General features: G+C 30.3%; 4 protein-coding genes and 1 long non-coding RNA gene across 5 annotated transcripts; 3 read left to right on the top strand and 2 right to left on the bottom strand.

Moving 5' to 3' along the window:
• Positions 1–12964: 12964 nt before the first annotated feature.
• LOC145952871 (uncharacterized) lies at positions 12965–16528 on the top strand. Its single transcript, XR_014430361.1, has 2 exons — positions 12965–15169; positions 16060–16528. It is a non-coding gene; the product is annotated as an uncharacterized LOC145952871 (long non-coding RNA).
• A 7057-nt stretch (positions 16529–23585) lies between these two features.
• On the top strand, positions 23586–28613 carry LOC109805791 (proton pump-interactor 1). Its single transcript, XM_020367996.3, has 8 exons — positions 23586–23782; positions 24404–24819; positions 25757–25942; positions 26050–26229; positions 26347–26541; positions 27191–27289; positions 27415–27927; positions 28007–28613. Exons 2-8 carry the CDS (start codon positions 24445–24447, stop codon positions 28325–28327), a joined length of 1869 nt encoding a protein of 622 aa, XP_020223585.1. The 5' UTR covers positions 23586–23782; positions 24404–24444; the 3' UTR covers positions 28328–28613.
• A 2256-nt stretch (positions 28614–30869) lies between these two features.
• LOC109805961 (RNA-binding S4 domain-containing protein) lies at positions 30870–36271 on the top strand. Its single transcript, XM_020368267.3, has 10 exons — positions 30870–31079; positions 32347–32456; positions 32669–32800; positions 32887–32960; positions 33065–33170; positions 33826–33894; positions 34472–34536; positions 34617–34715; positions 35712–35811; positions 35916–36271. Exons 1-10 carry the CDS (start codon positions 30926–30928, stop codon positions 35976–35978), a joined length of 972 nt encoding a protein of 323 aa, XP_020223856.1. The 5' UTR covers positions 30870–30925; the 3' UTR covers positions 35979–36271.
• A 944-nt stretch (positions 36272–37215) lies between these two features.
• RPL3P (ribosomal protein L3 plastid) lies at positions 37216–40740 on the bottom strand. Its single transcript, XM_020368257.2, has 6 exons — positions 40567–40740; positions 40190–40490; positions 38602–38811; positions 38247–38351; positions 38010–38123; positions 37216–37649 (listed from the first exon to the last, which is right to left on the bottom strand). The coding sequence occupies exons 2-6, from the start codon at positions 40481–40483 to the stop codon at positions 37476–37478; spliced, it is 897 nt and encodes a 298-aa protein (XP_020223846.1). The 5' UTR covers positions 40484–40490; positions 40567–40740; the 3' UTR covers positions 37216–37475.
• A 1365-nt stretch (positions 40741–42105) lies between these two features.
• On the bottom strand, positions 42106–42978 carry GRI (Stigma-specific Stig1 family protein). The gene has a single exon (XM_020367560.3). It carries the CDS (start codon positions 42796–42798, stop codon positions 42328–42330), a length of 471 nt encoding a protein of 156 aa, XP_020223149.1. The 5' UTR covers positions 42799–42978; the 3' UTR covers positions 42106–42327.
• Positions 42979–69219: the final 26241 nt, after the last annotated feature.

The raw sequence follows: 69219 nt of genomic DNA, 5'->3' as shown, positions 1-69219 counted from the left end.
AGGTGTTGATCATGTTGTTTTAAGCTGTTAGTGATGAATGATTATTGAGCTGAATGATGACATTGTTGTGCTGCGCTGAGCGCGACCCTTGTCGCGCTGGGCGTGAGACTCCTTGGGAGTCTCTGCCTCGAGGGCGCTGGGCGCAATTTGGTTTGCACTGGGCGCGAGACCAAGGGAGGTCTCTGCCTGGCCTGCGCTGGGCGCAATCGGGTATTGCGCCAGGCGCGAGAGAGCTTTGGACTCTCTGACTAAGTCTCGCCGGGCGCAGGCACGCTTGCGCCGGGCGCGCTGGCCCCTGGAGCCCTCTGATTGTGCCACGCCAGGCGTGACCATGAGTGCGCCGGGCGCGTATGAGGATGTAAAGTTATATGCTGAATTTGTTGACAATATTGTTTCATGCTGAACTAAGTCGAAATTGATGAATATGATGTGATGACTAGTTGAAATTGTTGTTTGATGATGATGAGTTGTGTTAGGTGTATGTTGCTGTAAGATGCTTAGATGTGCGTGTTAAGTCTCAATTTTACCTCTTTTTGGATGAGACTTATTGAACAAATTCCACTCATCCTTTGAACCATTGCAATATAATTGTTCTCTTTTTGGTTCATTTTGTGTGCAGATATAACTAACCCAAATTCATCTAACAATACCTTAATCCACCTCATTTTTTGTGCAGGTATTGAGGAAGAGTGGAAAGTTGAAGACTCTTAGGATTGGAAACCTAAGAAGCTAAGGAGCAGAGAAGAGGCTCTGCGCCGGGCTCAATATAACCTGCGCTGGGCGTGACAAAAATAGAGTATTTCATCTCTGCCAGGAATTAAGCCGGGCGCAAAAGGAATTAAGCCGGGCGCAAAAGGAATTGCGCCGGGCTTGTGTTGAGACAGAGAGTGCTTGACTTCTCTGGAAGAACTTGCGCCGGGCGCGAAGAATTGTGCGCCGGGCGCGGAACCCTAATCTGATCTCCCAGGCTCGTATTGGAAGCCATTTTCGAGGGTTTCTCCCTCATTCTCACATTGGGCACCTCCAGGAGCTGCGGAAGGGATTCCCAGGGCTTGGGATCGTCTGTGTGCGGATCTTTCCTTCGGTTCTTCACTTCCTCTTCCATCTCTATTTTGTATTTGCCCTCTTTGTTGAGTGGTACCACCCATTTTGTGGGGTTAGATGTAGCCAACATACTCTATTGTAATCCTTACGTTTTCAATGATATATATATTTGTTGTTTCATTCATTGTTGTGTTTGTTTCTTTGCTTAATGCTTGCTTTGGATTGATCACCCTTTGCATGATTTAAGGTTCCATTGAGTATTGGGAAATACCTTTGAAATTAGTTCTGGAACATATGCCTAGTGGAGATTGTATCTAGGGATAGAGCTTGACCCATTAGTAGTCTTAAACCCTAGCCCGTAATGCGGGTGTAGGTATTGGGTACTCAAGGGATTGATATTCAATATCCGCACCTAGGCTCTTGCTCTAAGGGATTAGGTTTGAGTAAACTATTGAGTTGACTAAGCAATGAATTTAACAAGAGATTAAGGATACATTAGTGTTACGTTCGGTGAAATCTGACCCCCACAGCCTCACAATACCATTATCCCATTTCTACTCTTTCCCATTCTAAAACTAATCTTTTTATAGTTTTAACATTCCAATAGTCATGCTCTTCATCTCACATTTACATGACAAACTATAAATTGGAATTATTCTTTAGTCACGAATAGTCAATAAATGCTTATTTTACCTTCTAATCCCTGTGGATACGATATTTTTACTACTTGAACGGCCGGTATACTTGCCGTGTTTGAGACCGTTGATAGAATTAAACGAATTTACAAATATTAACAAAAGTGTTTCAACGGAAATCTCAACAGTGCGGTAAGACGATAGGCTGTGCTATTAAGCTGAGCTGTGCTGAATGTTGTTTATGCTGATTAATGTTGCCAATGCCGTGTGATGAAAAGTTGTGTTGTGCGGTATGTTGTTAATGATGTAATGTTGAGTTGTGCTACGTGATGCTAATGCTAAACTTTATTGTTTGAGTCGAGCTGAATTATATGCTGATAATTGTTGAATTTTGTTGTGATTGTTGAGCTGAGATGTAATTGATAAATATGTTGTGCTGACTAGATGTAAATGCTAAAAAATGACGTTAAGCTGTAATAGATGTATCTCGCTATGCTGAGCTGGGCTGTTATTGATAATTTTAAATGCTGATTTATAATATGGTTGTGCTCTAGAATGATGAGTTGAGTTATGAGTAGTAAGCTGTGTTGAATACTACTTGGCTGTGCTGTATGCTGATTTTGTTGTGCTGTTTATTGCTGAACTGTATGCTGTGTTTAGCCACTATTGTGGTGCTGTTATAGCCGCTATGTCGGTGTTGTTAGCCACTATTGTGGTGCTGTTATAGCCGCTATGTCGGTGCTGTTAGCCACTATTGTGGTGCTGTTATAGCCGCTAAGTCGGTGTTGTGCTCCGTGCTGATAGGAGCTGTTGTAGGCCATAAGGCTGAGCTGTTGTTGGAGATCTCCGAGCAGATATGTGTGACGACGCATTGTGTGTTTACTACTATTTATCGATGTGTACTGTTGTTATTGTGGAATGATGTGAGATGTGTGATGTTATAAATATATATATACATAGCTGATGTTGTTAGGCTAATGGATGTTCTGATAGCTGTAGCTGTTTACTATTCTTAAATTTATGTATATGTATGTTGTTTCTTTCACTAGCTTACCCTTGTTGTTTCCATGTGGTTTGGACTGCGATGATCATACTATGTATGGGAGCAGAGCAGGGATAGGTTGGTGGCTTGTGGCAGGTCTGTAGCTGGCAGATAGAGCTTATTTCTTATGGACGTTTTGGTGTTTTAGCTACTTGGTGTAGTAGCTCTGGACGCATTTTTGTACATTTTGAATCTAGTCAGACTTGAACATGTATATATGTATATTCTAGACACTATATGTATACACTTGTTCTTTTCTGTTCGGTTTCTGGTGTACGGTGTAGCGTGTAGTGACCAGCCGGGTCGTTACAGTCTACGCACCATCATGATCAATAAACATACTCATATAAACATATACAGATGTCATATCATATTCAAACATTCATACGTATCATCACAAAGCATACATATGAATCATACCTCACCATACATCATATATCATACATACATTATCTAAAACTTCAACTTTAAACATGCATAAGCATCAATTTAAATCAATTATTTATAAACATATTCACGCTCAGCGCAATCAGCTCGCGCCTGACCTAACACCAACCCAAGAGCTCTAAGTTCTTCCACGCCCGGCGCACTCAACCTATGCCCGAACTAAATCCCAATCAGAGAGTTCAAAAACTCTCATTCAAACCAACAAATCCAGCCACATGCAAACACAAAAACACAATGCATAGGCTCCATACAACTTAAATAAACATAGATCTCACATGCATCCAACCTATGCCTCAAAATCATCAAAATCTTCCTCTTTCTCAAAACCCCAAAAAATGAGATTTTCTTCAATCTTTCTATGAATTCTCAACATTCATGCACCTATTGAGTTTCTAAACTCACATGCAACCTAAACAACAAACATTCTAGCTTCCCTCACCTGAAGATTGGCTCAAAATAGTCAATAACTGAGAAGAAGTAGAATTCCTTCCGAAGCTCAACCCGGAAATTCAATCCTCCCAAAGCAAGCTTTCTAATCTGAATTTCAAGAAAAGACAGAAGGCATTAGTGATCTAGAGGAGAAAAGGAATCATACAGAGAAATTTGGGAGAGAAAGGAGCTCACAGACCTAGAGTCCTTCTCTTTAAAAACTTTTCTCTAAAAACTTCACTTTTTCCTCAAGTGGCAACCCCTGTTTATAGAAGTTCAGGAGTGGCAAGAATGGCCTGTTCCGAATCCGGAACGACCAGTTCTGCACTCTTTCATCATGTGCAAAAATCACATTCAAAACGGCCCGTTCTGAAATCAGAACGGCCCGTTCTGAAATCAGAACGGCCCATTCTGGGACTCATCCATAATGGCCCGTTCTCCATCCATAATGGCCCGTACTCCCTCCAGAACGGCCAGTACTCCCTCTAGGACGGTCCGTTTTGGGGTTTGGAACGGTCCGTTCTCCCTCCTGAACGGTCCGTTCTCCCTCCTGAACGGTCCGTTCTCAACTACGATTTTCAAGTCAATTTAGTAGTTTAGAACGGCCCGTTTTGGGCTACTAAATCAACCATATTGGGCTTTTGGACCTTTTGAAATAACTTACTACGTTACAGAAAGTGTTGGTGTCAAATGCTCGTGATGTGATGTTTTATCAATTGATATGTATTCCTATGTTGCACTTATATGAGAATTGAAACTTAATTGATACCATATGCATATGAGCATTAGAATTTAGAGACGCATTACATTGTATAAATATCTACCTTTGTTATATGTGTATCAATTGATATATTTATGTGTGTTGCTTAACCTTTGTTTTCATATTAGGAACATGTAGTAAGATGTATCTTATTTCCTATTTTCCTTTATGTTTTAATTGAACACCATTTATTAGTCAAAATAAAATAAATTATGATATTAAGGAGAAACTTTGGACTAGAGCTGTCAAAACGGGCTACCCGGCCCGGCCCGGCCCGGCCCACCACGGGTTGGCCATTTGGTGGGCCAACCCAACCCGACTCATTTATCAGTGAGCTCAAAAAATCGAGCCCGGCCCGGCCCACCACGGGTTGGTGGGTTAAACGGGTTGGCTCACCTTTAAAAAAAATAATTTTTTTTTAATATACAACTAAAGCCCAAAAATTTAAACTTATTTTAAAAATCTGAGATTCTTAATTAAGACATCCTTAAATGAATTATTCATCCCAAACATTAAATGATAATTTTAAATACAATCAAATCAAATCTAAATAATCTCAAATAGATAAATATAATCCAAAATTATCTTAAACTTCAAATACAATCCAAAATCACAAAAATTACAAATCACTATCCAACATTAAATTATTATTGTCTCATGTTGGACTGCTCCATGACCCAATAATTATTGTATTTTTTCAAAAAAAAAGTTAATCACGGGTTGGTGGGCCAGCCCGGCTCACCACGGGTTCAACCCGGGTGAGCCGGGTTGGTGGTGAGCCGGGTTCAAATTTGACCCGTATTAAAATTTTCAAATTTTTTTTAACCCAACCCGGCTCGAACCCGTGGTGAGCCGGGTTGGCTCGCCGGGCCAAGCCCATTTTGACAGCTCTACTTTGGACTATTTTTATCAATTTCATTTTTATTTCATTTTATTCTAGTAGAATGTGCCATCAAGACATGTGTTTTATTTTAAACATGTTTTAGATTCTAGATTTATAGTTTATTTTGGGTTTTAACTTATGCATGACTTTTGAAGTTTTAAACAATTTCAATATAATTTTATCTTTGAAGTTTACTTTATTTAAGTTTTAAAAATAAATAAATCCAACAGTAAAAGAAAAGTCCACGAAACTATAACATGTAAAGTATAAGGATGAGCTTAGATTTTATTTTATATAAAAAAAGAAATCACCTTTATATACATAATTTTTCTTTACATCATTTTTTGTGTACAATAATGAAAACATGATTTCATCTTGAGATTTCATATATATTATTCAAATCCTCAGTTGATCCTAGTTGTTTTTGTGACATCATTTAGATTTGGTTTTCGAGATTTTGAAGTTTGAATCACATGAATATATTTTTTTTTATTTTATTGTAGTTTTCTCAAACAGGAAAGAGAATTTTTAAACCAGTCATGAAGGTAGAGTAGGAAATACATTTTTAAAAAGAGAAAAATATTAGGAGTATTTAATTCAAAGAATAAAAAAATAAAAATCCCACTTTCAAAACTATTTATTTTTAATATATCACATAAAAATTAGTATTCAACAACTAATCAATTGAGTAAACAATAGTATTAAAAAACTTTTATACATCTCATATATATATATATATAGATTAAGTGAATATCTCATCTCAATTTAATCTTTTTTACTCAAATAAGAGTTAAGATTTAAACTGATTATTTAATTTAGTGACAAAAACTTCTCTCTACTCATATTCAAACTCAAGTAGATAATGATTCCATGGAATAAGATTGAGGCATGATGCTAAAACCTTTTCCCTCAAAGTGAGTTTGTCATCAAGTGTAGTAGCACGAGCAGCTTCTGCTTTAATTTGTCCCTTTTAATAACATCACCTGCATACCATTTTTGTTATAAAAAATATCACCAAAGCATTAATCTGATTAATTAAATTATTTCAGCATTATCTCGACAGCACCATAGGGGACCAATGCAGAATCAAGTAAAAGAGAGAGAGATAGAGATTCACAAAAAATAAAAATAAAATAAAATACTAAAAGATATGAGAATGCGCATTGCACGTGGCAAAAACAAATGAGTAATTAAGGGAAAGTGAGAGGGTATTTGTGTAATTTTGGATAGTGTTTCATCTAGATTTAGACGCGTTTCTCGATTTCAACGCCTACCACCCAACGCGAGTTTTTAATGCGTAACTACTACCATGACTTAATCACTTATGACCTTTTATTATTAAAAATTCAAATTAAAAAATTCAGGTGAGATTTGTTTCATTGTTTTTTTTTAAAAAATAATATTTTTAAAATTAGGTCAGTTATTAAATTGATATTAATTCAAGATTTAATAATTTAGTTGTGATTGAATTAGTATTAATAAAATAACATTATTATTTAAATATTATATAAAATAATATTATATAAATATAATATCATTATTATATAAATTTAAAATTAAAATAAAATAATTTATATATTTTTATTATTTAAATTATATGTGAAAAATATAAATATAATATTTAAGTTTAAATATATATATATATATATATATATATTAATTTTATACTTAGAGAAAGAATATTAAATTAATATAATATAAAATATAAAATATCATGATATATAAATTATAAATTAATATAAATGACTAAATTATATCTTTATAAGAATCATTAAAAATATAAAATAATATAAAATTTATATTTATATTTTTTATTAAATATATTTATTTATTTATCACAAAAATATTTTAAAAACTTTGGAAATTTTTAATATAAAAATACCAATTCAATCCAATTTTCTTGAGCAGTTATTAATCTGTTTTTATCTATTTTGAATCCATTCATCTAATTTTTTTATTAATTCTTTTGAACACCAATTTTATGATTCTTTTGAATTAGTAAACTTACCTATTTTTTATTTGACTAGTCAAACTAGACAATCCAATCTAGTTCTTACAATGTAACTTTTAAATGAAGTTTAAATTATATTGATTTAAAAGTTAGGTAAATGTTAAAATGTGAGTTAAAAAATAACTCTATAACTATTTATTATATATAGAGAGAAGAGATCTATTTATTTTAAGGATAAGTTTACTTAAATTTATTTAATTTAATAATTCATGTTCTATATCAAATTTCAACGATCTGGGTGTTGAATTTAAAGTTTTTAATGGATGCATAATTTATAAATTTTAAAAAAATAAAAGTTATTTAATATTTTGTTTCATTAATTCAAATTTACGTATAAAATATTTTGATGATTATATATTAAATTGAATTAATGAAACGAAGTATCAAATAGTTTTAATTTTTTTTAAAATTTTATAGATTCGATCTATGTATTAGAAATTTTTAGTTTAACAGTTAGATTGTTGAAATTTGATGTAGAGCATAAGTTATTAAACTAAGTAAGTTTATTTATACTTACTCTTAGAATAAACAGATCCCTCCTCATATATATATATATATATATATATATATATATATATATATTATTAAAATAGATAAACAATAAAAATGTAAAAAATATTTTAATCTGAATATTTTTTATTTTATTAATATATTCAACTATTAATTTCAACTTCACATGTGAGAGGATTATTTTTATCTTCACCTAAAGAATTATATAATTAACTATACTAAAATTTAATCTACTTAATTAGATATAAACAAGACTTTAGATTTTCTCATATTTTTATAATTTATAGGATTATGGATAATTAAGTTTGAAGTTAGTCTAAAAGATACTTTCGGTTATCTTATAATATCAAATTTATATTATCAAATTTATAATTTTAATCTTTCAATTTTAATTTCACAAATTTAATTTTTTAATTTTATTAAATTTGTAATTTTGGTTCTCTCACTGTATGTTTATCCTATCAATTAATCATTAAAAATGTAATATTCTTTGTGATTTAACATTAAATAAATGATGTGATAATTAATATTTAATAATATTTAAATAAAATAAAATATTAAGTTTTCATGTTCATCCATTTTTCATTTCATTTATCACTTTTATATGATAAAAGTTTTTTGAAAATTAGTATCGATAATATCACGAAAAGAAAGTGTTATTAACTATTAAACCGTTATTAATAAAAATATTTTTGTTTGTTTTTTTCTTAATATGTTGATTAATATTTGATAGTGAGATATTTATAATCTGATAAGAGAAAACAAAATTATAATATTATTTTCTTCTTCTTTTCTTTTGTTATGAAGAAGAGCATTTGATATAATTTTGAATGATTAAAAAAAGAGCATTTCCCCCACAAGAAGGCAACCTAAGTCCCAATCAATATATGGAGATATAACTCTAAGTAAATAATGAATGCATTATATTTATAACGATTTATTGCAATCTTAAGTAGCATTATATTTTTCATTTACGAATAAGATTTATTAAAAAATTTCTTATATATAAAATACAAATCACTAGTTTACATGAGTACTTTTAAGAAAAAAAAATTTATGAAAGAGTTTTTAGAAATTTTTTCAACTTCATATTTAATTATGTTTTTATTTATTATAATTATTTATAAACTAAATTTAATATTTAAAAAAATTTATCAATAAATAAAAATAACCTTATATTACAATATAAATTATTTATCATAATTTTAAGATATAATTTTTATATTTAAAAATATATTTATTTAAATTTTAAATATAATTTATATAATTAAATATAGTAATTATATATATATATATATAATTTATTTTAAATTTTAATTATATATCCGCATGTTAAAATATTAGTTTAATTAAAACCGAAATAAAGTGCAATAATTAATACGTTTTGGTTCAAGTAGAAGTAATTAAGTTTTTAAAGCATGTAGTAATCACGGATTAAAAAAACGTACAGTAATCAATTAGAAATCTTCTCATGCACTGTATAAGCATTTTCATTTTAAATATTTATAAATAAGAAAAAAAAATGTGTTTCATAATTAATAACAAATACTTTTATTATTCTTGTAAAAAAACAAATATTTTATTATTTTAAATAGAAATAAATTAAAGAGATAATAATTTAATTAAACAGAAAATATTTAAATTAAGACATGTCATCTTTACTAATATGGCATTTCAAAATTTAAATTTTGAATTATGATTAATTAATATTTAAATTTTTGTTTGTTTAAATAATAAAGATATTTTTAATTTGATGCAATATATCAAGATATGATATTAAATAAAATCGAAAATAAATTCAAGTAATGATATTTTAAAATGGAATAAAATTATAAATTAAAATTAAAATTAAATACTCAATAAAGAAAAGTTACATGACTTAATGGGAAAGAAAATAAGGGTCTTTGTTGGCCTAAAATTTTCCTCAAATTAGACACTACTTAATTTTGACTAATCTCTGAATGAACAATAATATTTAGTCTTAAGATCTCCAATATATTATTGGTTTCATGCTCAGTAAACTTTAAGGTATCATTTTTTATCTACCATTTTTATCATAAAGAAATAAAAATAATAATTCTTTAATAAAATGCCTTAATAAAAAAAAGACAATATATTATAATATAAGAGAAAATAAGTGTATGACATGTGCATGTAAGTAGATTCAAGTGACTAAATTAAAATCTAAAATTAACTCTTTTTGTTATGAATAAATAATAATTAGTTACTTAATTAGTGGATGCCAATATTCATTATCAATCATTACCATTTATATTTTCGTTATGTATTATTCTCTTTATTGTGTAATTGTTCAGTTACCACATATACTTATAAATAAGTTAATCCTCTCCCAAAGATAATATGTCAGTCAGATTATTTTCTTCATCTCATATTGTCTTATTTGTTCTCTCTATTTTTCTTTCTTTTATAACATTTTTCTCAATAAGTGTATTTTGTTGTTGTTCTATGTGATGTATTAAAATATGAGTTAATACATTATTAGGATCGTAATTTTTTGAAAAAACAAATAATTCAATTTTCAAACTAATAAAATGATCATTTTATGCTTGTACTTCTATGATATTTGTAATTAGACACCTAAAAATAGTTATAGATTATTACTTTTATAATAGTTTAAAACTGGTACAAATTAATATAGGAACTCAAATGTAAAGAATATTAAAAAATAAAGATTTAATTACAAACTTTTAAATTTAAAATTTTAATTTAAATTTTTAAAAAAAAGTAAGAACTAATTGATATTTTTTGGTACATGATATTAGTATGAAATATCCACGACCAAAAATAGTGACTAATATGTTGAATCCTACCTAAATACAAGTTTTAATAATGACAAATTCTTAGTCACGAATTTTAGTACAAAAGAATTATCATTTGTGTGCTAATAATTGTGACACCCTTACTACCCCAACACATATATTGTAATAATGAAAACTTAATAATAATTTTTTTTTTCAATTTCGGTAAAAAGGGTTCACATGAGAATCTTCAAAATTATTCTTCAATAATCACAATAATAAAAATGAAACGCAAGAGTTTACAAATTGTTTTCAAAAATAATATTTACAATTCCAATTCCATATAAAAATCTATGTCCTAAAGAAAATCCTCTGCCCCGATGTCACAATATCAGAGCATACCCACAACTCAACCGTTGACATTCTAGATGTCACTCGTAGCCGGATCTTCCTCACCTAAAATATCCACAAATCGCACGGTGAGAAAAGAAAATATCTATATATTCATAACTTAATATTCATAAATATTTCAACATATCGTATTTCAATCAATCATGCATCGTCATCACGTCATAGTTCTCAATCACCCAAATCATCACAAATCTTGCACTTCACACTATGCCAAGGTCACGCTACCCATTTAACAATCTCAGGTCGTGCTCACCCCTGATATAACACTGTGCCAAGGTCACGTTATCCCTATCCCAGGGCCGTGCTCACCCCTGACATGTTAACCAAGGTCACGATACCCATTTAACAATCTCAGGTCGTGCTCACCCCTGATATAACACTGTGCCAAGGTCACGTTATCCCTATCCCAGGGCCGTGCTCACCCCTGACATGTTAACCAAGGTCACGATACCCACGTAACAATCCAGAGTCGTGCTCACCCCTGATATAACACTGTGCCAAGGTCACGTTACCCCTAGCCTAGGGCCGTGCTCACCCCTGACATGTTAACCAAGGTCACGATACTCACGTAACAATCTCGGGCCGTGCTCACCCCTGGTCATAGGTGTGAAGAACCACAATCACATCTCATTCACATTCCACACAATATCTCATAATTCAATTCCATACGCACATCTCAAGCAATTCACATCTAAGTCATCAATTTTTATCAAGTAATATATCAATAAGATTCATAAATTAATATAATAATCAATTTTAATACAATCTTAACATAAACGATAAAATTCCCAATTATTTCAAAACCTAACTCACAGACACTTTTCTACAGTTTCGTTCTTCCTCTCAGGTCATCATTCTTACAAATTAAATATGTATTTCTAATCCTCAACACATACAGAATCTAATGGGATCATTAATTTCTCAAACAGAAATATTCTAATTTTTCCAAAACTTAGCTTATAGGCACTTTTCTATAATTTCGTTCTCTCTCCCAGATCATCATTCTTACAAATTATTGGCATATTTATAATCCTCATCACATACAGAATCTAATGGGATCATCCATTCCTCAAACAGAAATCATCCAACTTTTCACAACCTAACTTACAAGCACTTTTCTATAATTTCATTTTCTCTCCCAGAGCATCATTTTTACCAATTAATCATATATCCATGTTCCTAAATACATACATAATCAAATAAGACCAATAATTCTTCAAACAGAAATAATTATAAAATTAGGGTTCTTCCTCTACCCAATTTCCTCATGTAACTCTACATATAAATAATTTCCTTTTCTCCCGTACATGGGTAAATAAGAACTAGGGCAGAACCTCCTCCTCTAGATTCCTCTTGGTCTTCAGAAAGAAGGAGAGGGAAAGAAGAGAGAACAAAAGAGAAGAAAGAATGAGAATGAGAGGTGTGTGAAAAATGAGAAGTGAAGCCCCCTATTTATAGGAATTATGGCTCACCTACCACTACGGCCCGTTCTAAAAGCGGAACGGCCCGTTCTGGGCCCTTCAAACCTACGTAAATTTCTCAACTGGAACGGCCCGTTCTAAAACCAGAACGGCTCGTTCTCAACTACGTTTTTAGGCAAAATCTTTATTCCGGAACGGCCCGTTTCACTTTTGAAACGGCCCGTTCCGGGCAACGAATTGGGCCCAAGGCCCAGTGAAAATTGGGCTTTTACAATAATCTTGTTTAAGTGTTTCATAATTATTTATATTTGATCATAAGGTTGTTCAAGCTTAAGCAGTCAAGAAGATTCACAAGACATCTTTACATATGAATCAATATGTTTAAATTGTCAATTAGCACTAAAGTTTTGTCTGTCCCAAGCAAGAACATGAGCATCATGTGTCTTTATTCATAAGACCAGCACTTTAAGTTATTTACTAGAAAGCTTCAATTAAAACATAGTTCTCAAAAGACTTATACTAAAGACTTTGTTCAAAAGGCTTGAAGAGAATACTTATTTAGAAGGTCTCATTTGAAGAAAAAGCTAACAGTACCAGAAAAAATAAAGTACAATGATGTTATCTATGCTTCAAGAATATGTAAGCCTCAACAAATCTATTTTCAATGGCTATAAAGGGACGACAATGAACATGTTTTGAAGCAAGCAAGATCAGAAAGAGAAATCAAATACACATGCTAACAAGCTGTAATCCTTGCATTATTTTTTGATTCATTTGGAAATTTTCACTTCAATATTATTGTATCATAGTTGTATTAGAAAAAAGAAGTGTGAAACCTTCCTTAGTGGAAGCTCTACCATAAGAGAGTTGACTATAATTCTTGTAGTTTGCAAAAAAAAAAAAAACCCATTTTTGTAAACATTATTCCTACCCATATTTGAATGTGCAAAGCTGTAGGAAAATAGAAAGGAAGCCATAACGTGTGTTATGTAATCTCATAGTAGGTGGTTGCACTACAAAAAAAAGTCATTTTAGCCACCGAAATTAGCGACCGAATTATTTTCGTCGCTAATAGCGACTTAATTAGCGACCGAACTTGATTTGGTAGCAAATTTTATTTAGCAACCGAAATAGCGACCGAAATTTGTAGTGGCTAAAAATCGGTCGCTAAATCGGTCGCTAACATAACAAATGTTGGTTAAATTAGCGACGGAACGGTTTCAGTCGCTAACAAAATTAAAATAATATTATTTATGATAATTTTAGCGACCAACTAGAAAATCGGTCGCTAAAAAAATAAAATAATATTATTTTATAACAATTTTAGCGACCAACTAAAATCGGTGGCTAAAAAATGAAAAAAAAATTATTATTTATAATAAGTTTAGCGACTGAAATAGAATCGGTCGCTAATTATATAAAAAATAATATTATTTATAATAATTTTAGCGACCAAACTAAAATCGGTCGCTAAAAAAATAAAAAAAAAATTATTTAAAATAGAGTTAGCGACCAACTCACAATCGGTCGCTAAAAAAAATATATTTATTATTTATAATAACTATTTTAATTTTTGGAATTTGCTTGCTATGCTTTTGGGATTCTTAGTACATTAGCATGTGACTAGAAATTGTTTTGCTTACCTTTAGGTGGTTGGGGATGAGAGAGATGAGGTGGATGGGTTAATTTTCATATTCATGTTTGCATTGGTTATGTTTGGAAATTATATCTGTTTTGGTGAATAAAAACAAGGTGGAAATCTTAAATAGGAGGCTTCTGGAAGCAAAGTATTATACCACACTCCATTAAGTTTAGGTGGTTCATTTTGCTTATCGATCATCATATTATTGGTAAATGAATATCTTCACTTGTAGTTGTAGAAGTTACTCTTTAAAATTTGGTGCTTACTTGTGTATTAAGTTGTATTTATTCCATTTCACAGTAAGTGTTGTGTTGTGTAAGAAGGAAAAATAAGTTTCATTTTAGTTTATTTTAATGCAATATATATTACCTTACCTTCTAATAATATTTTTTAGAAAGCTATTGTGTTTCATTGTTTATTTAAAAAATGATTAATAAGGTTACTTAACTGAAGAAAGAAATTCTTGGTAATCTTTACTTAACTGGTTAAGCTCGTAGCTGAAAGATTGTTGTGCTACTCACAAGCTTAGTTGTGAGAAAAGAGCACACTGACTGGAGGGTAACGGAAACACTTTAGACATTTTCCCCTTAAACTTGGGCTTTCTTGATCCCAGTACAACTGGCATCAATGGCTTTATCATATACATACTTCATATTTGATTTGGTCTTTATATCATTCGTTTTGTTACTGCACTTTTTTTTATCTTGGACTTGCTTTATGCTTTGCAATTGTCTACTTGTTTTGATTTAATTGTTGTGAAGGTGTCAATGTGTACTTGATCTGCTTGTGCTGTTCATATGTATCTTTTCAGTAAATTTGTAATTTGTAACTTTACATGAGTCAGAATAAGTCAGAATGATAGGAAAAGAGAAAAATTGAGGTGATGATTGAGTATTTGCTTGTCATACTTTTCAATTTTAATATTTTTCACTTTTTTATACTGTATTTATCGTTGTTTCTTATGGATTGGATGCGTGCATAAACTAGTTAACAAGAAATAATTGGATGCTTTAACAGTAGATTCTGATCCAATTGTAGGGTAGTTTTTATTTGGTACAAATGGTCCACTTTACCTTTTTAACGTTTTAGATTTGTCTTCTTTTCATGAAGTTAACCTGATATCATTTGTTGGCGAAATACTATTAGCTAGGAGGAGTCTGCAAAAAGTTGTACAGGTTAGCAAATAGAAAACAGAATTCAAACAAATGAGATATGATTTAGGTGTTCAATCACCGAATTGCTTTATTCAACTTTCGTACTCTTCTTTTCATTAAGGTTATGCTTGTGGTTGTAGGTGGAATGGAAAATAAAGATGGAACGGAAAGACAAAAAAATATTAAAATAGAATGTTTTGGTTTTACTAATTGTTGCCTGGTGAAATCACTTTCATATCTCACTTTCAGCCTGTAAGAGTGGCCAACATTTTATATTGGGATGTGAATCATTTAAGCTTTTCCTCTCTTTCCTTCTTTTTTGTATCATTAAGTTTGAAGTATTTAAAATTTTCACGCCTCGATTTTCCATGTAGTCAAAAAAGCATAACCAAAAATTTCTAGTTTTGGGTTGTGTTTTGATTCCTAATTAGCTTTTATATTAAACGCTTTTGAGAAGAGAAGACCATACTTTTATGTGTTCTATATTCAAATTTCCCTTCTCTCTCTTTTTGGGTCCTGGGGTGGGTAGGGATTTTGAGGCTTATAATTTATCTAATAATAGATAGATTGTCGGGTCCATAAATGAGCTATGATCATAGAAAATATCTTCATATTCAACTTCAGCAAGGAATTAATTATTTACAAACTCTAGCCATCATCATAAGATTAAGAGAGTAAATCAGGGGATCTAATGTTAATCTTGCATCTGATGCCTGTTTTAATATGTTCCAGCTTGTGATTGAAGAAAATCTGATAATCTAATTGGAAAAATAAAAGGATTATTCAAGCAGTTAAACATGCACTAAAAACTTAGTCTTCCTTTATCAAATGCTTTAGATTCAATGATGTTTAAGTTTCTGCTATGTAATTAATATGGCTCAACATAATTCATTCCTATTCCTAACAAACAGGAACAAAATTAACATTGTGGAAGCCGGTGCATTAGAGCCGATAGTTAGTTTCCTCACATCACAAAATCCAAATCTGCAGGAGTATGCAACTGCATCATTGCTCACTCTATCAGCCTCTCCAACCAACAAACCAATCATCAGTGATTGTTTACTAATTAGACTTATTCTGACTCATGTAAACATTTACTTTAAGTAAAAATTTTCTGGTTGGTGGTACATTTGTTTTGTAGCTATGTTTCTCTTTTTCCATCTTGGATAGTTGGATTTTTTTTTTGTATCTTTGTTTCTTTGCTTTACTTTACCTTTACTGTGTACTCTTTCTAAATTATACTTTGGGCAACTTTTCAGGCACAAAAGGGATGTGAATTGATCAGCTTCTTAGAAGCTCAAGTAGGTTTAAGAAGGCACAAAAGGGATGTGTATATTTGAAGACTTATTTTGGATGTTTTATATTAATTCTGGTTTAGAATACTTTATTTGATTTTTACTATTAGTTATCAGTTAAATTTCATTTCTTTTTTGGATTCTTTTTATTAGTTGTGATTTTGTAGATTGTATTATATATTATATATTTTAATTACTTTTATTGTGATATTAGGACTATATATGCATTATCAATTTTAGTGTTATTGTTTGATTGTTAAACAGGTTCAAAATGAAAATTAAAATAAAATAAAATATATAGTATTTCTGTTATAAAATTAACGATCATGTCTAAAAATAAAGTAAGCTTAGCGACCAATATTTTGTCTCTAAAAATAAAAATATACTTAGCGACCACTTTAGCGACTGTAAAAAAGTTAGTTATTTTTTTTTTCAAAAATAAAAATATATTTAGCGACTGATTTAGCGACCGAAATTAAAATTATTTTTTAAAATAATAAAATTTAGCGACCAAACTTTAAATTATATAAAAAAGAAACAACACTTAGCGACCACTTTAGCGATCGAAATTAAAATTAAATTTTTATTAAAAAATATTTTTAGCGACCACTTTAGCGACCAAAATTAAAATCAATTTTTTTAAAAAAAACATTTTTAGCGACCGATTTTAGCGACCGAAATGAAAAATGATTTTTTTAAAAAAATGTTAACGACCGACTTAGCGACGGAAAGGAAAATCATTTTAAAAAAAATAAAAAATAAATTATACATTTAGCGACCGATTTAGCGACGTATAATTCAGTCACTAAATTGGTCCCCATATGGTATGGCGACCATAATCATAGTGACCACTTAGCGACCGAAAATTCAGTCGCTAATTAGCGACCAACCGTATTTCCGTCGCTAAAAAACTTTGCGACCAGGGTTTTTGCAACCACTTCAAATCGGTCGCTAATTCGGTCGCTAAATTAAATAGCGACCGATTTAAGCATTTTAGCGACCAATTTTGTTGGTCGCTAAAATCCTTTTTTTTTGTAGTGTTGTGAGACTGTTTTCTCAATAGGTGGTTGAGTGAGGAAATCTCACCAGGTGGTCGAATGCTTGTTACTAATAGTAGGTGATTGTGTTGTTGTGTCTTTATATCAATAGGTGGTTGAATTTCTTGAATAGAAGTTGGTTGTGATAGTGAAAATTTCACAAGTCTGTGTGAGGACTAGATGTAACCCAATTGGAATGGACTAATATAAAATCTATATGCAAACTTTCACTCTTTATCTTTTTACTTGTTTATTTTCCTTATTGCATCTAACATTATATTGATGCATAATCTATTTGAAAACAAGTAAGCTTAAAAACCATTTTTTTAGAAAATACTATAAGTTTCAATACTTAGAAGACCTATATTTTGTAGAACATTTTATAAATAACTGATTTTTAAATAAACAACACAATTCAAATATGAAATTCACTCAACCAAACGAGCATGCAACACATAATTCAACATGTATGTATTATAAACAACTCAATACCAACACAATAAGCAACATGCAACCATCAAAATGAGATTCACCAAATTCTCCTCTAAGACATCTTCAAGATACCAACTCAAGCAACTTATCAAACCATACAAATTCAATCAAAAATAGCTACCAAATCATGAATTATAGGAATTATTTAACAACATAACTCAACAACAATTAATCACAAACTTCTCTTAGCTCGAATGCTTAGAAAATAAAGAGGATGAAAGAAAACTCTAGAGGTCGCCATACAACTTCCTCAACTTGATATTCTTAGTTCCTAAAGGTTAAATCTCCAACTATCTTTGCTACTCAGCTTAAGGAATGGTTTAGAAGGGTTCTGCGAAGTTAAAAGAAGAAGAATCTCTCTTGGGTTCCAAAGTATCTCATGTCTTAAGAAAAACCTTATATTTTCTTTCTTAAGTTAGACCAACTTGACCTTAACTAGAACTATCTAATCAATAACTAAACTCAAGGATCTCTTAACCTTTAGGACTTTAAAATAACAATAATTACAATAATTTCATCAATTAATCTCATAAATCATATAATTAATTAATAAAACTGAAAATAAAGTATTAAAAAATTCACCTTATTATGTACCAAAGCAAACTTTACATTCTCGCCTCAACCTAAATTTTGGAAGTATTTTAAAGTATAGTTATGATTTTAGCCTTTTCAATTTAGATTGTAGGCAATTTTAGTTGTTTATTTTCTTAATCTAACTCTTTCTATTTTAGAGTAAAATTTAATCAATTTTTATAATTAAAATTATTTAGTTATTATTTTTATATATACTATTTTTAGTGGTGAAATATTGGGATAGTACGTATAAGATTTTAGATTCGAATTCTGATGTCATTAGTATAATTCTGATGAATAAAAAAATATATATATTAGTATTTTACAAGCTAAATGTTTAATTATATATAACTAAATTTTATAATAAATTATATATATAAATAAATATTAGACATAGAAATATAAATTATATTTAAAATTTGTATAAAAAATTACTTTACACATATAAACTATATATCTGATTTAAGATAAAAAATTTATATTGTGATATAAGATTATTTTTAATTATTGGGTATTTAATTTTGAAAAATTAAATTTTAATTTTTAAATAAAATATGATAAATAAAAAAAATTGATTTAGTTATGAAATTAAAAGAAATTTTAATAACACTTTTATCAAAGAATAATTTTTACAAACACTCTCACGCATGATAGCTATACACGTTTAGTATATAAGGATTCATGTTGATAATTTATTTTTAAATATTAATTTTAATTTATAAATAAATATGATAAATAAAATTTAAGTTGGATAAAAATTTAAAAGAACTTAAAGATGCTCTTATCGAAAAATATCCCTTAAAAATACTCTCGCGTAAGACAATAATTTATGTTTAATAAATAGGACTTGATTTAAATATTTAAAATTTTATAATGAATTTAATATATGAAATAACATTGAAGACTTGAAGTTTAGAGATAAATATTTTATGAAAATATATTTTGACAGAAAAATATAACTAACACATGAAACTAAATTTTAAAGAAAATATATTTTTTTTAGAAGATATTTAATGTTTTGATTGATAAATTTTGACAAAAATATTATTTACTTAATGAAGTCTTTTTTTTATTCACAAGAATTACAATAATTACAATATGTTTATTGTAACAATCCGTTAAGTTACCACATTATACATAATACAATTTAGTTATTCGCATAGAAGAAAATAAAATAACTACCTCAGGTTAACATGCTAACATTTATTGGAAGATACATGTAATAATATATATATATATATATATATAAAATATGTTGTATGTATGTATTTATAAGGATAAATGCATCTATACTACGAATATCATTATGTAAACCACACAACACAACATCGCATTAATTGCTTTCAACTTAGCAACACAACAATAACACTTCAACATGACATTCCACAACCTTAAAAAGGTAAACAACTTAACCACATCACAATAATAATCAACTTATACCACAACCATATTATTCAACAACAAATTCACACACCATATGAACAACACCATTATCAACACATCATATGCATAACAGCTCAACTACATGTCAACATGCATTCAACTAAAATATCTCTTACAACGAAGGTAAGCAATTTAAGTGACTTGACCCTACCAAACTAATAACAACATAATTTATTTACACTTGTAACAACCAAATTGGATAAAATTCACAACAACATGGGTGTGAGTCTACCACAATGTTAGCATGAATAACTAAGCCTTCTATAACATTAGTATGTTAATTATCCTCCAAATATTGCGTTTCTTCTAGTACTTAATTAGGGATTTTGACTCCTGACCTTATACCTTACTCGATTTGGTCACTTTATACTCGTAAGACTTGACATGCCCCCCATTCAGATAAACATTGGTTGCTTATAATCAATATAGCTTGACTTGTTCACTATACTATGGTCACTTATAATGGTATGCCTCAACCTTGCTAACATACCACATCAACTAAGATCCTAAATGAGACTCAATTATTCACTTCAAAAGCCAACTACTCAAGAAGAATTTTTAACAACTGGACTTGTAGAGCACCAAACCAATATCCTCACAATGGGATATCCAACTTTTTAAAACACCATCCTCTAGTTCTAAGTCAATCAACACCTTATACCTTAATGCCTTAAGCATTCTCAGCATCATCACCTCAACATTGCAACGACATAATCATCGATGTATATTATCCTAGATCAATGTATAACGAACTAGCAACATATATCATCATACAACATATGAGATATCCATCCACCATCTACACATTCACCATTTTATCAAACAAACAACATAATTTCATAAGACAACACACGCTTGACGCCATTCTCCTCACGTTAGGCATCATTGAGGTAGATAGCTCTCAGGCTCGTCCAAGCTTGACACCACTCTACTTGCGCCTAACGTGAATGAGGCAGATAGCCCATGTGATAATCACATCTAGTGTGACTAAAACCACACCCGACTCCATTTCAAGCAAAGAGCCTCTTCCTAAATCACGTCTAGCTTCACTAAATTGGTGCCTAGTATTGTCTAGGAAGATAGCTTCTGTCTTGACCACGTTGGGTGCCACTTAACCTGGGTCCAACGTCATCAAGTTAGGGAACTTCTCAAGCAATCATGCCCAACACCTCTCATTTTCACGTTCGACGTGACTAAGTCAGAGAATTTTTTTCTCATCCATGCTTGATGTACCAATCTCATGCCCAATGTGATTAGAGTAGAGAGTCCTTGATTTAAGCCACGCCTAGTGCCATGAAAGCACGTCCAATGTTATGATGATTTTCGCATAAAATAGTCACAAATTTGGCCCATAAACTAAAAAATCCAACATGTAAGGCGCCAACTTATTCCTACACATTATTAATAACTCAAATCCAACCAAAAAACCCATATGCAACAACAAATCATGCATTTCATCTTAAACATACCATAAGGACACCGAAACCCTCACCCTCCACATTCAAATCTTAAAATCACCAACACAATCGTGGATTTACAAACCAAAACAACATATATACAACATCCTAAATTACTAATGTTTGGTTTTAATTTCCCTTACCTCAAGATCAACAAGAATCAGAGGAAAAAAAGGAAGAATAAGATGGGTTTCAAGCTAATTCTAGGAAGCTTTTTACCACATAACACCCACTTCGATTCTCAACTTCAACAACCTTAAATGACTAACCTGTTGCTCACTATGATCTTCTACACACTCAGGAAGGCTAGAATTTTTTTTTTAGAATTCTATAATTTCTCTTTCTACTATCTCTCTAAGATTTTTTTAAGAATAAACTTATGAAATTCAAATTTTTAAAAAAATCTTATATATCTTCCCCTTTAGGTTAAAATAGACCTTTGCTTAAAGAAACTTTTAAATACCTAAAACTTACGTGAATTCTTAAATTCTCACAATTCTCAACCAATAAACAATAATATCACAATAACATATAATTCAACAAAATCAACAATAATTAATAAAAATTCAAAACTTGTGACCATGTTTATAATTAATGAAAATTTGAATGAGAAATACAAATTAAAACATTTTTTTTTGGTACATAAGGAAGTTAAAGAAAGAAAACAACAAAGTAAAGGAAAGAAAGAAAAGAAACAAAAACAAACCACGAAACCCCAAACATGCAAGATTACGTGATGGATAGATTGTCTAGCACTAGGAGATCAAGTACGTTATTGGGTGGTATATCCTAGTTCTCATCCCAGTCAATCTTCGTTGTATTCCAACTAGCAAGTCTATCTACAACCTTATTGGCATCTCTGTTTATGTGAACTATGGTGATGATCCAGCTTTTCCTCAAGAGAATACGAATATCTTGAATGATTTCACAGTGTTTATGACGGTGGCTATTGTCATCCTTCCTTAAGGAGAGCACTTCAGTCACTTCCAAGCAGTCTGATTCACAAATAATATACTTCCAACCCTTCTCTCAACATCTAGAAAGACCAATCTTGATAGCAAGTAGCTCAGCTAAAATATGGACTCCCTTCCCAACTATTTTAAAAAACCCATAAAGCCATCTTCTAGTACAGTCACGAACAGCCCCACCAATACTCATCCTACCATTCGATGCATTAAAACTGCCATCCACATTCAATTTCAAAAATTGATTCTTAAGAGGGGTCAGGGAAGGTGATTAAAATCGTGTTGCAACATTTTATTCAAGCAAGGGAGCTCCGCAAGTGAATGATAAAGTAAAAGAAATTTGAATAACAAAATCTATTAATTTTAAAATAAATATACTTAACTGAATCGAGAATTAAAATCACATTGACCAAAAGTATAATTAATTTTTTTTAATAGAGCTCAATAAAAATAATAATTAGTGAGAATGATTTTATACAGTTAGCTGATGGAAAATTCTAATTGATATATTTTTTTATAAAGTAGATATCATAAAAATAAAGTTATCATATATCGAATGCATTATTCATTATTTCAAGAACTCATTTAAAAAGAAATTATTCAATTTTTTTATTATAATATACTTTGTTCTTGATATAGTTATCAAAATAAGATATTATAAAAGTAAATAAATTGATTAAATTAATTATCTAAACAACTCATTTAAAAAATTTGTTGAACTTTTTAATTATAATAGTATACATTATTCAAAAGCAGAAAAAAACTGACTGATAAATTTTTTTCTTTTTACAACCTATAATAAAAAGCAGAAAAACTTTATCAATATAATCCTCAGAAGATTCTGTTACCGAAAATCTACGGTTTAGATACGGCAGATCCCACAAACGGCAGTCAGCAAATGTTATACCCAAAAGAAAAAAAGAAACAAAATTGCAAAATATTTTAAAAAAATAAATAAAAACAGGGTTCTGGGTTTTGCAAAAAAAAAAAACAGAGTACTTATTTGTTATTATTATTATATATATATCATCCAAAAAGGGAAGAATAGAAAATGAAATTGGAAAAAAATCCCTAAAATAACAGCGTCAAGAAATACGGTAGTCCAACGTTTTTACTGATTGAAGAAATTGAGGGTGCGAAATCCGCTGCTGAACCTGAAAAAAATCTACCCTTTTTGTTTTATATAAATAAGGAACTGTTAATTGCTGTAGCTTCTCCTCTCTTTCTGCAACTGGTTTTGGTTTAAGCCATCACAGGGAGGAGGGGTTTCGGCTCAGAAGACCAACAGAGCGAGATCTGACTCATAATTTGGAGACCCTTTTCAGAAAAAAAGAGGTCTTCTTTGGTGTAATTATCTTCGTTCTCCACAAGGGTATTCTCTCTTTAATTGCTCGTGTTGTTTTTTCTTTGTTGGGTTGTTTTTTAGGTTCAAAGGTTTTGTCTTTCTTGATGCATCGATTGTGGGGTGGTCGTTCTATGTATTCAGAATTCAGATCATGCCCTTTTGGAATTTGTTTTAATGTCTTTGTCTCCATTCTGGGATTTGGATTTGCATGTTGGGATTGGTCATGGGAGAAGGTGATTCTTGTCTAGGAAAACTTATTTTTTTTTTTTTTGAATCGTGTTTCCTGTGTTTGTTGATTGTGGTTTTATTTGATTTGCATGTTTGAGATGAAGGTGGTAATCTTTAGATCCCTTTTTTCATTTCACGTGATCGGGTTTTTGTGATCAAATTGATGGAATTTACGAATTTGTTGAAGATATGTGGTGTTCAATTTTCTTTTACTTTCGTCCTGCATATGTGTCTGTGTATTTATCCATGTTTTTTTTTGTTGTTAATTTGTGATATTTGATAATAATGCTAAACGGTTAATGTTCCTTAAAATTTTCTTCTTGATTCGTGATTTAGCATTTGTGCACCTGCTTATTGAGCCTGTGGATCAAATTTAATTATATATGCTCATGAATCTTTCCTATATTGCTTTGGAATTAGGTTTCTTGGATTTTTTGTGAGGCTGTCTTGTAGTTGGAGTCATGGCGGTTGAGGTTGTGGGATTTGAGATGGTTCAAGGACCTGTGGAGAATGGTGTTGAAGGACCAAAACCTGTTTTGCACGAGAAGGAGAATGGCAAGGTGGAAAAAGATCTGGGGGCTGCTGAGGCCATAAAATTTGGGACACATGGAGATGAATCTGTCAAAGGGGAAGAGAATAATGTTTCAGATGCCAATGTCCCGAAAGATGCTGTTGAAGAGTGGCCTGCACCTAAGCAGATTCATTCTTTTTATTTTGTCAGGTGGCGGCCCTATGATGATCCAACAATCAAATCTAAAGCTGATCAGCTTGACAAAGAGATCAGCAAGAAAAATCAATCCCGGTTTCAGATCACTGAAGCACTGAAGGCAAAGCGGGTGAGTTGAGAATAATTCATCATGGTTGCTTGTTAAAAATGAGAGGATAATCCAAGGAGGGAAATAGTTTGTAAGAGTGTGGCCAACTCAATGGCGCCAAATCAAGGCCCCATAAGAGGCCAGCCTAACGCATATTTTATTTGTAACTGTAAAAATCCATAAAGTCAAACCGTCTAACTGCCTTTTTGTTTTTGTTTCTAAATTCTCCAGCCACAAACCCTTGATAGACAGAAGGAAGATTTTTCCCTTCCTACAAATTAGTACCGTGAAGGGTAGTTTTTCCTTGATAATTGTGTGCACTTCCATGTGTGTTTGTTAGAATGTAAAAACAAACATCCTCTAACTTTCTTCCATGATGATATTATTTTTTGGTTGATTCAAACTGAGTACTACTGTGGTGCTATTATGCTAAGGGAGATAAAATAGTCAGAATATTAAAAAAATACTAATTGTCAATCTTTGGGACTCTAAGCAGCAAGTAACTTAGTGTTTTTCAAAATTAAATATTAATTTTATTTTTTCTGCAAATGTTATGCTTGAGTTGTTAAGTTATATGGAAAAGTAATGCAAAAGAATCAAAAAAAAATTTCTTATGTCAGTTTTTCTTTCATGAGGTTTATGGGTTTTGGTTCCTCTTGACTCAAGGAGACGGGACCTAGCCCCTTTAGGGTGCATTTTCACCTTTGACAACACTGGGATGTGTATTAACTATTAACATTTAACATACCTTCTATATCATCCTCGTTGTTTTCACCCCCTCCAAACTGTCATGCTATGTGAGAAAAAAAATTAATGGAGCTTGCATATCTTTCATATCACTTAACAATGGACTGTTCTTTCCATGAAAGTTTTATATTTGCAGAGTGACATGACATGGTGATTCCTTCTCAACAAACATCTAACATCAATAAATATATGGTCTTTACTCTTTGTGCAGTCAGAACGAGCTGAGTTGATTTCTCAGATTAAGGCTCTTAGAGGTGACAGTAGGCAATTTCAAAGTATTGTGGATGAGAAAATAAAAGAGATTGAACCTCTGCAGCAAGCACTGGGCAAGCTGCGCACCCCAAATAATGCGGGTCAGGGTGGTTTGTGCTCATCTGAGGAGGAACTCAATAGAGTTGTATGTTGTGTTTGAGTTCTTTTTCCAGAGCATCAATTTATTTAGTTATTCGAACATTTATTTTTCAATCACTCACTCACTACTCCTGTGTGCTTTGATGGATGCAGATATATAGTTTGCAATACCGCATACAGCATGAGAGCATTCCATTGACTGAGGAAAAACAAATCCTCCGTGAAATCAAACAGCTTGAAGGGACAAGGGAGAAGGTTATTGCTAATGCTGCAATGAGGGCTAAGTTACAGGAATCTATGGGGCAGAAGGAAGCCATTCAAGATCAGGTTAAGGTAAGATGGTTTTGTTTGGTATTTGTGCTAACAAGTTTTCTTCCCCTGTTAAAAGTGTTCTGAATAAAAAATGTCTTATTATTCAAAAGGTTCCTAAGAATTTAATTTCCATCGCAGCTTATTGGTGGTGATTTGGATGGAGTGAAGAAAGAGAGACAAGCAATTCGGTCCAAAATCAAGCAGATTGATGATGTACTCAAAACCATTGACAAGGATATCCAGACTCTACAGGATGAACTGGCTTCTGTTTCTCAGAAGAGGGACAAATCATTTGAGAGCATGCAGCAGCTCAGAAAACAGCGTGAGGAGGGGGTATGTTTCACTTTAAATATGAGCATTCTGGTGTGATTTTTTTTAGTGTGCTTGGTGGAAAATGAAAATTAGAAATATTGGGAATGCAAAATGGAGTGGGATGGAATGTTTTCTTATTTTCACCTGGTGTTAGGTAGAGAATGGAAAAGTTCAAAATTGTTTTTGTTGAACCTTATTTATGCATCTCCATCTCATTTGGTATGGATAAATTTTTGAAGATGGAATGCAAAATGTTGCTGTGGGGTTACTTAATTTTCATTTCTTTCAATTATGTTACCAGCAAGCATTCAATGATTTCCAGTCTGTTTTCTAACCCTCCTATTTTTATCCAATTGTTACCTCATTTAATCTTGGTATTTGTAAAACCTGTATCTATAACTCGCTGTTTTAGAAATTTAGTTGAAACTGTAACCAGACTCTTGGAGTTCTATCAAACTGACAATTATTTAGCACATCTACTGTCTTGAATCTCATAAATTAGAGTTTTGTCCTTGATTAAAATTTCAATAAAACATGCTTGATGCGGTCATTGATGTAAATTTCAAGTAATTTTTTAAATTATTTCTGAACTAATTTGTTTATTCCAACGCTATGGTATATCACTGCAGAATAATAATATCTGAATTTGAATTAATGTTTTGTTGATCAGAACACCTATTTCTACCAAAGCCGTACAATTCTGAACAAAGCACGGGAGCTGGCTGCAAAGAAAGATATTAACACTCTTGATGAACTTGCACAGACAGAGGTTTGTCAGCATAATATCATCCAATATTTAATGATGGCATTGCACTTTAAACACTAGTCACTTTTTCCTGCTTTTTTTGACTGATGGTTGTGATTGAATCTTTTATTTCCTTCCCCGGGTTCTAGGTTGAGAAATTTATGGCACACTGGAATGGTGAGAAAACTTTTAGGAATGATTATGAAAAAAGAATTTTGCAATCATTGGACATGCGGCAGTTGAGCCGGGATGGACGGATGAGGAACCCGGATGAAAAACCATTGCTAGAAGAACCAAAGCCTGCTGAGCCTGAGATATTACCAAAAACTGTCCCAAAACAGCCAAAGGAGGATCCTAAGCCTTCTCCACAAGAAGCTTTGCCTGCTCAGAAAGAATCCGAAAGCAAGGCGAGAGCTTTGAAATCCAAACCGGATAACAAGGCCAAGGACTTAGCTGAAACTGATGAATATGAATTCGAAAATCCCCAAAAGGAGGCCCCTGCTAAAGATCCTGAAATTGATCCAGCAAAGCTGAAAGAGATGAAAAGAGAGGAGGAAATTGCGAAAGCAAAGCTGGCCTTGGAAAGAAAGAAGAAGTTAGCAGAGAAAGCTGCAGCCAAAGCTGCCCTCAGAGCACAAAAGGAAGCTGAGAAGAAGCTTAAGGTGATTTGATTGTTGATTCATTTCTTATCTCATTCCAGTGTTATACATTCTTCAAAACCTGAAACTGTTTTTTATACAGGACCGAGAGAAGAAAGCAAAGAAGAAGTCTTCGGGCGCTGCAGCTGTTGCCAACCCTGAGGATGAACCGAATGAGGAAGTTGTAGAGGCTACAGAACCTGAAAAGGTTGACGAAGACGTTCAAGCCCCAGCTCCGGTGAAGGTAAAGGTCCAGAAGGAGAGTGGCATCAGGTCCAGGGGCCGAGCAAGAGGCGGCCCGGATTCAGTTCCAAAAGTTATTCTTAAGAGGAAGAAGTCTAACAATTACTGGATGTGGCTTGCAGCTTCTGCTGCTTTGTTGGTCCTCCTGTTGGTGGTGCTTGGATACATCTATCTTTTCTGAAAAGTTTAGCTGTGACACCAATTTTCCTAGTGTGTGGCTAGGTTTGTGAGGGTAGACTAAGTTGTTCCTTTTCTATACACATCCTCTTGGGAGAAAGATCAAACTAAACACACTTAGTTGTGCTTAGCTCCTGTTTTGGGGAGAAACTGCATGCATACTTTTAGCTTGACTTTGTACTTTGAAATTTTGTTCAGATTTCATGAGATGTTACTGGAACCTTGAATTTGTTTATGTAGTTAATTGGTCACAGGAATAGTACCGTGATATACTGATAACTTTATGATGAGATTTGACATGTTGGTTAACAAGAATATCTGTAGAGGGTGAACATGACATTGAGGTGTGATGTTAGAATGTGAATCTGTCTTTATTTGGCTACAATTAGTACCAGTTGGATATATCTGTTTGGATAGAAGTTTATAAGTATTTTTAAGAGTTATTTTATTGAAAAATACTCTATATTTTCAATAAAGTTTTTAAAAGTATTTCTAACGTTTATTCAAATAAACTCATAAAAGCATACAAGGTTAGTTATTCAAAACTTCAAATGCTTGGGTGATGGTATGTGATGGTATTATGATATTATCTCGAACTTCAATTGTTAAAAAAAAAATCAAATCAAGTTTACTTTTTTAAAATTTCTAGAATATGATTTTTTTATATACATTAAACTAATTAATTTTTTAATCTCTGACAAACTGACCGTTAAGTTATACCGAGTGCATTGTCGTGTATGAAAATGTCTTTTTAACTCAAGTTTGATAATATTGTTGATAGATTAATATTAATAATATTATTGGATATTTATAAATGAACTAATAATTTAATAAATATAATTTTTTTATATATAATTTTAAATAAATATATGATATAATTATGTTAAGAGAAAGTTAGTTAAAAATAAATTATATAGCTATTTAGAAAATATAATATGTAAATATAAATTTTAGTAACTAAATATACAAATTAGATTCATAATACTTATATTTTATATTATATATTTATATTTATTTAAAAATATATTAATATATACTAATTTATATTCATTAAATTATTAATTTATCTATAAATACAATATTATTAATGTTAATATTTTTTTAATCTTTTTGTAACATTAAATATATGTGCTTTAATATATGTATAATTGTCATACTCATACTTGAGAAACTATAAATAGGAATGGTGAAACAAACTTTGACTTATTGACGCATCAAAAATTGGTAAGCCAAGCTAGGTATCCTAACTTGCTTGACTCGTTCCACCTAATCTGTTAGCCTATTGAGCTAAATGAAAAGTCAAGATAGGTTAACACACTCATTTTTTTAATATTAAGTTTAAATAAGTTATTTTAGATTTATTATGCGATTAGTCTATTATTTGTTATGTAGTAAATATGTTGTGTATATGATTTATTTTGTTATATCTATTTTATTATGTAGAAATTTTGGGATTTGTTTTGCAAAAAATTAAACTAAATATGTTGTAATTTGATATTTATTTTATTTTTTAAATATACTAAATTTAATAATTTATGCAAGTCTTATAGATATTGAAAAATAAATATATTTAAAGAAGTAATCAAAATAAACATGCAATTTCTTCTAATTTTTTTTAATGAATTGGTCCGCTAGCCTGCTACCTAACACTTAGATGGGTTAAAATACTACTTAATCATAAATTTATAAAGGATTTAGATTATCTCATGTGATATTTTTGTTTAGCAAAATCTCAACTCTTAATTAAGAATAAAAGTGAAAAATTAAATAATAAGAATAGAAGGTATGGGATTTTAATGGTAGAGATTATTATAAAAGGGAGTGCTTGTTTAGAATTTTGATTTGAAATGTACATATGCCCTTTCTCCACATCCAAAAGTAAAAAAAAAAAAAAAAAGTTGAAGTTACTTCATGTTGTTTTAAGTGAACGTGATTTCTCATGTTTGTGATGAGTAAAAATTTCACACGATAATTGTTTCTCACATATAATTAAAGTCTTAGTCTTTACTTTAAAAATGAGAGAGTTTAAATAATAAAAAAAATAGAAAATATGAGATTTTGATGATAGAGATTTTTACATGAGAAAATTCAAATGGAATGATTCATTCTAATTCATTATAATCCACTTATTAAAATGAGTGAAATTTGTGATTTTCAATCTTTAATAAATGAAATATTAATAAAAATGATGTTAAAGGAAGTGTCTAGTTGGTATTATAATTAATTTTTTTAATAATATAACTAATTCAATCTTAAAAACAATTAAAAAAAATTAACACTAATTAAATTATAATTTTAGTTATTTATTTTATTTTTTATATTTATATTTATTATTTATTTATTAAAATGTTTATTTTTTTCTTTTATATTTAAATTGATTTGATCCTTTTAAAATAGTATTTTTTTTATATAATTGAATCCAATGATTCAATTTAAAAGTCTTAAATAAGTTAAAAAAATAATTTAAAATAATAATTATTTTAATAAAACTAAATTAACTAAAATTTAAGAGACAATAAATAACTAAAATAAACCTTTTAAATCCCAAGCATAACATAAACTCATGTGGTGTTGAGTTCGAAGCTGATCCCATTTTCCAGCCATGGCTGCTGCCACTATCTTTGGAACTGCGTGCTGTCTAAGAAGAGCAGCTCAGCTATTTGCAATCTCTCATTCTCATACTCTCCGCAGTAACGCCGCCCTCTCTTTTCAAAGGAACCTTTGCTCCAATCTTCTCTCTGTTTCTACTTCTTCAGGTCCCCACTTGCCTTCTCCAATTTTATTTTTCCTTTATTTTTGGGTGCTACCTTTATATCTAAGTGGATGATGCTTGCCTTTGCCATGCCCCTTTTGTTCACTCTTTTTAAAAATGCAATCTTTCCGACAAAACAAATTGTGGGTGTTGAAAACGAAGGCGAGAAAATGTTGTTTTGATTTCAAGGTGCACAAATTGGAGTGTGTTTATGACTAAACGTGGTAATGAATGTGGCTGAATGCACAAAAGGGTTTCATGAATTGTGATAAAGTTGAAAACTTGCTGGTTGTAACTTGGCAAGCGGTGTTCCTCTTGTTTCACCGATCATGTTGAACATGATAGACATTCTTTTTTATCATAAGTGTTGGCCTTGGTGATGAGTGATAGCACAGTGGTTAATATGTAGTAGGTTGATTTGGTGAAGTGTGTAAACATGTTGATCTCAAAAAAGTAGTAAGAAAAATTGTTGACCATTGAATACGTGGGAAATGCTTTTTCACTAGGAAGAGTGCCAGGTACTTGCACTTGAGGGAGAAATTATTGAGAATTAAAATGTTAGAGCAGTGTGGGTGAGTGAAGGAGTTCCAGAGTGGATATTACAGACAAGGTAAAGACTGTATAAAGTGGAAGGACTTGTGAATCTAATGCCTTAGAGTGTGTTTGGGAAAAAGTTGAATTGAACAGAATCCATGTTAACTTCAATTCCAACACTCTTGTTCCTTCTCTGTTTGGTGCCTCGGAAAGTGCAAATAGACATTTTTAGACTTTGAAATGGTAATTCATATAGACTCTGAAGGTTTTGGGTATTGGGCATGCAAGAGTAGTTTCCTTGGTAAGTCCATTGAAACACATCTCCCACCTGTTTTTGCCTCGGCCAAAAGGCTTAACACTGTGGCTATCTCCATATCTTGCTTGAAACCAACAAACTGAGGACCTTATGTTTTTCCCAAGAAACTGGAAAATTTTGTAAGTGACTGTTCCTGTGTCATCTAGAGTACTTTTAGTGTTAGTGGTAATATACATGTCAAAGATATTTTAGTAACGGCTATAACTGTTTAAATCCTGTATAAGCCCCTTCCCTAAATTACTAAGAAATTTTGGGGTATAATCATTCAATCATCTGATAGAGAGAGGTTTACTGGGAGATAACGAAACAGTACTCATGCCTTCTTTCCCTACGTTTGAGTTGCTAGTTCAGTAAAGAATGTATTATTTGGGCACCTCAACCATGATCCAGTTTCACATTTTTAATGTTTTATGAAGTGCAGCTTCAGGTGTAAGCCAGACTGTACAAGCTTTAAAAGGAGACGTTGACTTGTTACTCAAGGGAGTAGGAGATCGAAGTATAACAAAAGAAGTGAAACATATTCTTGAGATGGTACTTTCTTGTTTTTCCCTGGTCTCTAGTCCATAAACATCATTACCTTACAAATGTCATGAAAAACCTTGGAACTCCTTTTTGTCTCTGCATGAAAGTTTGATGCTTATTGCTTGTTCAAAAATATTTATGCCCTTTGGAGTTTGGACCATTAGGTATATTAAAATTTTACCCTATAAATCATTATTTAATCCCTGAATTGGTTGTTGTAGGCTAGACGAGCATCATTAAAGCGAGAGATTCTCCATACAGATTTTCTAACCCCTCCAGTGCTAAAGGAATCTATGCAAGTTTTGGAAAAATTAGCAGACGTGAAAGCAATTGCTCAAGGAGGTTATCCTCAGGTAAAATACCCAGATAAGTGCTTTCCAGCCCCTTGATACATAAGTTATTTGAATTTGTATGTAGACATAAAGCTTGTATTCTCTAGGCTGAACGTTGTCGGATTTCTGTTGGACATCCAGAAGAACTGACCAGTGATCCAGATATTATTTCAGCATTAAGGTAAATCTTGAAGGTTTGTTACCAAAAGTTTTCAAGCTCACCAGATTCATTGTCGATGTTCCTTGAAGTGTTTGCTAGTATTTACATAAAATTACTTTTTTCAGCATCACAGGGAACTTCCAGTTTGAACCTTGCTCGCATGGTGACTTCCTTGGCTCAATTCTTGGTACAGGAATTGTCAGGGACAAACTTGGAGATATTATATTGCAGGTATTTGTTTTTTTATTTATTCCACAATGGTTATTTTGAAACTGTGCTCTGTGCACTGGAGGGTCTAATTAAAGAACATATTCATTTATTATATCTGATTGAGGAAAAATCACAACAAACAGCTAAGAATGTTGTATAAACAATATCAGCTTCTAATGGGCACACCTTTAGTAGTGAATGATAATCTACAATTTGTTACATATTATACTAGAAAATTCCAGCTTATGAGTTTTTTATTTGGTGATTCTGTTCTAATGTTCATTTCATCTCTTGGCCTGTACATAGTAAAGTAAATGACTTATGTTTGTTGTTTGATGACTCAATATTTATATTATCTTATACTTAAATCAATACAGTGCGTATAATATAAGATTATTCATACAATGGATCTAAATGAAGTCAAATCATTGTGTCAAAAAGAATAAGAAAATCTTAAGTCAAGAATGATCGATTAGTTAGCTGCAATTTAAGTTTACAAACATGACTTGGATTGCATTTTCTTATTTACATCCATTGAGTTTTATTTTACCATTTGTTTTGTATTTATGTCAAATAATTAGTTTTTTTTGTTATGTTTATTTTTCTAGTGTGCATGTACACCAGCCAGCCCACACATATTTTAGGAAACTTAGACTTTGTTGCCTTTGTTATCTAGGGAGAGCAGGGTGCTCAGCTAATTGTTGTACCAGAACTCGTTGAATTTCTCATGTCAACACTGGTTAAGGTAATGTTATTTCACTTAGGCCATGCATAAAAAAACTTCTCAAAAATCACACTTACGTGAGAAGAAAATAAAATGGTAAAATAAATTAGGTTTCTCTCAAAAGTTAAAATTAACTTATGAATTAGTTAAAATAAACTTTTGGGCAAGGTAAATGAGAGAGTTTTTACAAATTAAGTTACACATAAGCTAATTTTAATTTAAAGGAGAAGCTTGTTTCATTTTACCTTATTTTCTTTTTCTACAATTGTTTATTAAAAATTTTACCCAAACGAGACCTTAATGCTTTTTACAGTTCACCTTTCTTAATAAAGATCTAATTATCTAATTATCAGAACAAAAGGTAAGAGCTATGTACTTGTGGTAGTAAATATTTGATTGCATTGATGAATGTTGTTTCCAAATTACAGGCACACAAGAATTTTTAAAAATGTAGGATACAACACAAGTATAGCAGATTATTCAAAATAAAATATTATAGAAATATTTATATTCATATAAATATATAATTTTAGTACTCTGTTTTGTGCAGTTTCTGTATTGTATACTATTTGTATTCTGATTACATTTTGTTATTCAGGTTCGTAATGTTCCTGTGTCTTGCACCAAGATACCATTAATTTCTCTAGATTATGAACCACCAAGGTGCAGTATTGACCTGGGCTCAACTTCACATAATATTTAATTTTGTATGTCAGACCTTACCAATTTTGTTTATTGTGCAGAACAAAATCATTCAAAACTATAGAGGCATCGCTAAGAGTGGATGCACTGGCAAGTGCTGGATTTAAGGTTTCGCGTTCAAAGCTAGTTGAAATGATCAGGTTGGCAATCTCCAACTTACGTTTATCATGTCTTTCATTTGAGATAACACATGATCTTCCTATCCTTATAACGTTTACAACAACTTCCCTTGTAGAGGCGTAAATAGTGTAGTGTGTTTCTTGGATAAAAGGTATCGGTGTAATATATAGCGGTGTTTGTGTAATGTTTTGTAAATAACTAAGGGGGGTTAATGTTGGGGCAAAAAATGGAGGGATAGGGATGAAATCTCAAGGGATGCAAGTATAAATTATTTTTTTTGTAACTATGTTATTGGTTTGGAATATTTGTTAGTTTCACCGATGATGACTAATCTCCATTGAATTTTGAATAACATGACCGATTAACTTTAGTGGGGTCTCTATTTTCCCAATCACATTTTATCCATACATAAAACTCAAATTCGAAATCTTACTTAAGGGAACTAAATTTAATACTACTCAAATCAACAACTTGTTAGCATGCAACTATAATTTGTGCTTTATTAATAGCACTTCAAGTCAGAAGATACTACTTAGTATTTTTATTTTGCATTATCTATTTTACTCTAAAATATATATAAAAAAAATATCTGTTGGCAAATCAACTTTTTAGACAAATGGGAACCATAAAAAATTGTGCGTCAGTGATATGTAAGACACCAGATGTCAGATACAATTCCTTGAGATCTTCATATAGAAGTGTTACAACTTAAAACTGCAACTGATATTTCAATTTTTTTCATTCTGTATTTTCTTTTTTGACTGATAATTTATTACTGGTTCCTTCATTCTTGGCGCTGTCATGCATGTTTTATTTTCTTATGCTACGATGATGATTTTTTTGCTGCATATTTTCAATAGATGGACTGAATTTGTGGTACCATACCCGATATTGTTTAAATTATATTTCAGTATTACACCTTTCAATTGCAAAATCTCATTATATATAGACACTTTGGTATGGGAAAAAAAATTGCTTATAGATGCATGATAACGGTGTTGTACATATTCTCGTAGCAATGGTGATGTGCGTATCAACTGGATCCCTGTTACTACCAAAGGAACCACACTCAAGAGTGGGGATATTGTATCAGTTAGTGGAAAGGGAAGATTAAAGGTAACATGCCAAAACTTAACATAAGGCCTGGATCATGTGAATGAGTTTGGATATATTATATGTGATTAAGCCTTTTTAGTTATGCTTTGCTTCTTTTGTTCCAGATAGGAGAAATAAACTCGACAAAGAAAGGAAAGTTTGCAGTGGAACTCATTCGGTATTTGTAGAAGTTTAGCAAGAGTTACCTTCACTAGGTAGTATAATTGTCTACAAGACATAATTTTTGGTGGGAAGCTTTGCTTGCCCTTATGCAAGTAAAACTTGTGAAGAGAGAAAAAGTGTACAGAAAGAACATTCATCTTTGAATATTATTACTCACTCCATTTCAAGACTATTGATCTTCACTCTTAAGCCAAGGGAGAGGATACCTGTACAATTGTATTTGATAGTGATTTAGAGCATATCAAGAATCACTTTCAACTCATGACCACATTTTTCTTTTAAATAAATATTTTCTCAATGTACAGACCAAACAAAGTAGAATTTTTTTATATAGGAACTCAAAGTTAGAAAAACGATGTTATTTGTACAGAATCAATTCTAACACTAATATCATTTTGACGTGCGACACTAATTTGTAAAAAAAAATTTTAATGAAAGCCAAATATAAAATTTTCAAATAAAAACTAAATTGAATTTTTTTTATTCTATATAACGTATGCATTGTATAAAACATGTGCTTTGATTAATTTTTTATTATAAATTTTGGAATACTTTCGTCAACCATGAAAAAAAAAACGTTTTTGGACTATTACAAGTTGATAATCATCGACACATTAAAGACGTATCCTTTATTAAATCCAATAAAAACAAGTTCTATAAGTATGTTAATGTCTTGAGTAAGGATGTCAAAAAATATTCACACATGCAAATATCAGTACATAAAATCTGTAATGGGTAAAAATGAATATTGTATACAAATATTTGTGAATAATAGGTACGAATATTTTTTATACTTGCATGTTAACCGAGAGAATTTGGGTATCATAGCATCTTTACTCGCAGATATCAAATATTTAATTTATTTGAACTTGTATTGTATGAATTCAATTTTATTTGAACTTATACAAATTTGATTATATTTGAATTATGCTTGAACTTATAATAGTTAAGTATTGTATTTTATTATCTTTTATTTTGATTTATGTATAATCAAAATATTTTATTTTACCAACTGCTGTTTGAACTTTAAACTGATTGAATGTTTAAAATTCAAATTTTAAATTTACTTATTATTATTATTATTATTATAACTATGAAGAATATTTGAATTTTAACTTTATAATCTTCAAAAATTTTATCAAATTTTTATAGCTTTTAAAAGAAAAAAAAAAACAATTACAAATAACTAAAATATATGATTAAAATATTTCGTTAATTGTCTAAAAAAGGAAACAATTCAAATAGAATAAAACATCATAATTCATTAAATCCAAATCTCCACACTTATTTGTAGGATTCCAAGGCAACCAAGCTTTATCCAATCTTAATTTGGATTCGCCAATGTCGTAAATAACCCTAAAGCCCCTAAAGCTGGCGTAAAAGACAAATAAAAAATCATCCTTGGATGGTTCCTCAAAAATTTCATTTTACCGTCTATATTCAAAGAAAACATGATTGCAGAAGTGAACCTAGCAAGAAAACCAGCACCTGAACTATGCTCTTTAATCAGCAACCATAAATGGATCCACATCTCCAAGCTCAGCAACCAATGGTTCCAAATTATCAGTATCTTCATCTTCAGGGACAAAGTAAGTTGGGAAAGGAAGTAGAGATATGTCAGGTTTTTCATAGACGGCATCTTTTATAAAAACAAAGTTTCCTGTAGCTCCCGGGACCTGTTGTGCACATCAAATAAAAAGAAATAAGCGATCAATAATAAAGCCTAAAATCCAATTTTATTTTTTTAGTTAATGGACAACTGTGAACTAAAAAGTTGCAAATCAACCACTAAAATACAGGCTGAATACTGATCCATCCACGATTACATACTGATGATCCCAAATTATAATGAAAAATTGTCACAAGTAATTTTGGGTCATACATAAAATAAAATTTCTATAACAGTAGTACAATTTGAATTAAGTGGGATTTCGATTTTTTAAAATTTGGAGCATTCATTTGTCAGATGTGATAATCAGATAGTTCCTTCCCTTTAACTCCAATATGAATTTGAGAATAAAAATAGAAAAATTTACCTGGCCTTTTACCCACATCAAATTCCTTGCTGGGTCGATTTTGTAGACCCATACATTTTGAACTGTTCTTTGATCCCCACCCATTCGCCCAGGCATCTTTTTACCTTTAAAAACCTGAAGGGTAATAAGAAAAAAAAAATATTTAAAATTATCAGAGAAAAATTATGGTAAGCAAATTATTCAAGGAACTACACAAACATATCTCAACAAATTACCGACTAAAAGTGTACAACTCACCCTTCCAGGAGTATCCCTTTGACCTGCAGAACCAATGCTTCGATGTGACAAGGAAGCACCGTGTGAGGCTGGCATTCCCTTAAATCCATGCCGCTTCATCCCACCCTGGGAACAAAAAAGATATTTGACATTGACACTCGTGATTTGAGGAGACTTAAATCCACAAAAAAAGGAGCACCCTTTCAGTGCTGCCTGCTTTTACTCACACTAAAGAATTCTCCGCAGGCATACACAAAACATAAATAAAATAAAAGGAAAATAACATGATAAGACACGCAGACACAAAATACATGCATAACATTGCATACATACTCTCAGTAGTGCAATGTTTAATACGAAGGAAAGAGAAAAACACCTGAAAACCTTTTCCTTTTGTTATTCCTGTGATATCAACATACTGGCCTGGAACAAAATGGCGAACATTAAGTGATGTACCAACAGGAAGTAGAGCATCCTCCGTCACTGGAAACTCCCTAAGCTTCCTCTTTAATGGAACTCCTTGAGCCCTAAAATGACCAACTTCAGGCTTGGTCAAATGTTTATCCTTCTTCTGTCCACAACCAATCTAACTAGAAACAAAGCGGCAAAGAAATCTATAAGTAGATACACATACACTTAAAATACTATACCGATATAAGAACCAAGCAATAGCTAAATTGAACCATACGGTCCATACCACAAACTATCCTAACTGTTTTAACAGTTTAATAACCCAAACCTGTTTTCTTAAACCAGTTCAGTACTCCTAACCAATTTTTAATCCAATTTGATTATTTGGCTATAAGTCGCAACCGAGCTCAAACAAACTGATCAAATTACACATTCAAACAGAAATCAGGGATGGAGCAGGGATAAAGTGTATGAACTATGAAGTGGCTTTCCTTATAGCCATCAAGTGTTATAACTTATAAGTTATAACTAAGACAAAATGCACTAGATGGAACAAGATGATAAGTTATAAGTATATGTTCCCTGTTTTAACGTTCTACTTAGAGCAATCTTAAATAAAAGCTGTATTATCATTTAATGGGAGTACCCTGCTTCGCCTAAGACTGGCTCACTAGTTTTGGTTGATTCCCTCACAGTTGAAATGATATGAGTATATTCTGCTAAAAATAGACTATACAGTCTACATTAACATAGTATTCTTCAAGATGGGCTCTAAAAGACATCTATTCCATAATTCTGCTAATTATTTTCTCTAATATTGCTTTTAAATTTCCCTCTTCTCGACAAATTTTTGGAGTAGCAAAGATTACAGAAATAGTATAGTATCTGCTAGAAATTCATTTTATAATAATTTCAATTTATAAATTATAATAATTTAGTTTGCATAAGAAGAACCCGGTTCAAATAGTTTACATAAATGTATGAATGAAATGAAGTGACAAATATCCAATCCCACTGCTTAACGCATTGGCAAACACCAATCTCCCATATAAAAAAAAGAAAAAAAAAGAAAAGCTAATTGATGCAAATTCATCTTCTTATAAAGCTAGTAGATATATATTTTATGTGATTGATTAATAGACTTAACTTTGATTTAGTGTTCGCAGGGAAAATTTCACTTTAATTTTTTTTTTTGGGGGGAGAGGATGGGGTAAAGACCTGAAGTATCTTCTATTAGAGGCAATCCTAGTCAAGCGAGTAGAACACTATAGGCCAGCAAAACTCTCCTCCAACTTTAACTTAATTATATATTATCACATTTAAACTTCTTAAATAATTGTTATGAAAAATACTTTAGGTTTCTCTCTAACGTTAACCCGTCTAATTTCTCCATAATTTATGAAAAAAATACTTCACTTTCAACTTTGGAGACTACTGATCTGCTGCTTGAACTGTGAGCTTAACCTGACACTAGTTTCTCGGGGGTATAATTTATAAAGGAGAAAGACAAACATAGGGTTTAAGAAAGGGTAACTAGAAGAGAAGAGAGGTACCTGGAGAGCACAAAAACCTTCTTTCTCAGGGGTCTTAACCTGAGACACAATGTTATCATCGACCCAAAGCACGGTGATTGGAATTCTGGCGCCCCATTTATCCCAAAGCGCACTCATTCCACACTTGACAGCTATGAGCCCAGTTCGCTTGGAATTAGGGGTCATCACACCGGGTCTCGGATCAATAACCCGACTCTGAATCGCTGCATCGGAACTCAAAAACCGGAGCGGCGAGGGCGAATCGACGGCGACACGTTGCAGACGAGAAACGAGGCCTCTCGAAAGGGCGAGCATGGCAGAGCTACAGAAACGGATCGATGTGAAACGAAGAAGCTGAATCGAAAACATGGAAATGCGAAGAATTGCAATGCACTTACCCGGAGACGATGAAGATGGAGATCGCAGTTCTGAGTTCGCTCGCGCGTACGATTGATTGCAATGCGACAGCACAAAGAAAAACCCTAACCACTCGGGAAAAAGCTTCGGGGTTTAGGGTTTTGAGTAATGAAAAATGGATTCAATTACAATAATAATACTGTAAATGAAATTAATGTGTTATTATTGTGTATCTATCTATTATGGTTTCAGGAATTTTCTAATTCTGTAATGCTTCTGCGGAAAATTGGGCCACTTTGGGCCTCTGTTATTTACTCTCTTCTGGGTTCTCTATGTTGAGTTTCGTTTTATGCATAAATCATCTCTTTTGTATAAATAATATATAAATTAAACTTAAATAATTATCTTCAACTATTTATGATTTTATATTTTTTGAATAAATTTTTAATGTGTTACTAACATTTTTCTTATTTATATTAAACTTAAAATAATAATATGCGAAGCACTACTCTTTTAATAATATTTAGTTCTTTTAATAATTTGTTGACCATGTGTATAGATAAAGCTTTATTTGAGAGAAATAAAACTTGTTTTAGTATTTATTTGGAAGATATGTTCAAACAAACAAAAAAAAAATATTAACTTTATGATACACAATAAATAATTTATCATTAAAATTAATTGGCAATTGAGATAATTTGTACTAAGTTTTAGATGAAACTTTAATCTTGGTATCACCATTAATTGTAGTAAAAAAAATGATATGTAATAAATAGAGCAACAATATCATTATTTATTTATTTTAATTTTAAAAAATACTTGTATATAAAAAAATCAAAATAACATTTGAAATGAATGAAATTATATATTCGTAATATAAAAATATGTTAACGTAAATAAATAAATAAAAATAAAAAAAGATAAAAGGGAAAATTAAGTATTGATTTGGATCCTTTGAGTTTGAGAATATAGAAATGTCAGCTATATTCTCTCTAATACCCTCATTATAATATTTTTCTATATTTTTTGCTGAAATATATTAAAATTATAAATTTTGATACATATTGTATAATGAATATTACTCCTAATTTAATGATAATATCTTTTGTGCTTTTTAATAAATTTCAGTCAATAATAAATAATATTAAAAAAAAGTGTTAAAAAAGTATTTTTAGTATTTATTTTTTTATCCAATCATTTGAACCAATCTAAATTATCTTAATTATTTAAATTAAGTTAAATTATATTTTTCTCCTTTTTTTGGAAATGAATTTTAATTTGAATGATAATAAACATGAGACATCTAATCCAGAATTCATCTTCATGATAGTTTATATCTTCATTAACATATGTAATCGTATAAAATTCATTCATCAATTAAATTCATCCACCTATTATTAATTTGAAGAGTACATCCACGATAATATATAACAATTATCAAGAATCAAGACAAACTAAAACAAATAAAATTAAGAGCGTATTTAGATACAATTTTTTTTTTTAAAATTAATAACTTCTTTATTGGAAAAGATTTTTTTTTTAATAGGAAAACTTAAAAAAATTCTTTTAACTAGAGTATATTCAATCAAAATTACTTAACAAAATTCAAATGTGTACACTTAAATTTGAGACCACATAAAAATTCAACTCATTCCAATCCTTCTTTCCCTTTGCCCCTTTATTAAAAGCCTAAGAATGAAACTAAAATGGGAAATCTTTTCATATCTCAAATCAAACTATTACATAATTAATATATGGATCACAAGACCCTAACCTTTTTCAATAACTTTTTATTTTTCCTTTCATGCATACCCACAAACTCCATTCCCACACGAATCTCCGGGTGAACACTTCTTGTTGCACTTGCCACAGTGACGAACATTAGACAAAACATTGGTACAAACCCCATTGCAACATCTTTCCCCTTGCTTGCACTTGTTGCCACACACCCTGCAATTGTTCTTGTCACTAAGCACATTGCGACAATGCTTCTTGCAGCAGAAAAGCAGGTCTCTCCCCTTGTTTGCCCTAACACCATTGCATATGTTATTGGTCTCACGATCACACTGTCTCCCTTTCTTTATTATGCTTGCCAAGAACCTGCTTCTTGGCCCTAGATGGGGCAATGGGGTGTCAAGAACATACTCTTCCTCTTCCTCTTCGTTTATGTCATCATGATCTTGGTCTATGTCACTTGAAGAAACAAAGAGGGAATTATGCATGATGAGAAGAATGAGAATTGTTGTGAGTTTAAGGATTGTGTTGTTGGCCATAGTGATGATCAATATAGTTGGTATAGCTAGAGGGTGTGATGATTAATGAGGGAATTTGTGTGCAATTTAAAGTGTGTTTCGTCGTGAAATACTGCATGATCTTAGGGGACGAAAACTTGTTGCTTGTAATTGCAAGGTTGAATGGGAGAGAGATTCATGATCTAAATTCTCGGGTTGAGCATAATTGGTGTACAAGCATGATCGATCCTGCTATTTATTTAATTACTGTAAATATAATAATAAAACAAGTTAACCGGTTTTGCTGATGTTTTAAGAAAGCTTCAAAGTTCATAAATAATTGAAGGACAAAAAAGTGCTGATGCAATAAAGTAATTATCACTATCTTTTTATTTATACTGAAATATGGGGCAAGCCAAATACTATACTTGAGATATCACTGATAGAAATAATCATTGTCATCATGGTTGTCAAACTCGCGAGTCAACTCGTAGACTCGGACGAGTTTACGATTCTAGAGGAGCAAAACTGGTTAACTCGCTTGTAGAATCGTTTTTGGGTAGACTCGGGTAGACTCGGATAGACTCGGGTAGACTCGGTCATAATCGCGAGTCTGAGCCCGAGTCCACGAGTCTGGTTACATTTTTTTTTGACCCCTAAATGGCCCAAAACGACGTCGTTTTTGCCTAGGGTTAGTTAGTAAGAACACCAGTTTCCCTGCGCGCGAGCTTCCTCCATCATTCTCACGTTTTTTAGTCTACCTCCGCACCATTGGAACACCCATCTCCGCCTCAACGAACGCGCAGCTCCGCCTCAACGAACGCGCAGCTCCGCCTCAACGAACGCGCATCTCCGCCTCAACGAACGCACAGCTCCGCCTCAACGAACGCGCATCTCCGCCGCTGCGAACACACGTCTCCGCCGCTGCGAACGCATGTCTCTGCCGCTACGAGCGCACGTCTCCGCCGCTGCGAACGGTGCCGCAATCGAACACCGCCGTATACGAACGCCTCATTGCAGCTTTTGCCGCATACGAACGCCTCATTGCAGCTTCCAGCATCATCGTGAATTCGTGAGTGTTACTTCTCAGTTCTCACTCCTATAATTGCAAGATGTCTGAAACCGGTGGTGGCTCAAAGTCTTCAAGCAATGCAGTTTCTTCTTCCAGAGCAAGGAGAAATGCCCCTGGAAATAGGACTGACATGGGTTGGAAGCATGGGACAGATGTTCTAGGCAATGGCAAAAAGGTGAAGGAAAAATGGTTTTCGACTTTTGGTTGTTTATGTATGGTTAAGATTTGTATTATGACATTTTATTGTTGTTATTTGACTTATTTCAGACTTAGAATGTTGAAATAGTGATATCATATTGTGTGTGTTCATGTTTTTTAATATATTTTAATATTATGTAGACTCTTACGAGTCTACGAGTCGAGTCTACGAGTCGAGTCTACGAGTCGAGTCTACGAGTCGAGTCTACCAGAGCTCCACGAGTTTGTGTAGACTCTCGAGTTTGACAACCTTGATTGTCATGATGCATAACTTGGGTTTGTCAAGCATGTTAGAAACTTTTATGGATCTTAAAATAGTAAATTTGAGTCTAATGGATCTTAAAATAGTAAATTTGAGTCTAACTCAATATTAATATACTACAAAACTGATTTATAAGGTAAAGGTTATTTTTCACTTATATACTATTTAATTGTCTAATCTCTGGTTCATGTCAGATTTGAATTTTTACAAATAATGGAGCTTCTTAGTAGTGTTGGAATTGAATTGCGTATTCTTCTTAATAGCATGAAAATCACACTTGCGTGCTCTATTAAAGGTTGTACAATTGAATATCAGACTCACAAAATAAATTTCATCTCTTACTCATCAAGTTATCTCCTTAATCTTTACTTACAAGTTACTGTATCTATCTACATGTAATTAATCAATTCCCTCAAAATACTGATTAGGGATTAATCGATTATTAAAAGATAATTTATCATTTTATGTTACGCCTAATAATACTGAAACTCATCAAATAGAACTTGTAGTACTTATAGCACGACAGGCAGAGCTAGAAAATAACATTTATTAGTAGCCAAATAAATAATAAGATTAATGAAATTAGTCATGACATAACAATATCGAAAAGGTCTTAATTTATCATTTTTCACCTTTGCAATACTTTAATTAATATATTATATTTTTATTTATATTTATATTTAAGGGTATTTGTGTCATTTTATCAATTTATTTATTTCTTTTTCTTCATTCTTTTCTACTTACCAAACAATTAAACATTTTTTTTTACTTATATCCTCTTCTTATTTTCTCCCACTTTCTTTCTTTTATTTTTCTTTAGTAATGTAAACAAATCATTAAAGATTTCAAGAACTTTGGGAAAGCCGTATCCTACCCCCAAACCATAATTCTAAGAACACATGGCCCCATCGAGTTATAAAAAAAATAATAAAAAAATATTGATTACATATGAAGAAAGTTCCACTTAGTTTAAAAGTAATTATTGGAGATTTATTTCCACTTAATACATATTTTACATCAAATTTTAACAATTATAACATTAAATTAAAAGTTCTTAATATATAAATTAAGTTTATACATTTTTTTAAAAACTTAATATTATTTTATTCTTTGTTTTATTAATTTAAATTGAGGGATACTCATTAAAACTTCTATACATTGATTTAAATCTATATAATGAAGTATTATATAGTTTTTATTTTTTTTTAATTTTTACACTTAATCTATACATTAAAAAAAATTAATTTAACAATTAGATTATTAATATTTGATATGGAACATAAATTATTAAGGAGAATACGTTTATCAAAACTTATTATTTTAGTTAGTGAATCTCTCCTTTAACTAAAATAAATAAAGAGTCAAGTAATATACTCAAGTCTTTACAAAGCTTTTTCATTCTACTTAATTTTAACGATATGAGTAAAAAATGATTGGATGGTGATTTAATTATGCACAAATAAAAAAATATTAGATAATATATAGTAGTATATTCATTACAAAAACATCAATTATTCTTCTCCAAATATGAAAAATACAAAAATTTTGAAAAATTTTCTTTCGCCTTTTCATCATTAATTTTTGTGTAAATATTAACAATTTTGTACAAAAAAATTATACTATATTTTTCTCCCAAACACCTTTTGAGTTTTAAGTAATTAAGAAAATATTTTTGTTACAATTTAATTTTCATGCACAATTGGTGCAAAAGAAAAATTATATTATCAACTGATTAAAAAATTATTCTACTTATAAATTTTAAATAATCATTATAAAACTTAACAAACTTGACATTATATAATATTTGTGATTGGATGACAATAAGGGGAAAAAATTATACTGTCAATACTTTTTTATCAAATTATTTTTAATAAATAAAAATTATACGCATCTTTACTTCAATTCAAAATCAATTTGGTCACAAAAAAAATTAAAATGTAATCTAGCTTTTTTTACCTATACTTTAATTACCAAATTCTTTTAATGTTATATTTAGGAGCATGTGATTATATATATGTCATTTTTTTATTTTTAATTTGGGAATCATATTTTCACAAATAGTGCTTTTTTAAAATATCATTTTTACAAAAATTATAAATGTGTTTAGTATGCTTAAAAGATTAATTGAAATGATATGATGAGTATAGATGAAACTTTGCTCACTTTTATGAAAATTCAAGATTTTCCTTACTCGAGAGAATATTTTATCAAGAAACATGTTAATTATAAAAAAATTTGATTCTCTTTTTAAAAAATAAATAAATAAATAAAGGTCCGTCGAAAGTTAAAATAATATATACAAGATCTTAGATTCTAATCTTATTATCGCCATAATTTTTATAAATTATAAATAAATAACGTAAGATTAATGAAAAAAAATCCTACATCATACACATTTTTGTTTTGAATGAATGGCGCAAAACAACCCTATAATGGGCTACTAGTAATTAAAATTGAAAGAAATTTGAAGAAAAATGCTATTAGGCCTTACTAGATCTATCATGCATGGTTGACCACGACATGTAACATAGGTGCACGTGTAGAGGATCGTCTTTCCCGGCGATGAGTGCGTGAGTCACTGCTATGGTGGCCATTGCTGCTTATACAAGTGTCAACCATCAACATCAAAGTTGAATTTTCTCTTAAGTGAATCAGGACCGTTGAATCTCTGGCCCATTATGGCAAATGGGGTTGACCTTGACTTTTACCTTCATCTTCTTGGTTGTTGCATTGCCCTTACCTTAATAACTGTGTTACGCGAGTTGAGTGTGGACTCATCAAAGCCATATATGGACTTGAAGAATGGAAATTTGGCAAATTGCTCCTATGATATATGTTAATAAGACTGGTTATCTCCATTAATTACACTGTTGTACCTTGATTCACAAAATTCTTTATCATCATGACATCAGTATTATGAAATAAAATAGATAATAGTTGAAGAATTAATTATGCATGTATAATTACAAGCATAGTTTTAAAAACCGGACCGGTCATCGAACCGGTTAAGGTACTGGATTAGTGGGTCAAAGGTTGAACTGGTGGGTCATTAGTTGAACCACATGACTCGGTTTTTATTTATTTTTATTAAAAAATATTCATATTAAATATATTTTATACTTTAAATTTTAATAAATTCATATCTTATTTTAAATTTCAATTTTTCTATCTTATTTAAAATTATTTTTATTTTTATTTTATAAAAAAATACAAAAAAAAATTACATGTTAAACGGTATATTAATACAAATTAAAAATATAAATAATATGTACATATATAATATGCTTGCAATTAATATCACAAAATAATATATGTAATATTTACATAAATATTATATTATTAAATATATAATTTAAAATTAATAATATACTATAAAAGTTATTTAAGTTGTATATATTGCAAACAAATATATTAGAACAAGTAGTCATTGTTATATTTAATAAGACTCCTTACTTTTCCATTAAGAGATTTAATTTTCATTATTATTTTTTGTGGTTTATGGTCCCTTAAAAAAAATTTTTAAAAAAAAGAAAAAAAATGGTTGAACCGGTTTGACCCACCGGTTCACGGTTGAACCGGAAAATTGACCGGTTCAATCCGGTTTGAAACGGGTCGACTGCATAACCGATCCAACTTAAGATTCGGACCGGCTGGACCATCGGTTCCCGGTCTAACCAGTCCGACCGGCCGGTTCGGTCCAGTTTTTAAATCACTGATTACAAGTTTAAAAGTATTTTTACAAATTTTTTTATTAAAAGATATTTTTTATTTTCATTAGAAAAACTCTAAAAAAAATACTTATAACTTCAATCTAAGCAAAATCTTGGTTAATGGATTATTTTTGTTATCTCCCAAGCCATAACACCAAGCTTATTAATAAGTTATAAATTTGAATAGTATTGGATTCGATTTTCTTTATTAATGTTTTGTGTTCAAATTTTGTGAATGAAAAAAATTGGTTAAGACTCTACTAGATAACTATTTAGCTATACTTGTGATAGAAATATAGGATGAACCAGTTTTGCAACTTTTTCACACAAATTTTACCCACCTAAATTTAGTTTAATGTACGAGCTCATGTTTTATAGGTGAATTGCGCTTTTATTAAATCTAAGTTATGTAATTTCTTTTTATATATATGTAATATAATTAAGTTTATACTAAATATTTATATGTTATGTCATGAACATTTCATAATTTATTGAATTAGAGACTAATTTTATTTACAATATTATGATTGTTATTGACTTGATGAATTTTCTCAACCAGTTTATACCAAATATATTTGTAGATTACTCAAACGTTATTTAATTATAAGTAATTGTGGGAATTGAGATTATCACCAATTAAAAAAAAAATATTAAAAATCTTTTAAAGAAAAAAATAGTATTTGAAATTAGAATTTGACTCCAAAGTCAATTACATGTAGAAAAAGTATTAATATTTTATAACATTTTATTAAAAATAGTATATTTAATTAATTGCACAAAATTATATAATTTTACAAATATTTATTTATCTCTCAAAAATAATTTTTTTCTTTATTTTTAATTTTTTTTATGTGAAATTGACTTCTTTTTATATTTTAATTAAAAAAAACTTTTATAAGGATTTAAGCTAACAAGTAACTAATCATTAAACTTTCATAATAACATTAAAGATAGAAGAGCTATTCAATTAATGTAATTGGTTGCATTATACTTATTTTTTACATTTTATCAAAAGCTGGTAACTTTCATTTTTATGCATTTTTTTTAAAAAAATATTGTTGTAGAATAATTTAAGTTAATAAATGATTAATTATTAAATCCTCACATTCAAATAACATCAAAAATAAAATTATTATTCGATTAACATTATTAATTGTTGTATATTCAAATAACTTTTAAAGAGACTTTTGTTTACTAAAAAAATATATTTTAATTTATATACAAAATTCATAATAGCAAATGGCTATTGATAAATTCTACAAAGCAAATAACATTAAAGGTAATATCAACTACTCATTTAACATCATAAACTATTGTGTGAAATAAAATTAATATCACTAATTTTATAAGAGTTAATCACCTATACATTGTCAGTATAAATTTTTTTTACACTGGCAACTAATTATATCTTTTAATTGTGTCAAGTTACTATTAAAAGTAAATGTGTTTATCTTTGACAAATCAAAGAGAAACAATGGCAGTCAATTTTTTTTTTTTTGGAGAGTTTCATTTTTATATATGTGCTTTTTAGGCTCTTTCTTCTTCTAATTGGTCCACTTTTAAGCTAAAAATCTACAAATAAGTGTCTATTTCTTAATCCCTTATATTTAAGCTTTTTTTTTTTATTTTTAATAATACTGCATGTAAACAAAATTTACATAATCAATTTGTATTGATCCAACTTTATTTCTACATTGTACAATACAAGGGATGGCAAAACGGGCCAGCCCGGCCCGTTTTGGCCCGGCCCGCCATTGGCCCGCCAAAAACGGGGCGGGCCGGCCCGGCCCGCCAATGTAAAACGGGCTGGAGATGCTGGCCCGCCCCGCCTAAGGGTGGGCTGGCGGGCTGGCGGGCCAGCCCGCTTACAAAAATAAAAAATAAAAAAAATGGAAAAAAAATTTATTTTATGGTTAAATAAATTTTTTTTTTGCTACAAATAAATAAATATAATCATATGAAATTAAAAATGCATACATATTGTACTTAATATATGTTCAACAAAAATAAATTACAAACTTAAAACAAAATCAAATAGAAATTAGTCCATTTACACCAAAATCAAAACTAAATTATAAACTTACAAATTATTTATACACTAAATTTTTTGATAGTCCACAAACAAGTTTAAATACAATTAATTAACTTTAAATTTTTATTTTAAGAATATTAGAAACTCTCTTGAAAGAAGATGTCTCTACTTTTTTTCTTAATCATCTTCATCCTCATCTTCTACATCAAAATAAAATAAACATAAAAATAATTAAATTAAAAAATATATATATATGCGGGCCGGCGGGTTGTGGCGGGCCGGCCCGCTATTTGGCCCGGCGGGTTGGCGGGCTTGGCGGGGCGGGCTTGGCGGGTTGGCGGGTTGAAATGCTTGGCCCGGCCCGCCAATTTTTGGCGGGCCAACGGGCCGGCCCGCGGGCCATGGCCCACTTTGCCATCTCTAAATACAACTATTAGCAATGAAAAACATCTAATTTAAGATTATAGATATACAAATACTAGAACATGTATTATACTACATGCATATAAAGGAAAATCAACTAAATAAATAGATGCAATATATATAAATATAGTAATCCAGTAACCGTAAATTATACATCCTAAGTTGTCGGTCAAACAACTACACAGTTTGTACAAATCTACCACCATGGATAGTCAACAAAATGTTCTCCAGCTCATGCACCTTTGAGTGGCTTTCACATCAACACTCAAACCTTATCTCTACCTTACTCTCATGTTATGTATGATCATTGCAGTTCACACCACATGAAAACACGCAAGGGTAAGCTAAAGTAAAAAAAGAAACAACATAAATACATCATAGGGACATCACCTCATCATGAACTCATCTTTTTCAACACAACAACAGAACATCACAATACACAATACAAAACATCATAACAACAATTTTAACTTCACAATAACACATTTTTATCACAGTTTAGCATAGCATATGAACAACACAATTAACTCAACATATCATATGCTAAACACAACAAATATATGCGTCATCATGCATTTCAACTAGGAGATCTCCTACAACAGAGGTGAGTGATTTAAGTGATTTGATCCTACGGAACCAACAACAAAGGATGATATTTTTGGGCTTGCTAAATCAACAACAAATTGAATATAAATCCACAACACAACTCAGTTTCTCAGATGTCACCACTTAAACAAGGAAGTATAGTATCAATGTCAAGATAGAACAATTGAGTATGGGTCTACCACAACATTAGCTAGCTTAACCAAGCCTCCTATGAGATTAGCCCATTGACTACCCTCTAAACACTACAACCTTTCGATACTCGGTTATGAATTAAGTTTCTACCTTTGTACTTTACTCGATTGATCACGTGTAATCACTATAACTTGACCTAACTCCTATATTGTGGTTGCTTACATGTGTGCCTCAACCTTACCCACACGGTACCAACAAAGTCTTAAAGGAGAACAACATAACATCCACTTCAAGGGTCAACTTTCCAAGAAGGTTTTTCATTGGATTGAGCTCTCAAAGCACCACTATACAATATCCACACAATGAGATATGCAACTTTTGAAAACCCCTCCTCTAGTTCTAAGTGGTCAACATAACAATTCTTTATAGATTCAACACAACAACAAAATCAACACAACAACAAAATCAACATAACAACAAAATCAACACACATCTCTACGTCTCACAACTCATATTCAACTATAATACTAACAAACATCTCAACATCATATTTTATATTCAACACAACTATACAAACAACATGCAACTTGGTTATCATACAACTCATAACTCATATCTGCTTCTCAACTAACACCCACAACAAAATCATCACATATTGTCCCATCATTACAATTTATTCATCTCATATTTAGGTAACGACTTAAATCAACAAGGAGTCAACACTTCATCAACTATATCATCATGTTTTTCTCCAACAATTAACATCCGATGCTACTCACTTTGTGTCTGACACCATTCAAGCAAGGAACTTTCTGTTTCACCCATGCCATTTGCTACACAACTTGCACTCAACGTGGCTAAGGCAAAGACCCCTGAGACTTGCACCTGGCATGGTAAAACACCATGACTAGCTTTATCTCGATGTGGCTAAGGCAAAGACCTCTGAGACTTGCGCCTCGCTCTGCATCACCACCTCGACGCTTAATGAAATCCAGATAGAGAACTCTAGTTTGGCCATGTTGGGCAACACATAATTTTGGGTCTGATGTCATCAAGTTAGAGACCTATTAAGGCTTTCATGCTTGACATCGTTCAACCACGCTCGATGTAGTTTCAATCTGAGATGAGTCTCTTTTCTAACACCCGACGTCATCAACCTTGTGCCCAACGTGATCGAGATAGAAGGCCTCATGCTAGAACAATGCTTAACGCCTTGAAGGCATGCCCGACGCAACATCAAAATTCTGCATATGCAGAACCTAATTTTGAGCCATAACTTGACATCCATCAAAAATCTAACACATGCAACAAGAGATAATGTATCTACTCAACTCAAACAACTCAAATCATGCATAAAAAGCAATATGCAACAACAACATAAGCAAATCATCATATCTCCCCTTCATGCAACTCAACCTCAACCCTCACATATCTTTTCACCATTTTCATCAATACAACCATTGTAGTTTGAAATCCAAACAACATTCAACACCAACATCATCCAACAACTCCCTTATACAACAAGGAAAATATAAATCTAGCTTTCCTCCTTACCTCGGGTAGCTCGAAGCTGAGGTAGAATAAGAAGAAAAGAACGAAACTTTGCATGAGATCAGTGACTTTATTCAAGGTTTCCACTACCTAAATTATAAACAAAACATCTTAGAAAGGATTGAAAGAAGAAGAGAAAAAAAGATCAGGACCAAAAATACCTTCTTCTAGAATCCTCTCTCTAGAAAGCTAAACGAAATGAGTTTATAAGATTCTGTTAATAATAGAAACCTTATATACTCTTCATCTAGGGACAAATTGGGTGTTACCCAGAGAATCCTCTCTCAACACTGTAACACCCCAATTTTCAAAAAGGTTATTATTATTATTATTATTAGATGGTATTTGGTCATAATTATTTTAATAATTATAGAGGAATATTATTTTGTACGTTTTAAATAATTATTATTTTGGACAATTATTTTGTACGTATTAAATAAGTATTTGGCTAAAAACCTAATTTGGTCCCTTATAATCTTTTTTTGTTTCAATTTAGTCCCTCATTAATTTTTGGTCTCAATTTGGTCCCAAACTAATTAATTGGTTTCAATTGGTTTCAATTTAGTCCCAAATTAATTAATTGGTTTCAATGTGGGACTTTCCGTCCAAATTGCTTTAACGGTGTTAACTTTTGGCCACATGGACGCCACGTAGATGCATACGTGGATGCCACGTGGATGAGAATTTTTTTTAAAACACCTGGACCCAGAACGACCCGTTCTGAAACCGAAACGGGCCGTTCTGGGTGCACTTTTGGTGTGTTAATTTTGCATCCGGAACGGCCCATTCCAGGTGCAAAATTAACACAACGAAAATGCAACCAGAACGGCCCGTTCCGGTTTCAGAACGGGCCGTTCCAGTTTTATTATTATTATTATTATTATTATTATTATTAGATGATATTTGGTCATAATTATTTTAATAATTATAGAGGAATATTATTTTGTACGTTTTAAATAATTATTATTTTGGACAATTATTTTGTACGTATTAAATAAATATTTTTATTAGCATTTTTAAATAAATATTTATATGTTTTAAGAGAAGGTTGATTTTATATGATATTTTGTTATTGAAATTATATTATTATATTTAGGGTCAGAAATATATTATTATTATAGAGAAAAAATATTTTATAATATACATGTATTTATTTTATTCAATTATTTTGAGGAAAATTAGAAGTGGGTTAGAAGAGAAGGAAAATGGGTTGGGTTGACCCAGTCCAATGGATTAATTTTAAGAAAGGAGTCAGGTGGTGTTAACCCTATCTGCCTCATTTGCGTTCTGAAGGGTTAGGGAAAAAAAGAGGAGAAAATTCTTGAAGGAAGGCGTAAAGTGTTCAGATTGCTCCGTCGTTCTTCTGTTGGCCTTCGTTCATCATCCTTAAGGTACGGGGGGGATGGGTTTCTTCATATGTGAATATAGGGGTGTTCGGGTAGTGAGGGCAATCCCTAAGTCCCTCTAGGAACTCTATTTAAAATTCTGAACGATTATCTGTGCAATCGATGTTCTAAATTCTTAATTCATTTGGAAGAACTTATTTCTTGAATTGTCTTTGAATTCCATTGGGGCTTTCTTGTTAATTCTTTATCCTTAAATTTGATGACTTGAATTTTATGTGTTAAGAAGAGTTTAGATTTTTTTTTGTAAAACCAATGGAAACCAATTTTTGAGGCTTGAGATGTGTATGGATTGATTTGGAACGTATGAAGAATATAAATGGAGTTAAACTGAACCAACGGAGTGTAGAAGTAGTGAAAATTGGTAAAAACCTTGTTGGAACTCGTAAAACGCAGGTTTAATTGCACAGAGGGGAGTCTAGGCAGAGATTTGGGCGCTCAGCGCCAGTTTTGGGCGTCGGGCGTCGGGACCCCGACATATGTTTGTAATTTTGCGATATCTTTCTGTGTAGTTATCCAAATCGAGTGCTGTTTGTTTTGTTAGAATCTAGACATCTGGGGCTACCATTTAGACACAAGAATCGTGTAAAAATATTAATATTTGATCAAGTTATGTGAGTTGCAATTTGAGCCTTCCAATCTGTGTGCGAACCACAACATCAATTTTTGTGAGCCCTGAATGGTAACCTAAACGACTTTATTAGGATTTGTGTTCTTCATGAAAGGTGTAGATATTGATGTTAGGATTCTAATGGAGTTGCGATCACTTAGAAAGGATATGTATATCTCGAGTTATGGTTAAATTATTAACTGAATGTCATAGATATTGTGATGTGTGTGAAGAATTATGTGAAATTTGTGATCTATGATGTTGATAACTTAATGATAGGTACCTAGCATGTGAGGATGATATTGCATGGATTGTTATTGACATGTGATGATGTTATATAATGGAGATGCATTAATTATGAGTTACGTGGGATGCATGAGTTGCATGAGACTTATGAGTTGCATGTGGTGCTTGAGAAGCCAGACGTGGCTATATTGCATTGGTCCCTGGGCCCAGAGAGGGGTTGAGACAAGGGGGACCATGACGGGAGGCATTCCATGCGTGGGCCGTTGGGTGTTTAACTGCGCAGCTCACTGGCCACAGAGGGTTTAACGGTGGGTGGATTGCCTTTGCACGGGCCGCTGGGTGTTTAACCGTGCAACATACCGGCCCTGGGAGGGTGTGAGAACGGTATGCCCGCATTGGCAACAACTAAGGGAATTGACGAGGTACGCCCATTGTGCGGAGTGCCAAGTTGAGACTCTTAGGAGAGGAGATGTGTATGAGCATATAGTGAACATGTGTATGAAAGCTTGTATGATTGAAAAAAAAATGATGTTTGGTAATTATATGAGATGTATTTGTTGTTTATATTTAATGATGATATTTTGGTGCACGGTGTGGGATGGGAATTGGGTAGCTCTATGTTCATATATGATGTTATCTATCTCTCACCGTCCTGTTTTTATGTGGTTTTCTTTTAGGTGAAGATGAAGGCACTCATAGTGTTGAGTTCTAAAGGGAAAGGGTTATGCTCTGATATTGTGACATCGGGCAGAGGACTTTTAGGAAAGAATTTTTATATGGATTTGGAATTGTAAATATCATTTTGAAAATAATTTGTAAACTTTTGTGTTTCATTTTCTAAATCTTTAATATTCAAGGTTATTAAAGAATGATTTTTGAAGTTTATGTGAACCCTTTTACCAAATTTTAAAGTTTATTTTTCTTAATTTAATTACATTATTATGATGTATGTGTTGGGGTAGTAAGGGTGTCACAAACACCATTGAAGTTCAAAAGGAATTCTCAGACCTTAGAGCCTTTTAACACGGACAATTCTACCTAACAACATAAAATAACTAGGAGTAATATAATACTATCGTAACTTACAATGTTACACAATTCACATGAATAAGAGTTTTAGTAAAAAAAATTATATAAATATTTTTGCACTTAGCATAATTAAAGCTAAGCCCTCCTCAATATTTACAAAGTATTCAACCACTGAACCCTAAATCAACAAATTTGATAATCAAATGACAAAAAAAATTATGCACTAAAAAAATGTTAGAAACATATTCTCTAATTGGTTGGAATTTATTGAAAAATACAAAAAATGTTGAATCTCACATTTTATTTAATGACTTTATCTTGATTTTGTGATTTTTCATAAATTCTAACCAATAAAAGAGTGTATTAAGATGAATGTGTTAAAGAATGTGTTATTAACACTAGCTCCTCCTTATATACTATACACTTAATATAAAATTATATATTCAACAAAACACTGACTTATATGATTTAATAAGTGATTTATACGATTTAACCAATGACTGATTAGTTCAACTAGTAATACATTGTTCAATCAGTGAGCCACTAACGTATTGTCTTGATCAAGTTGGCCATAAATTTAGTTTTAATAACACTAGTTATACATTTGACTAAGATACTCTTTTGATCCTTTATTTTGTTTAACTTGTCCAATTTAGTTCCTTTATTATTTAAAAGATTGAATCTAGTCTCTTAACTTTCTAAAAATGATGATATATAGGTGTCCCTTAATCTCAATTGAACGAAAATAATCATATATTACATTGTCTTTATAAATTAAGAGATCAAATTAAATGTTTTCATAATAAAAGGATCAAATTAAACTAATTAAATAAAATAAGCTTTAAAAAATATATTTAATCTATACTTTTCATTTATTAAAAAATTTAATTTTACTAAAATTAAAATAACTAAAAAGTCTTATTTTATTTTTAAAAATAACATATATGTCAACCATTTAGCATGCATTATATGTTGCATTATTTAAAAATAAATGTTAGAACAGAAAAAAAATGTCCACTAGTGCAAAAATTGGATTTAAAATCGGAGTTTTAAGATCGGTTACAAGATAACCGATCTTAAAAGTGAAGCGGTGACAATTTTGTAAATAACATGAACACTTTTAAGATCGGTTGAAATTTAACCGATCTTAAAAGTACTTTTAAGATCGGTTATAAAAGAACCGATCTTAAAAGTGGTCGGTTACAAAATAACCGATTTTAAAAGTACTTTTAAGATCGATTATAAAATAACCGATCTTAAAAGAACTTTTAAAATCGGTTATTTTGTAACCGATCTTAAAAGTGCCACGTTTAAGATCGGTTCTTTTATAACTGATTTTAAAAGTACTACTTTTAAAATCAGTTATTTCAAAATCGATTTTGTATGTAGTATACAAAATCGGTTATTCCAGAACCGATTTTAAAAGTATCGTCAGAAATCTTTTATATTCCCCTGCATTCTCATTCTCTTCAATCTTTCCCTGAAGCTCTTATTTAGTCTCCAATAAGGTAAATTTCTTTGTCTCTTTCGTTTTCATTTTCGTCTTCTCATGTTCTTCTTGTGTTTCTTTTCGTTTTTTCATGATTTCTCGTTTCTGTGTTGTAGATCTAGTTGTGTTCGAAACTGGAATGACCCGTTCTGCAAGGAGAACAGCCCGTTCTCCTCGCAGAACGGGCCGTTCTACTTGGCGAACGGGTCGTTCTCCTAGCAGAACGGGCCGTTCTGCTTGGAGAACGCGTCGTTCTCCGAGTGGCCTTTTAGGCTTTTCGATCAGACTGGAACGGCCTGTTTCGATTTTGGAACGGCCGTTCCAGTTTAATTTTTTTTCCACATCCGGACTTTTAAAATCGGTTATAAAACAACCGATTTTAAAAGTTAACTTTTAAAATCGGTTGTTTAACCAATTTTAAAAGTCTAACTTTTAAAATCGGCTCTTTTAAGATCGGTTAAAGAACCGATTTTAAAAATAAAAAATAACCGATTTTAAAAGTCTTTTTTCCACTAGTGGTCCCACCAGAGTTGTTTTACATGGAGATTTTTGTATCAATATCATTATGTATTTTTAAAAGTTTACATTGTACTAATTAGTCATTCATCAACCTCATTTTAAAGAAAACATGTTGAATGATAAGGGTGAACATTATTAAACAATATATGTGATCACAAAAATTTAGATCTAAAGAACTCTTAAAGATATACAGTCAGAATATATGAAGAAGAAAATTAAAAAATAATGGTACATTTATTTATTTATTTTAGAAACATCAGACGAAGATATGAAAAAATTATGCATTTTACTCTATAGCAATTCCTAACATCTTTTGCTATCATGTGTTGCATCATTTGTTTAAAATGATTTTACTTCTCAATATCTTCTTATCACTTCAAATTATTTTTCTATGGATCCAGGTTCTTTACCGTTTAGAAAGAAACTTCATATTTCTTAATCTCTTCATTAGACATAATAAAGTTTAATTTTAAATTTAGTTTTATAATGTAATAAAATATTATTAATCTGAAGAGATTTATATAATTTCATTTTAAATTGTAGATGATCAAAATCTTTTTTATCTCAACCTTTAACTTTTTGAAAACAAGACATCACATTAGGTGATAGTCGCACAATAGGTAGAGTTTAATAATTTTTTTGTAACTTTTTGAAAACAAGACATCACATTAGGTGATAGTCGCACAATAGGTAGAGTTTAATAATTTTTTTGTGAGGTTCTGCTTTTTGATGATAGGTTATGGAGAACAAAGAAGTTTAAACAATTATATTGAAGTAAGAATATTGTTAATTTTAATATTAAGGTGGACCTTTTATTTTCTTATATTATTGATTATCAAACTTAAGAAAAAATTATGGTTAAATTATATATTTTTATTTTTTTATTTAATTTTAGAATTTAATTTAATTTTATTATTTTAAATAATTTAATTTTTTAATGTATTTTTGTCTGAATCATTCAAAACAACACTAATGAAAATAAAAGAAAGGATTGTATTAAACATTAAAAAAAAATGGATGACTAAATTAAATGATGTAAAAAAAATAATAGGAACTATTTGAATCTTATAAAAATATATTGATCAAATTGAATAATAATTGACAAAATAATTTTTAACAAATTAAGTACTCGCAATTAAAAAAAAATCAGAAAATAAAGAGTGAGTTATCTAATAAAGAGAATATCAAGTTGGTGATAATTAAAAAAAATAAGTTTTTAGTCAAATTATTACTTTCACTCTTGTATTTTTAAAATGTTCAATTTTATCACATTATTTTTAAATGATTTAATTTATTTCTTAAATTAAAAAAAAAATGTTCAATTTGTTATCATTCTTTCCAATTTTATTAACATCATTATTGTCAATTTGGATAAATGGATAATGTTGAACTTTTTTTTTTCTTTTAAAGCTAGAAGATCAAATTGAAAACGTGAGACCAAATTCAAACCTAAAAATAAATAGAAAAATAAAAAATATAATTTAGTCTTTTTATAAATATATATATATATATATATATATATATATATATATATTCTAATTAAGTTATTATTTTATCTTATAACTATTGTTATATTATAATATTTATATATTTTTTTACTATTTTATTCTTTTTACTTTTATAAAATTTCGATGACACTTTCTTATTATATACAGAGAGTTATTTATTTCATGTAAGTGTTGTCTAAAAAATAATAAAAATATAATTATAAAAATAACATTATTCATTAAATTATCATTTTAGTCTCTCAAAATGTATGACACTATCATATTAGTTTATAAAATTAAAGAAAATTTAAATAAGTATTTAAAAGTGTGATAAAAAAAAAAGAATTATCATGTAATTCTTCAATTACATTAGTTAAAAATTTTAAAAATATATAAAACTTAAATATCAAAATCACAATAAGTGATTAAGGGGGGTGTATTGGATTAGGATTTTAAAGGACTTTTTTAGTTAAAAAAAATCCTGCGGATTTTAAAAGACTTTGCAGGATTTTCATGACTTTTAAGATTTTGCAAGATTCTACAAGACTTAAAATCATGATTTTAATGGATTCTGCAAGACTTTTAAATTAGGATTTTAATGGATTCTGTGGGATTTTGTGGAGTTTTGACATTTGATAAGATTTAAAAAAAATTATACATTCAAATTTAAAAAGAGTCAAAGATAAAAATAATAAATAAAAAAAATAATGTCTAGATAAATAATAATAATAATTCTCTATAATATTCTATCCTCTTTTTATAGCATCCACTATCAATTGTAACAATTCATCGGAATCATCCTTAATCCAAGCTTCATAGTTTTCTTTCTCTTTTCATTTTTCTTTATTATTTTCTTGTGAATCTCCCATTTGAATTACTAAAACAATATATGTTAAAAAATAGTTATATAAATAATTACAGATAATAGACAAAATCAATAAAATTATATTATTATTTTTAGAAGCACACCATCATACAAGATAGAATATATTTTTGCTATCCAAATGGATCAAATACCTCAGTTATTATAAAAAAAATGTAAAAACGAAAATATAGAAACATAAGATAATTTTTTATATAAAAAAATTAGTATATTCGATACTGAAAAAATATTTAGATATATAATTTTTTTTTATATAAACAGAAGTATTTAGATATAGAGAATATATATATATATATATATATATATGATAATTTTTAACGATATTTATAAATATAAATTATTCTAACAAATATTTTAACAATATTTTCTTTTTTAAAAAATAAGTTAATGAAGGCATAAATCCTAAACCCTAAAAAATTAGATATTGCAATGTCTTATGTTAATTTTCTTTTTTTAAAATATAAAAAATCTTAATTTCATAATATAAAAATAAAAAAGAAAAATTCATAGTAAAAAAAATAAAATAATTGTTGAGTCATAAAAGGAGGAGGGATAAGAGTAACAAATTCAAGGGAAAGAGAGAATTCGCAATTTTTATGCTAAGAGGGTTCTTCCCCCTACTAAGATCCATTTTTATCTCATTCTACTCACAAAAACCCTAACAAATTCATCTTTTATATATATATATATATATATATATATATATATATATATATATATATTGTTGAGATTATGATATCAATTTCATCTTTCACCTTTTTCTTTTCTTAACGTGTGTCATAAAAAAAATTACCACTTAAAAGTTAAAATTTCAAGTATTTTTTTGTGTTATATAAAGGAACAAATTCAACTACATAGAATAAAATAAAGTAAGTCAATTAAAGAGAACGAACAGAAAAATAAAACAAGTCAATGACACTATCATTTACATATTAGAGTTTCACAAAATAGGAGAATGGTATGAGAATAGTATTATATATGAGCAATGAACAATAGTGTAGTATTATTAGTAGAGAAAAAAAGATGAAAAACTCACTTGAAAATTCTTAAAACACTTGAAAAATCATTTCAAACAATCCTTCAAAATCCGATGGGTTTGGATGGGATTGTTTTATGAATCTGGTATTTATAGATAACACTAGAAAGTCTTTCAAAATCCCTCTCACACAACAATCCTTTAAAATCCTTAAATTTTTGAATACCAATGAATTGTTTTTAAGTTGTAAAAAATCTCAAATGAATACCAGTGGATTTTAATGGACTCTTTAAAAAATCCTAAAAATCCAGATTGAATACCACTGGATTGTTTTTAAGTGACATAAAATCCTGATTGAATACCAATGAACTTTTTTACTCAAAAAAAGTCTTTTAAAATCCTACGAAATCCTAAACCAATACACCCCCCTAAGTTTAAAAATTTAAATGAAGCAATTGAGAATATTAAGGAGTTATTTAGAATTTTATTAACTTTAGCGACTAATATAATAATACTTACTAGCTATATTTTTTCAAGGACCATTTAGCCTACTCTTCTCTTCTTGGGTATAGAAATTACTGTAATACACAAATATAATTTTTCTGAAAATAAAATATATTTAAAATTATTATTTAATAACTTTCTAAAGAATTAATATTTCAATTTTTATATTATTAGAAATATATAGTTAGATAACTAGAGTTATATATAATCTCTATCACGCCATTAATCTCCTCAACTAACTACTCATACTCGTAATATGTACCCATCTCCTCACACTTTCCTGTTAGTTTCTTATAGTGAGCAACTCATGTATACTTTATTACTTTTTTCATGGCCATAATGGGTTGGGCCAGTATGGTACTGGGCTTGTCTATTTAGAAAGGGAAAAGGCCCAATCATTCCCTCGAGGGATATGGGCCCCTCAAAATAATCGCCTAAGTTTGGAGAAATAGCTTACAAATTGGGCCATTATTCAGAATGCAAAAGTATGCTATTGACAAATTGACAATGTTACTGTACCCCCTTTTCCTTTGGAAACACGTGTCCTTTTTCATATTATATCACCTATTCATATTTATATATATATATATATATATATATATATTTTTAATTCTTTTTTGTTAATGCTACATGTTCCTAAACTCTTGGCAAGTCTTTTCACTTTATTCAACACCTAATTATGCTTGCATGATGCACATGAAAATGTGGTGTTTAAACAAGATTTCAGATCAATTGTAAGTTACAACACATTATTGTCACTTTGGGAAAGGAGATGATGTTACATAATTACAAATTTCACTTTACATATACAAAAACTCCCACCTTTTGCATCTTAGATTTATTACTTTTGGATATTGGTAGTGTCACATTGAAACTTTTATTTTTGCATAAAATCTGGTTGCAATGAAATGGATCAGCACATTAACTGTTTCTTCTAGCCTCTTTTCTAGTTGTGTTCTCCATATGACATTTCCTTTTCGCAAAATACTCTAACCCGTACTTTTTTCTGTCCTACTTTTCGATGTCATATATTTCATACATTGCATTCAATATAAGATAATCATATATTGTTTCTGACCCATAACCTAACAGTACAGGTTAACAGGATGAAACCTCAAAACATTTGTATTTATTTAGTCACTATATAGCCGGAAAAAAATTGTAAATCTCACCACTTTCAATCATTAAAAAAATTAAGGTACTATTTACTCGCTTATCAAGTTCAATAATACTAACTATATAAAAAATATTAAAAAAATTTAAATTTTGTATCGATTATAAATAAGATTAATAATAAATATATAAATATAAATATATCTTATTTTCAAATCTTTCAATACATTTCAATTAGTTCCTATTTTTTATTTCTTATAGGCCTGGGTAAAATTTTTTGGCCGATCCGAAATCGACCAAACCGACGGTCAAATTGAATGAAGCGGATTGATTATCAGGTATTTCGCATTTTTTCAAATGTAACTTTCGGGTTCAAACGGATTTGAACGGTTGAATTCGGTGTTGGAATTTTCTCATCCGATAAACCCGAATTCGACCGTTTATCTTCTTCGTCTTCATCGTTCCATTTTCTGTTACTTCGTCTTCTTCTTTCTTCTTCTTCACTTCGTTCCATCTTCTATTACTTCGTCTTCTTCTTTCTTCTTCTTCACTCTCTAAACATTCTCTTCTCTTCAACCTTTCCCTGCCATGTCTATCGTCGCTGAGAAGCCCCTTGTTCTCTGCTCTGGTTGACGGGGGTGGTGATGAGGAGATCTGAAACTCAACAATTTCCCCCCAACGAAGCAGTGACAAAGACCCGCGAAGGGTGATAATAGAGGGCGGCACAAGACGCTAGAGGAAGCTTCTCAAACCGATGAACCCAACCGATGAACCCGTAACTCGCACGGATTGAACCCTCCAAAACCCGAATTCTTCGTCAGTCAAAGATGACCCTTGATTTTTCTTAATCGATTTTGGACGATTTTAAGAGTTTTGGTCCGAAACCGGCCATGACCGACTGATGCTCATGCCTAATTTATCATATTTTTCTCAAGCAAATAAATGTAAAAATGTATATTATATTGATTGATTGTCAAACAGATGAGGTTTATGAAAGTTAGGGTTTGGTACCACTTTACTTCTAAAACCACTCCGTCATATTCATTGCATAATACATGTAAGGAAAGGAAACTACACTGGGACCATTTTTTTGAGAACGACAAGTACTAGATGGTTCTTCTTAACTCTACGGATTTTGTTGATGATTGTGAACTAATGACTCATTTATGTATCTCTAACCAATTGGATAATTACATGATACCAATGCCTTCCAAGAAAGCCTCTCTTGAGCTACATTTTGTGGCACCCCAAATGGAGAACTTAATTTGGTGTTACTCCATGCATGCAAATGCAGTTAAGGGAAGTATCCTCTCTCTAGAAATGAATGAGCCATTTGAATATTTTTTCTTAGATGTCACTCATGTGATGATGATAACATGAATGTGTGAGTTGAAAAATAAGCCAAGGGAGCTAGCACTTAATAAAAGGGGAAGACAGCTATAATGTAAGCACGCTCTGAACAATATTGATGAAAGTTTGAAATGGCAAAACCAAAGTGAGTCCAAGGTGGTCCCCTACAACCACACCATGACTTCAACGTTGTTTGTCCCCACTACAAGTGAACTAGCAACTCCAACAAGATAGCATTATTACTATCCAATCATAATCAATAAACAATCCCTTACTTACTGTTGACTGCATTTAATCCACTCGTTACCCCTTCCATCACTCTCTCTTCAGGTTACCTTATCTTATTCACTAGTTTTTATTTATTTATTTTTTTTTTTTATGTCCCTAGTAATGTTTGGATATTTTCCCCCCATAATTCAATAATATAGGAAAATAGGTTATGCATGGATATCACGTAAGAGAAAATAAGTGATATATTAACAATTTAAAGTAATTTTACTCTATGATCTAATTATAAATCATTATTTATATTGTAGATTGTTGACTTTAATCATAAATGAATAAAAAGTTGTACTAATAAACTATAAAACTATTGTGAAACATTGAAATGGGAAGGAAGGTCTAGACTATTCTAACTTTCTTAACCTTCAAGACAATATTTTGAACATGTTAATTTTATCGATTTCAAAAAATTTAATTAAGGTTAGAACATTAATATTATAATGATAGTTTATGTCATTCTTACCTTTTAACTTTCAAAACAAAAATATAATATGTTTACAAGTGTTAAAACGGATAATATCTCAAATATATTGACCTTGACAATCTTAATGGACTTGAAATCAAAATAATTAATATATTATAACATGATATTTTCACACCTCATCTTTTTTTTTATTTATATTTTTTTGTAAATTTAGGATATTCATTAATTGAAAGCTAAAAATTAATTACTTAAGACACTGAAATTCATTTAAATATCTAATTTCTTCCAATATTTTTCTATACACGTGGACTCAAAAACCAAACTTCTAATCATATACTTAAAATAACATTGTCAATTATTTCATACAATTTTTCTTATTTTACCCATTATTTGGATGTGCAAGAAAATTTTAGAAAACTATATGATTTGGGGGTACTTATTTACGATTTCTTTGAGATGTCAAGCAAAGGTAAATGCCATATAGAAAGGTGGAAGCGTTTAACCGTCCTCGAACATATCATTAGACCAATTCAATGTCTTGTTTGGTAAAGTTAAATACAAAATACTTTCAATAGTAATTTCAATATTGCAAGGCATTGACTGGTTTGGTCCAGACTAATTGTTTGAGAATAAAATAATGATACCAATAAACTGAAGACAAATATATATTTTAATTTACATTTCTGGTTGATTCTTAGTCATAGGAAGCACTTGTTGTGTATGTGACATACATATGAATTTAATAGCGAGGGAGAAACTTTATTTTCTGTTGTCCAAGTATAGCAAGTTTTAATTTGTTCACTGACAAGGTCTCTTTGACCTGTATTTGGTGATTACAACTTCCTTGCATGACCTGAATATGGATAAAAGAAAGAAAAGAAATAGATGCCATTGTTCTGATAGCCATACTCATTCACATGCCCATTTCCATTTTTTTTTATGTAGGGTTGACTACTTACACTAGTTGACATTTTTTTAAAATGATTATTAATTATTTGGATTAACCACTTTTTTATTTTAAAAATTTCAACTTATAGGTGATTTAGCTAGAATTCCCTTATTAAGTGTGTTTAATTAGATTGGTTGTGAATTAATCTCACCAAGATTTTTAAAAGAGTTAATCATTCATATATTGCCAGTATAAAGTTTTTTATACTAACAACCAATCATATTTTTTAAATTATTTTATTTTATTTTATTTTATTTTTATTTGATTAAATAAGTAAATAACATGACACTATTAAAAAATATGATTGGTTATCAATGTAAATTTTTTTTACACTAACGGTGTATATGTGATTAACTATTTTTAAAAGTAACAAATAGTTGCTAAACTCACCGTAATTAATTTTACATCTACCATGATTTTTTACCACCAAACTAAACACACTATAAATTGAGAGAAATGTCACAGTAAAACAAAAGTATAATATTATAGAAAAATCTACGATATATATCCCACATAAATGACATTATATATATATATATATATATATATATATATATGAATGATATTAACCCTATTGATTAACTAAATAATAATGATTTATGTCTTTTAATCAAGTTATCTAAAATTTAAATCCTAATATTGATTATAAAAAACTAGTCTCTGAATATTTATTTTACTAATTTTAGTCTTTAAACTTTTGTCAATTTTTTATTTTTAATCTTTAAATTTTTTTTCTTATTAACAATTTGGTCCTAATATCAAATATTTTTATTAAAGAATAAAACCAAATAAAATTTGTTTAAAAATTAAAAATAAAAACTATTAAAAACTTAGCAACTAAAAATATATTTAAATAAAAAAATTGTTAAGAGAAAATTCATAGAATGTACAGAAATTACTGAATATTTTAAAGCGCGCGTGAATATTGATTCATACCAACTTTATAATTATTTATTTTGAATGAAGGATTGGTTCGTTAATTAATGTGAATGTTGAAAGTTGAAAGCAATGAGGAGTGAGGAGTGTGGGGACCCTTTAGTTTGACTAAACAACCGTTTTGTTTGCTTTGGCTTGAAAGGGGGAGAAGGGTCGTTTAAGCAAGACAGTATATATATATATATATGTAGAGTCAGATCAAACCATAAATAATTAATAATTAATGCCATCTACATGCCTTTTACAAGGCTAATTGTGTCATATTTATATTATTATTATTATTATAGCATTTTTTTTACATGAATCTATAATTTCTTCTTATTTGATCAATTTTTTATAAGGATAAAGTTATACCCTCTTTAGTTGTAATTTTATGTCTAGACAAAAAACGAACTTTAATTCTTAGTTAAAAAATTTAAGTGTTATAACTACTTGTTGTATGATTATATATGTATATATATATTATTAAAAAATTTAATGCATAAATTAAGTTTATAAATTTTTAAAATAATTAAAAATTATATAATATTTTGTCATATTAATTTAAATTAATATATAAAATATTTTTATGATAATCTATAAATTTGAAATAATAAAATACTTAAATAACTTTCAAGGTTTTTAAAATTTTATAAACTTGATCTATCATTAATTTTTTTTAATTTAATAATTAGATCATTAAAATTTAACATATATTATAAGTTATTTAGTTGAATAACTTTATTAAAAGTTGCTTTTAAAATAATTTAATCCCTTCTTTCTCATTTATATATATATAAAAGAAGAAAGAATGATGAGAATAGAAGACATAAATAAATATATATATATATATATATATATATATATATATATATATATATAATTCTTTACATCATGATTAATGTGATCGTTGTTTGTTTTAGATTTTTACGGGGTTAGAAGCCTAGAGCCACTTTATGCAACCTTAAATTAATTGTACCTATATTTTATCACGTTTAATAAATTTGAACTATTGATTCTCATAATTTCGTATTCAATCAAAATTAAATTTTAGAATTGAAAAAAAAACAAAAAACAAAGCTTCTTGTATGAAAAAATCAAGTGTACTATAAAGCGGAGAAAAACACACCCAGAAGGACTTATATTAATTAATTTACCTTCATCCGTAAGAATTTGTATTTATATAAACTTTTTTTTTGGGTACTATAATGTCTAAAAACAATGTTGTTTTATAATATCCTAACTTAAAATTAATTCTGACAACTTTTATAATGTATGGTGAGATTTGATTCTCGTAATTTTTAATACATCTAAAATTGATTCTATTGGAAATAATGAAAACGAAACTTCTAGCTAGTATGAATAGAATCAATTCTACAAAAAAAAAATTAAAATTATTATATTACCCTTCTTTTAATGTGAATTTGTAGTTAGTGTGAATCTTGTACGGTATGTATATTATAGTAATTTTATGTTTAAAAATGATTCTTAGTTTATAACATCCAAAAAAAATCCTTAATGTAAAACAAAAACATCAATTTTTTTAATATCTATTGTTTCAAAATCAACTGTTTTATACGATTATCAAATACTCCACAACAAAAATTCTTTTTTAGATATTATAATACCAAGTTGTCAATTATGAAGAAACCAAGCCTTCATTTCACCCACAAATTCAAAATGTCTCGAATCCTACAAAGTTTCTCACCCAACAAGAAGTTTCCTACACATAAATTTCTACACTCTGCCAAACATTAACCTCATCAATATCACATGCTTCCTTTTTTGTCCAAATTTAAAACATGCTTAATAAAGGTTGCTTCTACTATGGCTTATGGGGTGTTAATACAACCGTGATATACTAATTAACATATCCAACTTCTCATGAAAAAATAAAGGGAGGGGAACAAAATTATTGCTTTACCCCGAACTCATTTCATGCAATGAGAAATCTACAACTACGAGAGAGGTTAATTTTATTTTTATATTTGCAAATGATGAAAAAGGAAAAAGGAAAAAGGAAAAATATAATCACTAATTATCTTGTGGACCTTGCCTAACAATATGAACTATGCCCTACCAAGATTGTCAAACTTTTCGGCATAACCTTCTTCATCCAGGATGCACGGAAAATGAATCCCTCTTTCTTTCTTTCTATAAATTTTAATCATCTGATTTTCTTTTTATTATAAGTTTTTTTACAACCATATATTATATATTAATATATAGTACATGGAGCTCAAAGCACATATGCCTAAATATTTGTAGCAGTTGTGAGACTTAAACTGGGTGTGACGG

The sequence above is a fragment of the Cajanus cajan genome, chromosome 10, assembly GCF_000230855.2.
Source record: "Cajanus cajan strain Asha chromosome 10, NIPB_CcT2T_4, whole genome shotgun sequence".
Classification (NCBI taxonomy): domain Eukaryota; kingdom Viridiplantae; phylum Streptophyta; class Magnoliopsida; order Fabales; family Fabaceae; genus Cajanus; species Cajanus cajan.
Note: the sequence above shows the minus strand (reverse complement) of the source record. Positions and strands in the feature narration are given on the sequence as shown.

Coding starts and splice junctions, on each gene's coding strand:
- LOC109805791 (XM_020367996.3), top strand. CDS start 24,445: ATGGCGGTTGAGGTTGTGGGATTTGAGATGGTTCAAGGACCTGTGGAG. Junction 25,943..26,049: donor AGGAGGAACTCAATAGAGTT/GTATGTTGTGTT, acceptor TGATGGATGCAG/ATATATAGTTTGCAATACCG. Junction 27,928..28,006: donor AAGCTGAGAAGAAGCTTAAG/GTGATTTGATTG, acceptor TTTTTTATACAG/GACCGAGAGAAGAAAGCAAA.
- LOC109805961 (XM_020368267.3), top strand. CDS start 30,926: ATGGCTGCTGCCACTATCTTTGGAACTGCGTGCTGTCTAAGAAGAGCA. Junction 32,457..32,668: donor TGAAACATATTCTTGAGATG/GTACTTTCTTGT, acceptor TGGTTGTTGTAG/GCTAGACGAGCATCATTAAA. Junction 34,716..35,711: donor AAGCTAGTTGAAATGATCAG/GTTGGCAATCTC, acceptor ATATTCTCGTAG/CAATGGTGATGTGCGTATCA.
- RPL3P (XM_020368257.2), bottom strand. CDS start 40,483: ATGCTCGCCCTTTCGAGAGGCCTCGTTTCTCGTCTGCAACGTGTCGCC. Junction 38,352..38,601: donor CAAAAGGAAAAGGTTTTCAG/GTGTTTTTCTCT, acceptor TTTTGTTCCCAG/GGTGGGATGAAGCGGCATGG. Junction 38,124..38,246: donor AAAGGGATACTCCTGGAAGG/GTGAGTTGTACA, acceptor ATTACCCTTCAG/GTTTTTAAAGGTAAAAAGAT.
- GRI (XM_020367560.3), bottom strand. CDS start 42,798: ATGGCCAACAACACAATCCTTAAACTCACAACAATTCTCATTCTTCTC.